The sequence below is a fragment of the Pinus tabuliformis genome, chromosome 3_2, assembly GCF_031772625.1.
Source record: "Pinus tabuliformis cultivar Carrire ecotype Pingquan chromosome 3_2, CPIR1, whole genome shotgun sequence".
NCBI lineage: Eukaryota > Viridiplantae > Streptophyta > Pinopsida > Pinales > Pinaceae > Pinus > Pinus tabuliformis.
Window position 1 is genome coordinate 603,722,538 of NC_142302.1, and position 72,089 is coordinate 603,794,626.

Here is a 72,089-nt window from a genome sequence, read left to right on the forward strand (position 1 = left end):
ATGACACTTCCACAATTATGGTAGGTTTAATAACACATTAAAAACTTCAAGAGGATCAAGATCACACAATACCTCATTTGTGAAGAGATTGATGCTGTAACGAAGTCGACACTACTGGATGGTGAAAATATCTCGTCCTTGGTGAAGTCACCTAATGGTGTACGACTGCAGGTGTGGTGAGGTTGGTAGGCCAAACCACTTCACTACCTATATTGAAATGAGTTTCTTTGGGCTTTTGCTATCGAAAATGAACTGCAGTGGAGAACCCTTCACCCACGCATGTGAGTGGAAGAGACACTCCCCTTCCTCTAAATCTTTTAGCTCAATCTTCTGGACCTTGGTGGTGGCAATGATGGTATTGGGTCTGCATCAATAATTTTCTTTTGCTTATTGGGTTCAGGCTTAGAATCATAACATGCATCAGGCTCTAAATCTTTCACCTCAGTGACCAATGACTTCTTGGCGTGACACTCATTTGCGTTATAGGTGGGGCTCTTGTGGAACCCACACCACTTAATTTTGTCACGATGCCATTCTTTGCTTTTGGTTTCAATGGGTTGTCCTGGATCGCTCCACCTTCCTATGTTTTTTAGTTTGGGGGCACTCTTTCCCTTATTTTGATTCACAAATCCAAAGTCACACTCCTTTTGTTTAAATTTTGTTCAATATTGGTAGCATATCAATATGTTGTAGCAAGAAAGGAGATCTCTAGGAACTCCATTTCTTCTTGAATGTATTTGTGAAGATAGTATATATACTTGAGAACTAGATTTCACTCAAAGTATTTGATACCCAACTTATAAAGTATGAAAAATATTTGTGAATTGATGCACATCTTGGTTGCTTTGTTGTTGTATTGTGGTCCACTCTATGTACTTGTCCTGTTAACTACCCATAAGGCAATATTGTTCCTTGATAGTGTCCCAGAAAGAGTTCCAAGAGGGGGTAGTCGTAAACAGATGGTTAATCAAACCTTTTCTCAGTAAATTTCCCACTAGTCCTTGACATGGGGGGCAACCTTAAGTAGTGAAAAAATAATATTCTCCCTATCGAAGACACTATGGACCAAAAAATAACCTTCCAATAGATTCAACCATTTATCTACAACATTTACATATATTTGACCTTCAAATATAGGGATATAAAATTTCATTTCTAACTTGAAGGAGTTTGTGCATTCAAAGTGACTGTTAGATGAAGATGCATCGTCATTGGGTATCCGCCAAAGGATTTGGGAAAGGTTGTCCATCATCTCATTCCTTTGTCGCTAGAGGTAATATTTGAGAAATAGCTTGATAGGATCTCTTTCTCCCTCCTATTTCTTTTCTTATGCCATGGGAGGTTATCAGTCTCAGCGGGGACGATCTTACAAAGGTTCAACCAGTTCAAGTCCCAACTCCTCATACCCTGACCTCTTTGGGGAACTGCACAAAAAAACAGAGAAAGAGTAGACCACTATGATACCACTGATCTAGATTGTTGAAGGAAAAAAATGAAATATAGATATAAAAATAAACACAAAGATACAATGAAAACAAAACTTCAATTCATTAATAACAAAGTACTAAAAATTGTTTACATGTAGAATGGAAATAAACTAGCTCAGGTGACAGTAGCTTATCTCTGAGAAGAAATGTAGAAACTACATGCCTTATGAGATGTGCTACAATGAGTCTTAAGGGTCTATTTATTCTTGAAAAATAATGGAAAATATTAAACATCCAAAAACCTAATCCTAGGAGATGAAGCGCCAAAAGTTTGTGGGCCCCATTTGGGTAAATTGGTACATTAACTTCCCGGGGTCATAACATTAGCATATGATCTTTATTTGACGCTTATGATACCTAATTGTAAATATCTATCTAAGGACAATAACTTTGGACTAAAACCCCCTGCCATAGGTTAGAATTTTTCTACTTTTCAAAAAATTATCATTTAAGGCCTCAAAATGGCTCCGAAATTTTAGGACCCAAAAAACTACCAAAAATAGTAAACTGTGCTACAATGAAGGAAATTGAAAGAAAATTTTGTGGGGGTCCAAGTGGAATATGTGGGTGGCCACCAATATCCACCTGGTCACTACATCATCACATTCTATCTCAAATCTTGACATCAGTTTCATGTCATTGATGGGGGACAGATCAAGGCCCTCCTACAATGAATTACTTCCTATTGACTTCAACACATTATCTAGGAAGTTGATCTAGGAACTCCCTTCAGTGCCTTGGAACTTTCATGCCTCAATGGAAAGTTTCCTCAATTTCAATGTCAAGTTCTCATCATTGACATTTGACCATAAGAGTCTATGTGGTGTTCGACTTCATCCCATTTATTCACGCCTCATAGATTGCGCTTTAATACCTGTTGGGTATACGACCAAAGTCCCACATTGACTAGAGGTGGGGAGGATCATGGGTATATAAGGATGAACAAATATCTCCATTGGTATGAAGCCTTTTGGGGTAAGTCCAAAAGCAAATCCATGAGGGCTTAGGCCCAAAGTGGACAATATCATACCATTGTGGAGAAATGTGGTGTCGAGAGTCCTTACAAGTGGTATCAAAGCCATGCCCCGAAGTTAGCCAAGTGGATGAATCTTCGGAATGCCAAACGAAGGTGGTGGGCCCCGGTAATATCACGATGGGATCCATGGATGAGCTCGGTTAGACAGGCGGTGTGCTCCAGATTCTTCATGGACGTGTCCTGGTCTCGTATATAAGGATGGACAAATATCTCCATTGGTATGAGGCATTTTGGGGTAAGTCCAAAAGCAAATCCATGAGGGCTTAGGCCCAAAGTGGACAATATCATACCATTGTGGAGAAATGTGGTGTCGAGAGTCCTTACAATACCCTGAGGGCCATTATAATTATTGGTGGTCCCTCTCACATTTGTTAATGGAGTTCATCATTGTCCAGTAATCAGATGATGTCTACCATGTTTGACTTCAACATATCTATTCACATGGTTAGATTCATACTATCCACTAACAAGATGGAAGACCCAAAATCTAGTTTCATCAATCGAGGTTTCCATTTCAGGATTCATACATAGATCTACGAAGTATGATGGCTATGGTAATACATAAATTCATCCAAGAATGTGTCCATAATGCATAATTACTAGACGTAACTTTGATAATTATACATGTAAAATGGCTTATATGTTGAGTATTGGTATGCCTACCTCAACGATGATATCATGATGAATATATTGTAATAGTTATTTGATGATTGTTGGATATAAACGAGTTGACTCTCGATCCAAACTTTTCACATGGTAAAACACTTCATCCCTCATCCACAGCTTATAACTTTGCACTTTAGGGGGAAATATGTTACAAACCATTTTGTTGCACTTAGTCAAAAGGCCAAAAATGACATCTCTCTTCATTCGTTACACTTTGCATCAATCCCCTACAAGGCCAAAAGCAAAACTATTTCCAAAATTTATAAGAATCTTGGATTACATTAGCTCAAAACCCTAATTTTAGACTCCATCGCACTTAGCCTCATTACAATCTGTGATGGCGAATGTTGCATACATGCAACTTGTGTTGGTCAGTTTAGGTTACCTTTACTAAAAGTGCGATGACACCTGGAAATGGGGTAAAATAAAATAAAATCGTAGCTTCCCTCTCCAGAAGCTTCATGAGTTGATTCATCCATTTTATGTTGAATATGATCTTGAATTCCTACTAATGAGGCTTCATCCCTTATCTCATGGAACTTACCTCCTTTCAAAGTGCATCTAGCTCTAGTATGCTGCATCTAAATATTCCTCATTTTCCCTGTAAAGGTAATACCTTTTACAGAGTCTGGGTTGGCTTTTATGGACTCTAATTCTTCCCTTATGTTGTTAGTTTGAGTTTGGAGGTCCATAATCCATCCTTATGCATTGGGGAGACTGAAGGCTTTGTTATTGTGGCAAAGAAAGGATGACATGAGTGGGAGAGAATTGCAACATCAAGACCTCAACAAGGGCTGTAATCTTTCTCTATTATCATTAATACAAAGTGCATTGTTTTTCCCATATGTATTTGATTATACATATGTAAAATAAGGTTCCTTGATCTATTATTTAGCTTTATTTGAATATATCTTGTTGTATGTCTTGATCCCTTTGCTTGTTTTGGTTAGGTTGCAAGCTCTAGTTTTGGGAGTTAAAGGTGACGTTGGAGTGAGCATGTGAAAAGAAGAAGGAAGCTTGCACTGAATACAACATAGGTCCTCTTCTTATATTTCAAAGATCTCTAGGGAGAAATAGTGTAGTCTATTCAATTGTTTCTAGGTTAAACCACAAAACCTAAGGAGATCACTTTTGTCCTCATAAGGGATTTATGCAAAAACAAAAAAAAAAACATTCAAAACAAAAATTATCTTATAAAATTTAAATGTATTTTTATCTCGTTTTAAATTTAGATATCATTTAAATATAAAAATATCTAAATCAACTAAATCGATATATATCCAATTAAAACTTTGAATAAAATCTAACCTGTACCACAAAACTAAAATTATATATATATATATATATATATATATAAAAGCTAAACTTAAATTTAAATTAATATTAAAATTAAACCAATCAAAATAGTGTAGTCTATTTAGTTTTTTCTAGGTTAAGCCACAAAGCCTGAGGAGATCACTTTTGTCCTCATAAGGGATTTATGCAAAAAAAAAAAAAAAAAAAAAACTTTTGAAACAAAAAGTATCTTATATAATTTAAATGTATTTTTATTTTATTCTAAATTTAGATATCATCTAAATATAAAAGAAATCTAAATCAAACTAAATCGATAAATATCTAACCAAAACTCTAAATACAATCAAACTTATACCACAAAACTAAAAATATATATATATATATAAGAGCTAAACTTAAATTTAAATCAATATAAATAGTGTAGTATATTTAGATGTTTCTAGGTTAAGCCACAAAACCTAAGGAGTTCACTTTTGTCCTCATTAAGGATTTATGCAAAAAAAAAACAAAAAATCTTTTGAAACAAATTATCTTATAAAATTTAAATGTATTTTTATTTAATTTTAAATTTAAATATCATCTAAATATAAAAGAAATCTAAATCAAACTAAATCCATAAATATCTAATTAAAACTCTGAATAAAATCTAACTGCTACAACAAAACTATATATATATATATATATATATATATATATATATATATAATTAAAACTCTAAATAAAATCTAACTCCTACAACAAAACTATATATATATATATATATGTGAGCTAAACTTAAACCAGCCCCAAGGGTTAGCCCAATTGATCAAGACGGGGCCTCACCAGATGGGAGGTCACAGAATCAATTCCTGAAAGCTCGACATAGTGCCACCTATTGACCAAAGGTATCCCTGAACCACCCATTAAAAAAAAGGAAAGAAAGCTAAACTTAAATTTAAATTAATATTAAAATTAAACCAATCAAAACAAAGTAATGAAGTTAAAATATAATAATAAAATAAAAAACTAAACCAGATCGCAAAGTGATAAAACTAAAAATTATTTAGACAAAAACCAAAACCAAAGTAACGTAAAACTACTTACATCCTGTCTCTTTTTCCATGTTGCTAATTGCACTCACTCTTTAAAATTACTCTACACATTTTCAATTCGTCTTTATTATGAAATGATATTTTTTTTGTCTTTTAACGCTTACATGCGATTAGTTTTATGTGCTTTGACAACTTTTCCTTTTAGAATTTACTCGATTGTGACATCCTCTTTCTCAGTTTGATCTCATTTCTTTTTGTGTTCTCAAATAATTACGATAAATATGAACGGTATAAGGCCAAGAAATTCTCGTTTTTTCCATGAACTAGCCTTCATTGAACTGGTCGTTAACAATTTTTATTATTGATTAAGTGATAACGTGGCATTTTTTTAATGAAAACTGGAACCTGATTAAATCTTTATATTGACAGAATTGAGTGTTTTCCCCTACAAGCTCAAAGTGCTCTTAATTGGTTGCATTACATGTGATCTGACGAGATTTCTTCTTGATTTCAGAGCCTCTCCCTCTTATCCAACCGATTTTTAAAATTTTGTGACTTCATTGATCTGCGATCAGTTCTACTATTCCTTCCATTAACTATGATCCCATGGCAATCAGTTCTACTATTTCTTCCATTCACTATGATCCCATGGCAATTCTTCTCTGCCGACTATTGAGCAGTGAAACACTGCCTTTTTCTTATCCTTCTCCATGATGTGTCTCCTACAAGTTGGTCACATTTTGGTATCTCCTGTACCCAGTTCAATCACAAATCTGAAAATACACATGAATAAAAGAGAAAATCATTGAATAGAAAACTAGTGATGTTATATAAAATCTATTTATAAGCAACTCACTCTTTTTCTTACGTGCATTTTGGTAATTCTTGGAATAATCGATGTATGCGATTTGGCAACACCTGTGGTGTTTAGCGTTGCAATGGTATAAGTGGTTCCATAAAGCCTTCTAATTAATTACCCTGATTTGTTAGCAAACTCTATATTTACGTGGAATTGATCTCAGGAGTCGCGAATTATTAATCATAACGATTTTCCATTATCTAAGCCCTGAGACTACGGTTTAGTTTGTTTCATTGCAATGGAAGATCCTTTCATACGCGTAATTAATATCATGGCAGTATTCTTCTCAACTGTCGTACTGCAAAAAATCCTCCACGCAATCATATTGACTCTCTTCTTCGTGCCCTAAACAATGCGTTTTTTTGCTAACCATTGTTGTGATTTACTCCTTTTGGCAATTATTTGTTCCGCGTGGATAGTATCGTTTCTTACTTTCAAAGTCGTTTGGTAGTCTGCATGTTTCCGTAACCAAGAAAAAAACTTCTGGTTGATGATTTACGGGCTTGCAATAAGTCAACGAAATACTTATAAAACAGTATGTGAATAATACAAAATGTAATCTTTTTGTTTTTTAATCCGCTTTAAATTTCTTTGAAGAATCACGTATAGTAACATTTGTCCATATATATAAAAAAATAAAAAATAAATAGTTGAAGGTTCAATATGCTAAATATTTAGGTGTGTGTTTGTATTACTGAATTACTATTTTTCAGAAGAAAAAAAGAACGGTTGATATTTAATATAACCTGTTACAAATACATAATAATTTGTTACAAATATATAGTGAATATAAATCATAATATCAGCCAATAGCAAGGACGGTCAGTGATTGCAAATTAAATACTTGCAGCAGGAAAAAAGCATAGCACTGTCGCTGCAAAAACAGTGGAGCAGTTAGTGTAGTCTGAAATGACCAATGTTCAGAAGGAAAAAGACCAAGGGGAAGGAACCAGAGTCAACAATAGAATCCTGAGCCAAGCATTCAAAGCGGATTAGTCCAAGTTGGGCAGCTAAGCCACGATGCGAGAGTTGATTTGCTTGGAAATTTTGCTCCATGTAAATATGGAAAAAGGAGGTGGAGAGAAAACGTGTCCGCATAGAGGAGATCTGATCCAACCAGTGGCGGAGAGATAAGACAACCAGAGAGGATTTTCCCAAGGCCTAATCGATAGTTTCCTTCGAATCTCTAGTGACTAGGATTTCCTCCAACGCTAGCCACAAAGCACATCTGAGTGTACCCATAAGGCCAATACTTCAGCCCTCGTGTTAGTCACCAAACTTGCAGACCAATAAAAGTTATTGGTCTAGGAGGATGAAATGATATGACTACACCACAACCACAAGACCCATCCACCAATGCCCTGGGAAGGTCTGCTCGAAGTATGTATAGCACCAAACACGTCTGTGATTCTGGGTTTTAATGGGGGAGATCTGTGAGAAATATGCAACAATTTTGAAAGCAGTAGCATGTAGACCAGGGACAACATTGTCAAAGATGTAAGCATTCCAGCAATGCCATAACTCCCAGAGAACATAAAGTGGAATGGTCTGAAAATCAGGGTGGCGTGTGGACCAACTGCAAAGGCAAGCAAAAATGGAGAAGTGATTCACATCACAGTTGAAATGTAGGGCAAAGGAGACATCTGCCCAGACGACGATGGCAAAGGGACAGTGAAGTAATAAATGGGATTTGTCCTCAGAGTTTGATTTGCAGAGGTGGAAACAACTAGGACCCATGAAACCTCTCTTGAGAAGGTTGTCCCAAGTGAAGATGCCGTTATGTACAACCAACCAAGTGAAACATTTCAGTTTTAATGGCGCCTCTCACTTCCACATCTGAGCCAACTAGCGAGTGAGGGGATTAGGCTAGGGACAAGTTATGATATGTAAATAAACATCCTTTGTCGATATATCATCACCCTGAGAAGTCCCACCCCAAGCCAGTCGATCAACATTCTTAGTGAGAACAATGCCAGCTTGAGTAAGATAGAAATGAAAGGTATCCCATTCTAAATGAAGCTCCGGGCATGTCTCCAACTCGTCAGCATTGTACTAATGGGTGGAAGGGAATCCCACATGTTGAACCAGTCCAATGTGTGACAGGTGTTGAAGACCCCGATTGTGTAGGTGGAGGATAATTCGCATAAATAGGGTATGAAAACCCTCCATGCCCACCATGGAAGACCAACCAAAGACCAACCAGAATGTTGTTGCCCAGACCCACAACTAATGGCCACGTAGATATGATTAGGGGTGGCTAAGAATTCAATAAAAAGAACCGTAAGAGCTATATATTTATATGAGAAACGTTTTACAAAATAACACCTCCTTTTTACCTAATTTAATAATACATAAATTGAGTCTTCACTTAATTTTTTCCAATTTTCCAAATTGTTCATGAAACTTTTGATAGTGCAAATTTGAGCAAACAACAAAATGAAACCATTTTGAACAAGTTCATGTGAGAATGCGCACCACGTTGGATGTTTCTAAAATCAAAAGACTCAATAGGTGCAAACATGTATATGAAGAAAATGTGGTGAAACAACAAATTCACATGAAATAACAATCTCATTCAACAAAATCATATGCATGAAATTTCACTAAAGGTTTCAGTTTCGAAGGAATCATGTCCTCAAATCATCATTCCATCAAAGACAAAGAAAGAGATAAAAACCAGAAGTTGAAAAATCAAAGGAGGAAGATCATCAAGCCAAACCTAAGAAAGAAAAAATGAATGCCAAAGGAAGACAAAATTTTCAAAATTTCATATGGTGGGTCTTATATTTTTGTCAAAAATTAAGGGAGGTATTGAGACCTCAATAGAAATATGGTGAGAGATGGAGAAAAAATATGGAAATGGAGGGATATAAGTGGGGAATGAGAGAGAGGGAAATATTGAAAGAAGGGAATGGAGAGATAGACGTATGTAGGAGGGATTAATATAGAGGCAGAGTGTGTGTGAGAGAGAAAGAGTGATACATGCAATGGGGAGACAAAGGGAGGTATGAAGGAAGGTGTGAGAGAGAGAAATTTAGGGGAAGGAAGACACACACATGCACACATTGATGGGGGAAGGGAGAGGGAGAGAGGGATATAAGAGGTAAGAAAATGGAAAGAAATATGTAGTGGACTTAGTGAGGGAAAAGGAGTAGAAGGGATAGAGAGAGTGGGTGATACAAAAGTGGAGAGAGAGAGGGAGAGACACACACACACACACACACACACACACAGATATGGGCAAGATAGAGACATGAGGAAAGGAAGAGAGAGACAAGAGAATACAGAAAGAGATAAAGTGATATAAAGAGGGATATGGAGAGGATGAGAGCTAGAAAGGGGTAGAGAGAGTGGGGGATTAGGGGGATAGAGAGAGAGGTAGGAGGGAGAAATAAGAAGATACAAAGAGAGATAGAGATACAGATAGAAAGTAAGATATGTACGAGGGAGAAATGGGATGAAAAATAAAGAGAGAGAATGAGATATATAAAGGGAGAGATAAATGGAGAGGGTGAAAGGGAAGGAGTAGGGTGAGGGAAAATATAGAGAGAGAGGGTGGAAAAGAGAGTTTGGGAATATGGTGAGAGATGGAGAAAAAATCATAGAGAGAGGGATTTAGGAGGGAGACATAGGGAGAGGGAGACAAAAATGGATAGGGAGAGATAAAAAAAGAGGGAGGGAGAGAGGGGACAGAGGGGGAGGAGGGATGGGAGATAGGAATTAGAGAAGAAAGGATGGGGGGAAAGGAGGGAGAGAAAGGGGGAGGGAAAGGGAGATAGATATTAACAGAGAGGGGGGTTGGAGTGAGTGTGGTTATGTTAGAGAGAGAGAGGGAAAGGAGGGAGGGAGGGTGCCATTGAGAGAGGAGGGAGGGAGAGAGAGATATGGGTTGAGAGTGTAACACTCTCTCCCATCCCCTTTAAATATCACAGGCTACGGGAGGCATTACTTACTGAATTGTCTTGACCTCCAAGGTCTATTATGAATATGGGGTCACAAAAATCCTATTTCTACAACTTCTTCAAATCTGGAAATAAATACGTTATCACAGTTATCTTATTGATGTCTTTCAAGCAATATAAATTTTATCTCAATCTTACTCTCAGATTGAAAGTTGTGCCTTCCTAAAGTTTGACCAATAAACATTGGGCTACAACATGGAAACCAAATGGATATGCCACATCATCGCTATACTTGTGCTTGTCATCGTGGTTTCCTACTTAGTATCCATGTGGCCATTACCACATTGTCTAGGGCACGAGGCCCATAAGATCCTCGTATTTGCAATACTTTTTCTCTTACACACATCTTAACCCATTTCCTGATTTAAGTGGGGTTTGTAGACCTACATCATGCCTAACTAAAACAACAATCTATAACTCATTCTCCTTTGTTGTTGTCTCCAAAACTTGGTAGTGTGTGGTGGGTGGTGTTTGGGTTTCATGTTAGAACTATATCCACATCATGTTGTCGAGCACATTGATGAGCCTAGCTATTGCAGCAAGAATGCTGCAACTCTCAGGGCTACTAGCTTTACTTATCAACCTGGGGTTTGTACAAACTTGTAGGTGATTGTGCTATATACACAAGTAAAAGTGAAAGTACTACCTTTTGTCACTTCTTATCTGGAAAGAGACCCAAGGGGTTCCAAGCTAGACTTCTATAAGGTTAGAAGAAGCTTGATTTTGATGGAAGGAGAGAAAACTTAGTTTAGGGGAGGGCTATTCTATTGTAGAAATGGAGAAAGCAACATGCAAGCCTAATTCACACCAAACCCTAGCTAAAAAATCACACAACTATGCTAAGCAGAATCAGAAATTAACACTAACCTACTGTTACTATCTAAGTTGTAGAAGCAAAAAAACATCAAAGCTAGGCTAAGGGTTGAACAATGGAAACTAGGCTGGGACTGTGTCTAAGCAAAAGAAGGGTCGAAAATCAAAATGGTGAAAAGAGGATGTGAAGGGGCAACAAGGCATGAGGGTCATTGGAACAGGCGGGTGAAAGGAAAACGAATGGACCAGATCGGCTTACAAGAGGGTACGTTGGTAGATGGGCGGACATGGCGGACTAACATGATGGATGGTTGGGATTATATTATGGAGGCGATCGACAGATGAACGGCGGAGATCGGCAAAGCCAAGTGGCAATTGGCTGAAGTGACAACCGTCGGATCAAGAGACAGATCAGTGGTGGAGGGTTCAAGGCATTAAATCGATTGGGTGATGTGACAACCGTTAGATCTGGTAGGGTAGATCGATGGCGGAGGTTGGAGTGCAAAAATAAACATGCGGAAAGGACGAGTGGGTTTGGAGGGCAATAAGTTGTATCTCGTGCACCCTCAAAACCATAATTTGTATTTTGAGAATTCATGCGATTAGCCTCCCTTGCTGACACGTAGCACGGGGAAACTGCCCATATTGCACACTCTCAGCTTGATAACACTCGAAAGGAAATCCACTCAGTATGGCGTGCGTGAGGGCCATCGGATCTGGTAAGGCAGATCTACGGCGGAGATGTGACCAAGTAGGTTGGTGAGTGGGCACGCGACAACCATCAAATCTACCTTGTCAAATCCGATAGTGGGGATTTAAAGGGTGAAAAGTCAAATGCGAAAAAATGGATTTGAGCGTTGATTGGACGATTTGGCTTGTGAAAGGCGTTTGACAGTTAGAAACCGTTTAAACATGAATTATCAACTCTTGCACAGGCATTTCAAGTTGAAAGAGAAAGACATGGGAACGTGAGTGAGGCCTAGGACAGAAGGTGAGCGAACAAGATGATGACCATAAAGGGGGCAGAGTGCTATGAAATGACCTCGGTGATTATATTAAATGACAAAACTCCATGAAAATCAAAACCCTGTGTTGTTGGGGTTGCTACAGGGATTCTTCCCCACACCATAGTCCGAGAGGGAGGAGGTGAGGCCAAGAAACCTGTGAGCATCCTGATGGATCTTTTATTTACCAACCTACTGATTAAATGAAAGCGCAAATGGAATAAACTGAAACACAACTACTCTGTTCTACCCTACTGTAATGGACTGCAACTATTCAAAAAAATGAATAGGAAACAGGAAACTACTTAAGTCAATGAGAAGAAAACCAAAAATCTATGTTGAACCATCGTAATGAAAATGCATCTACTTGACCAAATGAATAATAAAACCATGCATCTATGCTAGTGCTGTAATGGAAATGAACTGCTTAAGTGAATGGATAGAAAGCATGAATCTATATTGCTGATGTAATGAGAATGCATTTGATTAAGAAAATGAATAGAAAGTAGGAAGCTATGCTCGAATACAATATAAGAAAGAGGAGCTTTGGATACTAGGGTTGGGCCCTAACCCAAGACCTTTAGCCCTCTGAGTTAACTCAATGCTGGCTCAAATCAAAACTCATCTTCATTATTAAAAACTATATTACATCAAAACTATTACAAAGTAGAAGTTCGAATCCTTGCTCACTGACTAATTGACTATCTAGCTGACTGGTAACTAATTGAATTGCTAAAAAAACTGAGGTCCTAAGCCTCTTTATTTATACATTTGAAGTCTCAACGACTTCCCTCAAAATTAGGGAGGTACAACTCCCACTTAATGGTAACTTGTCCTTTCACTTTCACTAGCTTGGCTACCTTCTAGTAAGGAGGCTACTTGTACTTCCACTTGCTTGGCTGTATTTTAGTACTTCAGATTTGCTTGTTTGTATGCTCAGCTAATGGAGGGATATTTGAATGGATGGGTAGTAAATGAGGAGGATTTACCTCCTGTATTCCTCTCCCTTGTCCCATTTGAGTTTTTACCAAAGTCTTTTACCATAGTTCCTCACTTTTACCTTTTATTCCTGCATTACATGCACATTAGACCACAAAGCAAAATATCCAACCCTAACTCAACTCATAAGAAAAATATAATCAAAAGTATGCAATAGGTTGTGAGAATAGTTGGCTTGACTAAGCTAGGAGGTGAATTAAGGCCAATTAAGGCCCATATAATTACTCAATGATGAGACTCATCACACATTACTGCCCCAACATCAACCAAATAGATGAGAGTGGGGGTGGAAAGTGAAAATAGGTGTTCCATGCTAGAACAAAAGTTAGATAGGCCCCTCTTCACCATTGCGCTCATATAACTTGCCAAAATTCTAGTGGTAGGTAGTGGGTGGTGGTAAAATAACATGGCATCCACATGGCTTCCTTGTCACTCCAACAATTCATTATAAATAGGTTGACCTCCATGTTTAGTTCATATCACCAAGGGTTGTCACTTCCCATGACATTCGCTTTGAGCAAAGGAAAGGGGAAGTGAGTGGTGGTTCGTGTTAGGGATCCACATGGCCCTCCCAAGTTAACAGAGGGCATGGGGTGCACCTAGACAATCCCCATTGTGTTATGTGATAATTTTATGTTATATCTAATTCTAGACCAATTTGGGTTGTCACACAATTATCTATTATTGACACAACTCAGACCTCTAGACTTACAAGTTCCCAAGATCTTAAGTGTGCTTGATATAAATTTAGTCCCATGGTTATCATGGGCTCATTTCATCTATGAAACTTGCCCACATCTAGACTCCCTAGATCATGGATGCATCTCTTAATGAAATTGGAATTCCATCATGTGGACTATTAGAATAGAAGAAAACTTGGGAGATGAAATAATAAATTACCAAAATACAAATTCCCTAAGAGGATCATCTATCCCTAGATAAAATCCATATTACGATCAAATTTGAAAAGAAGAAACATTAAGGAAAATTTACGAGAATTTCTTGAAGAATCAGTTTTCTACCAAATGCCATATTTTGGAGAAAATGGTCAAGTCCTAATAATATACCATTACATATCATACTATGTGATGCCCATAAGAGCCTAAAGACACCAACAATGATTAGCCAATCATATATCCTAAGCATAGGAGAGTCATGGATCTATAGACTAGATTACACAAGAAAGCTACATGCTATGCTGTGATTAGTTAATGTCAAGGTATTACAACAATGTAAAAGAGAATTGCTATATCACTCCTAAACCAAATTACCATCAACACTAGTGGAGTCCTCATTTAACACACAACACATAAATTACCTTTTTTATCACATGAGACAATTTATAGTCTTAGGTATGGAAATGATCCATTAATTATTGTGTTTCTCCAATGCTCCATGTATAACATCCAAGGATTATTTCTCTGTTATCTCTCCTCCTTCTTACTAACTTTTCCTTCTCACCTCTAGATTTTCCTATGGTCCCTTCATCTCCTACAATATTGTTGAACCTCACCTTCCTTCACATTATGGAAATCATCTAACGTGAGTACTTTCCCCTTGCTTGAGCATGTATTTTCCAACTGTTAGATGGTGGTTCAATCTATTATGATGCCAAATTTCACTCTCCCACTTCTCTTCTCCATTATACTTGGATTTTTGTGTCCCTCCCTTTATGCCAACAAAGTCATATTTTTATTATTTTCAAGGAGGCAATTTAACAGTTTAATTTTTTATAGGATTTGTCTTAGCTATTCATGTTTGCCACATTTTTCTTTACAGTTATGACCCCATATAAAAAAATATTGGGTATAAAGATGATACTGTTATAAACACCACCCCATTAAAGGAACACCATCCTTGGCATTTTTGTAACTAGAAAGAAAAAGAATGAAACTAAGCTTGATAATCACAACTCTTACATCTGCTTGATCATTAAACAAAAATGGGTATAATATCCTAGGTTTCTTCAATTTGTCCAAATTACTTTCATTGCATCTTGACCTCCCCTATTACTTGATTTCAGAGCATGATCTGTCTCTAGTCCAAGATGCACAATGGTTGTGGTTGGAACTCTCCCTTAGGTTCCACCTGTATCATAAACTAGTTAATGATATGATTAGTGTCATGTACATTATTCTAAAGAATAAATGTGAAAAACCTCATGTGCTTTCACTATGGGTGGTAAGGCCAATATATAAGGCACTAGCCTCACTCATTCCAAAACTTGAAATGGTCCACAAAATATGGGTGCTAACTTAGTGCAATATCCCACTCTCAGTGAGCTCTTCCTTAGTTTTATGTGGAGGTACACATGCTCTTCCACATGGAATGCCTTGTGTATCCTTTGCTAGTTTGCATAATTCATTTTTCTATCCTTGGCTACCTCTAATTTTTTCTTAATATTGATCACTTATGATCTCATTTCCTTCAACTTGTCTAGCCCAAGAACTACTCTATTCGTTAGGTCATCCAAGCTGAATGGATTTTTGCATTTTCTTCCATACAATGCCTCAAAAGGACTCTTCTTGAGTGACTCTTGATACTCCATATTCTATGCAAACTCCACTAATGGTAGGAATTTTTTCCACTTCTTTGGTTAATGCATGACATACATTCTCAAAATTTCCTTTAGAATTCTATTCACTCTCTCTGTTTGGCCATATATCTAAGGATGATATGCAATACTAAAATCTAGCTAGCTTCCAAATCTAGAAAACAATGTCTTCCAAAATTTGGAAGTGAAATTGCAATCCCAATTCAATATTATTTTCTTATGTATGCCATTTAATTTTAATATTTCCTCCCTGAATATTTGAGCTATTTCAATAGATTTGTTGGAGAACTTGAAAACTATGAAGTGGATTTCTTCACTAAACATGTCCACTACTATCGTAATGGCATCATGTTGTTTTGTTATTTTTGGTAAACCCATAATAAATTCCATAGATATGACTTCCCATATCCACTCATAAATTGGATTAGTTGTATCAATCCTACTGGATTTATGCATTCTACTTTGACTTTTTGGCATTCCAGGGACATGACAATGTATTTGACAACTTCCTTCTTCAATCCTAGACAATAATATGTTTTCTTTATTGTTGCTATCAATTTCTGATATCCAGGATGTCCTGAGTAAGATCTTTTATGCAACTCATCCATGGTGATATTCCTTAAGTCAAATAGAAAAGGCACATAAAATCTATCTTTGAATAAAAACACACCATCATCAATGACCTTGTAGTTATTTCTAACAGATCCCTCTAGTTCCTTCTACAAGCATTCTTTCACTTGTTAGTAATGCCCATCATGAAGAAATTCCTCTTTGATACTTTCCTTGATGTCAACTTTGTAAGTTCCCACGACTTCAAAATCAGTCACTTGTAGACTTCTATTAAGTGCATCTATCACCTTGTTTTCATTTCCCTCAGTGTAATTTATCTCAAAATAAAACATGCTAATCAAGGATAGCCTTCTAGATTGTCTTGCATTTAACTTTGGCTAGTCAAGCAAGTACCTCAAACTTCCATGTTATGACCTTAGCCCAAATTTCCTCCCTAGTAAGTAATGCCTCCACATCTTTAGTGCATGTATTATTGCTACAATCTTCGAGTCATGAGTGACATAATTCCTCTCAACCCCATTTAATTTTCTTGATTCATAACAAATCACATGTCCTTATTGTATTAGCACTCAACCTAGCCCTTCCTTACAAGTATATGTGCAAACTAAGAAATTATTCTTTGGATTAGTTATTCTTAGGATAGCTGAATGTGTGAGAAGGTTTTTGAGTTGTTCAAAGCTAGTTGTGCACTCTAATATCCATTGAAATTAAATCTCATTTCCTTTACAAGGATATGATTAGATGTTTGATCTTTGAAAAATATCGAATAAATGACTAGTAATATCTGACCAATTCCATGAAGGATCTAACTATTTTGACATTTCAGGGAGTCGACTACACCATTATGGCCTCGGTCTTTTGGAGTCAAAAAATGCTTCTTTTGAAATGTCATGCCCCAAGTATTGAACTTGTGCCTAGAAGAACTTGTATTTGCTAAGCTAGGCATATAGCTTATGCTACCTTAGTAATTACAACACTAATTTTAGAGTCTCTTCATGTTGGTTTTCAAGTAAATCAAGATGTCATCGACAAAAAATAATAAAAATTTGTCTAAATATTGGTTGAAGATGTTGCTCATTAGGAACAAAAATGTGGTTGGTGCATTTGTGTGCCTAAATGGAACCACTAGAAAGTCATAGTGTTCATAACTCATCCTGAAGGATTTCTTTTGGATGTTTTTTTCCTTAATTCGAACTCGATGATAACTAGATATTTAATCTATTTTAGAGAAGAACATAGCCACTCTCACCTTATCGAATAAGTCAATTTTCATGGTACCAGGTAGTTTTTCTTCCCTGTATCTTTATTCAACTATTGAAAATCAATGCACAACTAGAATGTGCCATTATCATTCTTTACATATAGTGCTAGGATCCCTATGGTGACACTCTGGGTATAACTTATCCCTTATCTAACATTTATTTTAGCTACATGTTTAAATCCACTAGTTCTTGCATAATCATATTATATGTAACTTTTAAGTTTGAAACTTCCCCAAAAATCAGCTCAATGGAAAATTCAATGTCCCTCCTAGCTAGTAATCTCAATATTTCTTCTAGAAAGACATTGTTTAACTACTTCAACACCAGGTGAGTTTCCATTCTAGACTCGCTAATTTCTAACCCACTGATCACTTAGACCACATGTAGGGCACACCTTTCTAATGCATCCTTTAACTTGCACCAATGAAATTTTCATGACTTTGAAAGGCTTCTTTATCCCTGCGGTGTCAACTCCTTTCCCTCATCAGTAGGGCACTCCGGCGACTTGTTGTAGAAATAAATATTTGTTTTATGGGTTGCTAGTGAATCCATGACAATTAGAACACCATATCAGCCCAATGGTAATTTCTTGAGAGTGGTTGAGGTAGGCATGTCACTTGTAATCATGAGGCATGATTCCACTAGGTTTGTCACACACATTTTGGTCCATGTGGCCAACTAGACTAACCACAATTTCTCATGAGATTTCCTTTGTAAACAACCTTTTTGTGCAACCTTCATGCTAATATGATTGAAATTATAACCCAAGTAAATTAAAATTGAGATAGGTTGGTTAATGGTCAGACCTTCCATCACGATTATTGAAGCTTGATGGTTTTCCTTCCTATTATCTAATGTGGCATAAATTTGTGGCATACTTTGAGTGACATATTTCACTATCATTTCCGCTTGCACATTGTACAACTTTGTTCAATTATATTGTTAGTGAGGACAATTTCTCCACATGTAGTCGTCCCCACATGTCCAACACTACAAGGTTGATTTCCTAAACCCTTTATCTTCTTCTGTTACTTGTTTAGTGGGCCAATTTTTCGTGGTACTAGTGAAATTTTGGTGAAACTAATTCTTGTGAGGAGTGGTGAAGTTCACATTCCTATCCCATTTCTTATATCCTAAGGATTTCAACCCCTTTCCCTTGAATTTAGTCTTATCTCTGTTTTTCTAGTTAATTCAAAAGTCTACCTTGTGTTTGGAGTACTAATAGAAATATTTTTCATTTCATATCATTTCCTTTAATGCTCTTTGATCATAAAACTCAATCCTATCTCGATAATTTTCATTAAATTACTAAGGTACCTTTGAGTATTCATATTCTCACCTCTGATATATGAAACATACCTCAATAAGTCTAAAAATATATTAGTGTAATCATCTGAAATAAGATGCCCTAGATTATGCTCATGTAATTGTTTAACATTGCAATAATAGTTACTCTCATACGAGTACTTCTCCAAGAAATATTTCTCAAAATTTATCCATGATAGTTCCTTCACTCTAACATCCTTAATATTTCTCAAATCCTACCACCATATATCATGTTTTCTGTTCAAGCTGAAAATGGATACTTTGGCCTTCATGTTTTCAAAGTAGTCATGCATTCTAAAGTATTTCTTCATTGCCAACAACAAGCCTCTTCCTCTTCAACCTTCCTTATTTGTCCATCGAAGGTAGGGAGTGTTTCTTTCTTGAAATATTTCGATATTGATCTCTTCTCACTTCACATTTTTTTATGGTAGCTTCTAGTTACAACACCCAATGACTAGTCATGGCTACTTGATTATATTTCTGGAGTGCTAAGTGGGATTTATCCTCTCATTGTGTCTTTAATCGCTTGAATATGTATTTTCATTGACTTGTTTCCTTCCACTTTATTACTTTCCAATCCCTTATTTTGGTTCTTTGATGGGATTTTCTTGGATTTGTGCCTTCCTGCATAGTTGGAATTGAGCTCACGTTGCTTCTAACTTTGTAGGCCTGATAAGCTATACAAAATCACTTCATTCACCTTTTCTCTCCTTTATTCTTCTCTAATGGTATTTTCATTACCTTTTGGTGGGACTATTAATTGTTTAAAAGAGGTAAGTACCACACATTAATCTATCAAACCCAAGGATTTTATTTTTTCTTTCAAGGAATTCAAATAAATATATGTAAATTTCTATTGTAATCTAATGTTGGTGTGAGAATGATTTAATTTTTCTAAGGAAATAAATCAATCTAAGTGGACAAAAAATTATACATCTCCTAGAATCAAATTCTATTTGCAAATTACAATTCAACTATTCAGCGAACTTCTGAATTACAACATCAACCAAGCAACAACAAGAATATTTAGCCTTAAGCTCTAACTTATTTAACCATTCATGAAATAAATTTATGTAAACATCTATTGTGTCTTAAAAAATGACAGTAAATACCAAAGGAAAAGCGATAGAAAAGAACCAAGAAAGAACATTGAATATTAATCCTATAAATCATATCATTATTGTCAAAAGCATAAATAAAATATCTAGAGAGATAATTTCTAATCAATCACATATAAGGAAACAAAATTTAGTAATAGGAAATTAATTATATAGAGAGAAGATAGAGCATCATCCATGCAGTGGGCCCAAACCACTAACAGTCGGATTGCCATTTTAAGAAAAACTCAGATCACGCATGATTTAACTGAAACCGAAATTAATCAAGGGTTCTTGGCATTATAACACATAAGATCATAATTAAAAAGCAATACTCAGTGCATTGTTTTGTTCTCAAATTACAATTTCTTCATCATCCACCAAAGGCAGATCCTTTTGTTTTTATAGTACAAAAAATAATGTCACAACAAAAGATCTTTCATGATCATAATCAATCCTAAAATCAAATACATTAAAGAGTACTACTTCTCCTAATCATGATAGGTTGAATATATCCAATAATGAAACCAATAAATATGTCTTAAAACCACCTTCTTTGATTAGGAACAATCGTGCATGAATTTGATGTAAATAGCCCTAAACATCTTCGCCCTTCTCTCGTCCTCATAACTTGTTTATAACAAGATCTCTTCCAACGAGTTATTAGTTAGTTTTTAGAGATAAAATAACCATTATCAACATATAATTATATGAATGAGTTAATTATACAAATATTCAAACTATGTCAACCAATAAGGCATAAATATAGAATAAAAAGACAATAAATCAATGCAAAATGTGAGGATTAAAATAAGAGAATCATGAAAATTATGAGACCCAACATCATCCCCCAACTAACATGTTTGCATGTACTCATGCAATAACTGTCTACGTGCAAATAAATTATAGTTGAGATACAAGGTAATTAGAGAATAGGCTTCATAAGTCTCTCCTCCCATGCTTTTAAATCCAAGCTTATTCGTAATTTCTTGAAAAGCTTGATACTCAATTTGATGAGATAGGTTAGAGACATATTAATAGGAAGATAGATGGCACCATATCATGGGGAATCACTATCTACATTCCATCCAATTAACACCTAATTCCATTACAATGTTGACATAGGCATGAATTCAAGAGAGTGCTTGCAGATAGTTGTGAGGAATAAAAAGTTTACTAGTCTGAATTTCATTTGAATATATCCCCTATCTTAGTTTAACACCTTTGACTACATCCCCCCACATAACCCTGAAATATTCTAGTCCTCTCATCAACACTCCAACATGAATGTGTTTAAGTGTAGAGGGAATATGTAGTTTCCTTGCAAATTAGTGTGCATTTGAAATGCAACAAAGGTATTCCTTGGCTCTCCTCTTACCCATAATTCATAGTTTTGCACATTTCATTCAAAGCTGGTGCAAAAATCTTTTCATTTTCTTTTATTTCAAGAAAATTATATGAAGGCTTGGAACTAGATATCTCCAAAAAATAGTATGACATTTTCATTTATTTATTTAAGAAAATAAAGTTATGCATGCATAATTCACAGACAAGGTGTTCGACACACTACTTCTCAATTCACCTCTTAAGCTCCTATGTTCATCTATTAAATCAGGGTAGATTTCCTATGACTTCTTCCCCATTGAATCCTATTATTGATTATTATGGGATCTATCTTTGTGGTATTGTACCATTCTACTACTCATTTCTCTATTTCTTGCTAGACTTTTGTGTCTTATTATCTCTTTCTCTCTTTGTGTGTTCTTACACACACATAGCTATCAATTAAATAGAAAAAATAAAATATGTTTACACATCACCATGGTACATTTACAAAATCATGCTGATATGAAACCGTATCTAACATCAAATCCTGCATTAGAATTTAGGTTAGAAAACAAAACAACATATTACCGATATGTCAAGCCAACAATCATGTCATCTATAACTCTAAATTTATTACAGATGTGTATATAACATTTAAAGTATTATATTAAGTGTTCATTAGGTGTGATTTTGTGTTAGCCTCTTCAAGTCCAACATCGAACCTTCATTGTGATACCACTTTATAATACCCCCTCCCACCACCCTGAACTATTTTAGGGTGTGGGAACTATTACTTATTGAATTGACTTGACCTCGAAGTTCTACTATGAATATGGGGTAACAAAAATCCTCTTTTTACAAATTATTTAAATCTAAAAACAAATACCACCATTGTTGTCAGCTGGTTCAAAAATTTCTAGAAATATAATTTTTATCTCAATCTTACTCTCAGATTGAAAGTTATGCCTTCCTGAAGTTTGACCAATCAGATAAGGCCACGTCAGCACTGGGCTACCATGTGGAACTTCCATGTCATTACTATCTTGTTGTATGTCATATTTCTCTCTTATGTGGCATCCATGTGGCCACTACCACGACATCTTGGGTGTAGGGACCACAAGGTTCTCCTCCTTGTGTTTGCAAGACTTTTCTTGTTATGCACATTTTAGCCCATTTTTCAATTTTAGTGGGATCCACAAACCCACATCACGCTTGACCGGTATGGCACTCTATTTTCCATTCACCTTTATTTCCAAGTCTACCAAAACTTAGTGGTGGGTGATGGGGAATGTTTGGGTTATGTGACAAAACATTTTCTACATCATGTCACTGAGCACATTACCATCTATCATGAACCAAAGAGAAGAGAATAGGGGAGGGCGAGTGGTGGTAGGGTTTTATGAGGGAACTGTGGCCGGAAAACCCCTCTTTACCACCATGTTCTTATAACATGTTTATCTTATACCAATGGGTGATTGATGGTGATAAAATCATGTAGTAACCCAGTGGCCTCCTCATCATTTAGAAAAGTCATTACAAAGCGGCTTGCCTTCACATCTAAGTCATGCAACCTAGAGTTGTCATTTCTCGTGAAATTCATGATGAACAAAGTCAAGGTGAAGTGAGTGGTGAGTGGTGTTAGGGCTCAACATGGCCTTTCCACATCAACATGGGGTGTAAGGTCAAACTAGCCCGTCGTCATCGCATTATGTGATCATTTTACATTATATTTGGTTTTAGACCAATTAGGGGTGACACTCAAACGCCCATTATTGAAACACCCCAGACCCCTAGACTTTAAAATTCCTTATATATTATATGAACTTAATATAAATCTTGTCCCAACTTTATTCATGGCCCCTAGCATGTGCACAACTTACCCACATCTTTATTTCCTGGATCTTGGATGCATCAATGAATGATATTGAAAATCCACCCCCTATACTATCTAGATACAACAACAATTGGGATATGAAACAATCTTTGGCTTAGATACAAATTCCATAAGAGGACCATCTAGACCCAGACAAACTATAAATCACTACTGAGACTTGTAGATAAGGAACTTTGAGGGGAATTCGCCAGAATTTCTTGAGGAATCAATGCTTCTACCAAACACAATTTTTTTTGAGAAAAGTGTCAAGTCTTGAGAACAAACAATCATCAAAACTATTACATGCACATACGAGTGCAAAGGAACCAACTGATCATAACTTACTTGAATATTCTAAGAAGAGGAGAGATATGGCTCGAAAGGCTAGATTACACAAGAAATATATAGGTGATACTTTGATCAGTGAATTTCAAGGTACTACAAGAATGTATAAGTATGCATAAACCATAAAATCATTACATCAATCGTAAACCAAGTGACCATAAATAGAATCAGAGTCCACATTTAACACACAACACATAAATTAACTTCTTGTCATGTGAGATAGTCTATAGTCTTATGGAAATGAGCCATTTAATGCACATACATATCATAGAGATGAAAACACTTATGATAATAGGTTAACTAAAAGACCTCATGGAATAATTCATATTCATATATGTAACTCTGAAGTTCATGAATATTATAACCATCACATGGTGCCTGATATTCAATATATCTATAAATACTTATAAGAAAACTCATTCACTGTGAGCGTTCAATTAATTCAACAACCTTCCATGAGTAATGCTTAACCATAAATTTACCAATAACATATTAGACAACTTCATCCTCCATAGTTCAAATAGACATAAGTCATTATAGTTATTTGAATAAATTAAAATCGCTGGAAGCTCAAGGAGGGACTTCAACTCTCCACCCAACTATATGCCAACCACACTGCAATATCTCTTGTAATTATCCACCCTCGAGCTAGATCTAGAAAAGAGGGAATGCTAGCTCTCAGAATTCACCAAAGTCCAATCAGGGGTATTCATTAGTTCTAGGAGACTGAATCCACTATATGGGTGGTTTATCATTCATTTTTTAAAGGAACACACTGCAAGAGGATATGTCTCATTGTCCATGTGGTTTATCAACTCTTTTAAAAACATCACAATGACTCAAATTACCTTATCAAGTGAATTATAAGCCTTACAACAAGAACCCAAAATGGGTTATCAACCCATTCAATAAGAATTATGTGGTTTATCATCTTATTCAACAAATACTTAATGGTTTATCAACTTACCTAAGAAGCATAAGTGGTTTGATTCTCGACTAAGCTTCGTACTAGCCAGCTAGGATTTAACACACACATTTTAGTGGCCTTCACAAATCAACACAATAGAATCACCTCAAATTTCAAAGTGCAGAGCTTAGTTGCATCTCTAGTATTTCAACAGTTCTCCTTGGACAACATCCTGTGATTCCCTCTACTGTCTCTGCCCCTAAATTTATTTTCCTTCTCCCCTCTTCATTTTTCTTTAGTTTTTCATCTCTTACGAGACCATCAAACCTCACCTTCCTTCACATTATGAGAATCAAGAAATGTGAGCACTTTACCCCTATTCAGTGGCGTATTTTCCATATGTTACATCATGTTTTGATCTATTATGCCACCAGTTATCACTCTCCCAATTCTATTCTCTCCCTCATAGTTTGATACATGTGCCATGTTGTATCTTTGTAGACAGTTCTAGGTTTGGGAACTGTGCCAAAGAATCTAATTAAGGGTTTTAATTGAATTGGATGAACAATGCATTAAACCGTTAAAACTTGTATAATCCAATAAAAATTGAGAAGTTCAAAGGGAAAATTTTCATTCATAACAACATCAAATCTTTGAATTTATTTTGAAAGTGGAAAAGGGAGAAGATATATGAAAATGAAACATTGAAATTGAAAACTTAGTTCGCCATATATAGTAGATGCATGGAGAGTAATTCTACATCCAAAAAATTATATACTCAAGATATGATAGAAGGCAACAATTTAAAGGTGCAAAGGAAGTAATTCAAAGACACTGTTCAATTAGATAATGTCCATAAATATGATAACTTTGTAGTGGGATATCAGGGAAGTTAATACTTAACTTATCCTTACCATAACTCCTATGTTACCTCCAATATATGATGAAAATTAGGGATGAATCTACCTGAAAAACTCACATGAACACAAATGTTGTTAATACTAAAGTCAGAATCCTTTTATTATCTTCAAAATATTTCATAAAAGTACAATAATGTTTTTGTATTATCATAAGGGTTCAACCCTTCTTACTTTGAATTACAAAATAATTATAGGGTGTAATAAAAAAATATCTAAGCTAATACAAGCCTTTACAAAATGAAATCTTACCCAAAATGATTCATATATATCACACTAATACAATATAAAAATAGGCTTTCTGAATGCATTTCCATAATCAACACTTTATTCAAGGATGTTGTTTGTAATTGTTGTCTGAAAAACATGTTTCTACTCTTTTTTTCTCCTTCTTTCATTGTATTGGCACTTGAAAATGTGTATTCAATTCTTATTTTCCTGTGCTTATGCCATGGAATGTTGCATTTAATTTAGTCAATAAGTTTGAGTAACTTGTCCCATCATTCATCATATGCAATTGAGAATTTAAGCACGTTACTGTATGCTTCATCCACCTCTATGCACTTTTCAAAAGTTGGTCTAGTAATAAATAAATGTTGAATTTCATGGTGGATAAACAAATCATATTTTAGACCTTCTTGAAAAGCCTTACCACTTATTATTCCCTTTGTTGAATTTCATGGTGGATAAACAAATCATATTTTAGACCTTCTTGAAAAGCCTTACCACTTATTATTCCCTTTACTTTAACAAATTTTGACCTATATGCTGCTATGTTATGTGATCTATGCTGCTAATTTTCTAGTGGAGTCAATTCTTTTTGCTATAGGATGGAAATTTTTCTGTGAAATTTCTTTATTTTCACTTCTAAGTTTTGACATTTATTTTGTAATTGTAACATCAAATTTATTTTAATTAAAACGTTTTTGACTTCTAGGACCGTTTCAATCCTATCTTCAACTCCATGGTCTTCAATTTCATCCTTGGTATTTCAATACATCACTTTGATGATCTTTATTGCCTCCCCTAGCTTATGATCCAAGTCTTCTTTAATCTCTGTTATGGTTGCCTTTTCTTTTCTTATCAATTCCTCTTGTTTAAAGATAATCTCAATAGATGTTCAGAGCTTTGACATGGTTGAATTGATATCAACCTAGATCCTTTTCTTTGCTTCATATAATGTTTGTGTTTGTGAGTGATTCATCTTCATACTTTTAAAGTTGTTTGGTTAGCTTGAAATTTTTCTGTATTTCAAATATATATGCATTATCCTCTTTTATTTTACTCTCTTCCATCCTCTGCAGTGCTACTTTCAACTTTTCTATTTCCACATTTTTGAGAGATAAATCTTCCATGGCCTTTGATAATCTTTCTATTGAATCATCGCTATCTGTCTCTGTCTATACTGTAGAAGTTCATGCACTTAACTGCTACTATTTTTCCTTTAACAAATTTTTAATATTAGCCTCCATTTTGTATATTTGGATGTTCTGCTCCATAATCATCTTTACAATGTTTTCTTTATCTTTCTCCAGTTGCCCTACTTCCTATGTTTATGGGTACTCTTTTATAGGCAGCTTCAACTACTTTCTGAGTGCTTGTATATCTGAATTTCACCTCTTGATTATCTCTTGAACATTGTTGACATCATTAAGACCCTAGCCTAGCTTTATGACCAGATCTTCTAGCCCTTTTATTTTGGTATCCTTTGCTAAGGAAGACATTATTTCTAACTTGAGTTGTGAATGAATATTATTTGAAGATGTTTGCAATTTAGAAGCTTCCCTAGGTGAACTTCTTAGTGAGGAATAAAACATCTCACCTGCTTATTTTTGGACAACAATATGATATATTGGGCATATCTGCTTAGTTTCAAAAGAAAACATAGAAGTGTTGTAGCCATTTGCACTTTTAGGAATTGGTACTTTTGTATTTAGGAATGCCAACTGAAATTTCCCTCGGTCAGGGTCTAGTGGAAATAATATCCTGTGTTGAGTGGTGTATGACTATTTCTAGAACTCAGTATAGGTGCAAGATTTATATGCCTCATTCTTTTTCTTGATCTATGTAAATCTGGAAAATATATTTTGTTTTCCTAGAGATGGAGAAATGAGAGAAATAGGGGAATCAATAGTTATTTCTTAAGTTTGCTAGAATTAAAAAGAAGGCTTGACTGATAACACTACCGTAGTTTGTTCTTTTGAATTTATGCCTTCTAATAACTCCTCTTCTATATTGATTGATTTCCTTTTGAAAACTTTGAAACCAATTTCTTTAGGTCCTGAACTTATAGGTGACACACTTTCCCTTTGACTTTTCAATTTTTTTTCCTTTAATCTTGGAGTTTCCAAAGTTTTCTAAGTGGAGGTCCATTCTTCTGTCTCTTGCAGTTTGTTTTCTTCTCATTCCTCTTTATTTGCAAACTGTTGAATCTCTAGCTTTATTATATGAACATAAGGTGTTGAATTTTGCTTAGGCCTTATATTTGAAATTATTCCCAGTGTTTCATAAGGCCAATTGAACCTAAGTCTGAATTTCATTTATTTGAGTAGACTATCTAATTCCTTATCTATTTCTCTGGTGTTAACAACAAATGAACCAAATTGTGCTTTTAAATTGAACTGATATTTCTTCTTCCTTGACACAAAATGTATTTCATCCATATTCATCCTCAACCTAATGAATTCTAAATAAAAAGTCCTCATAGGTAGGTAAATTGGAATTTTATAAGGAGGAAGTTCACAACCGTAGACTCTAATTTTTGTAAAATTTAGGTAGAGATACCAGTCTCCAACCTTAGGCTATTCACTCAGATGTAAAATTATTTTGATTTTTGTGGAGACTCTAGGAATTGCATCACTGCTCGAAATACATAATGCCATATGAACAAATTAATTAACGAAATCACTGAAACAATATTCTTTAGTGCTTTTTCTGGCCAAATAGGTACAATGGATGAATGATTGTGGTTTTCTTTGTGAATCCAAATTTTGTAACAGAAATTTAAACCTATATGATAGATGATACAAAATAAATAAACTAGAACACACTAATGTATGAAGGATCCTTCAACATAGAATTTTAGAAATTTCTCATCAATAACATCTGATAAAAACTAACTAAAATAAAAAAATAATTGAGGGTTTCTTTCCAGATGAAAAGTGTGATAGAAGTCCAAGGATGACTTCATCTACCCATTGATAAGTTTGATACCCTAAAACACAAGAAACCATGGAAATAACTTCCCTAGATATCTTTATAAGTATTGCAGAAGAATATGGTGGATTGGTTATGGGAAATTTTGAATTTTGGGGAGGAAAAAGCTAAAAACATGGGCTTGCTGTTGAAAGGTAAGCTTTTGGTAAATTTCCATGAGGGAATCGATCGAAAAATGATGAAGAGGGCCTTGTGGATTGATATGCATGGCTTGAAAAATGGATTCAGGGGTTATTGAGAATACAATTTTTTTTGTTTCTGGTCACTATGGCTCTTTGGCTTGGTAAATAACAACTCTTGCACTAGGTGATGAATTCGAGAAAATGATGTGTTTGGTGAAGACAAAATTGGGGCAACATTGACTCCCAGAAGAAAAATTCATCACTGGAATCCTTAATTTTTTTATATTCCCAATTAATGATTTCATAGAGATTGACGTCACATCAGGTTTCGGTAATTTTATACTGTGTATCGATCAAAGGGAATTCATCCAGGTCAATGATAGGGGCTAAGGTCAGACTCTCTACAACTATTTTAGATTTTCCCTTTTGACTAGCCATTTCAAGAAATTAATAAAACAAAGTATATGTTAAGAAATTACCATGTTGAATTCATGGTTGATAATAAAGAGGATCGCATAAACTAGTTGTTGTTTGGTTTGTCAGATTTCTTTGTGGAAGAATAAAAAAAGGATAGAAATGGAGATAACCAAGATATAAATTTGGAATGGGTTTCAACTGTTTATTTCAAATTACCATTTTTGGTGTGTCGATATTTATTAATTGGAATGTTGACTAGAGTGTTTAATAGATTAATGAATAACTATGCCAATTTATTAGAAGGTTTGGTGATGACTATTTTAGTTGGGGTGGTAGCGGAGTGCTAAATTAGCAAGAGTGTTGGTGCGAGGAATTGACAGCGGGTGGAATTGGTTTGCGGGGTGGGTGGGTAGGCAGTATGTGGTATAGGATGGGGAGGGGGGTCCCATAATATATGAGAGTGTGCCATGTAATGAACAAAAGTAAAGAGAAAATGACTTTGTGGACACCGTTCCCCTTCGTTATCTGTCGGGAGTGTGGGGGCTCTTGCAATTTATTGTTGGCCGTTCATCCAGGTGGGCATGATCTTAAACGTTGAAAGGTGCACGTCATTTAGTTTCTTCGAAATCGACTAATTATTTGGATAAAATAAGCATTTAATTTTCTTTTTGGCCCTGATTTAAATTTTAAAAGAGGCATTTGAATTTGCTCGTTTATTACAAAGTACATAAAATAAATTTTAACTAATTTTTAAAGAAACTTATGCATTTCAAAATAATCAAATGCATAGGTAAAATCGAGTTACAACATTGGCTCCATCTGGGGATTGCCTCCCCTTGTGGGATGTAGAGAACATGCAGATCCATGTTCCTTCTCCTTGGGCTATGGATTCTTTGTTGTGAAAAATCACACTTTCTATGGAAATGTAAAAAGAAAAACGGATATATACAATGCTCATGTTGAAAAATTACTTAGTACTAGATGTAATGATTTAATTGTTACCATTGACTAAAAATGAGAAATATTCTCCTTCCAAATTCTAAAGAATGGAGGTAATATTTCCTTTGACTTATGCAATGCTGAGAGGTCCCAATCAAAGGTTTTCGAACTTTCCTTGCTTTCCATTTTCTTCTCTTCTTGCATCCCATATGAGAACTAAATCACCTTGCCTGAAATCCCTCTCTGTAGCTTTCTTGTCAAACAAAATTTCATCTTGTCCTCATATCATCAAAGTTTGTGTTGAACTTCTTCTCTATCCTGGTTCATCTCAATAATTTGATTTATCCTTCTTGAAAAATAATCAGTTTCTTCATATGAATCTTGTAAAAACTTCATGACTGGAAATAACAACTGAGTAGGGAAAATAGCTTCTATTCCATAAAAAGGTTGAAAAGGATATTTACCAATAGACCTTTTTGGTGAAACTCTATTTTCCCATACTACATATTTCAAATCAGTGTCCCAATTTCTTTTATGATCTGCTAACACCTTCTTGATGAATTTGATTAGACTTTTGTTTGCTTCCAGCCCATTCCATTGTGGATAATATGATGTAGAGTAATGTACGGAAATCTAATATTTTTGACCAAATTCAATCATCTTAATGCTACTAAAAGCTTGAGCATTATCTGTAACTATTCGTCTCGGACTACCAAATATAGAAAAAATGTTTTCTTCAATAAATTTCCTAACTACTGCATTTGTTGCATTCCTTACAAGAATAAATTCTACCCACTTTGTGAAGTAATCAGTTGTTGTAAGTATCCATATGTGGTGACTACTTGAAGAAGGAACTATTTCACCGATGAAATCTAATCCCCACTACAAGAAAGGAGCTTCCACTAAAACTGGAACAAGAGGGTGTGTTGCTAACATCTATTTTCCAACATGTCACCTTTGATCCAACCTGCGCAAACAACTTTGGCTAGTAGAATCTTTCTATAAGTATTTTATGTGTTGGTGGAAGTACTAATGCTGCATATCGAGCTATCACAATTGGCCTAAATCAAACCATATGGTGTTGTAGTAAAACTGTCTATTCAGGAGATACAACTTTTATTGAAGATGACTCAGGTGGATTTGTAGGATTTTTTAGAAACTCGAGATGAACTAGCTTTTGGACTTCATGGATGATATTTTCTTGATCTTCGAAGGCTAAAGGATTTGTATAAATACTAAGTCCCTCTTCAGGGCTGGAAAAATAGAAGGATAAGTATGAATAACCGAGGAAAAAAATAAACACATTTCAATTCAGACAATTCAAGTTCATGCTTTTCTTATGTACTAGATAATTTTGAAAGGGAGGCAAGAAGGTCAAAGGATTCAAGTTGATGAACTAGTAAAGCAGATTGAATATCTACTCCTTTGGAAATGAGTTCAAAAAATTTAGGTTGTAAATATGATAATTCAATAGGAATAGGTATTGGTACAAAAGGCTCAGGCTGTGGTACTACTTCAGGTTGAAAAGAGGCAGAAGTAGAAGTAGAAGCTTCTAGTCTACGTCTAAGAGATGCAATTATTACAAGTCTCTTTGGATATGATAATGGAGAGAAAATTTTAGGATCTGAATGAGATTTAGTATGCCTACGTGAAGCCAGATTTAACTAGTGGAGTTGCCAGGTGAAATATTTTAGCCTGCTAACCTCTTATTCATCATTAAGAGGGAAGTCTTATCATTGTCCCAAGGAAATGAACTTCAAAATTGTTTCACCGATAATGGCACCAATATGATGTTGTATCTTTGTAGGCAGTTACCGGCTCATGAAATTTCCTAAAGCATCTAAGTAAGGGTTTTAATTGAATTGGATGACCAATGCATTAAACCATTAACATATATATAATCCAATTTTTTTGACAAGTTCAAAGGGATGATTTTCATTCATAACAACATAAAATCTTTGAATTGATTTTGAAAGTGGAAAGGGAGAAGATATATGCTATTAAACATTTGAATTGAATACTTACTTCACTAGATATAGTATATGTGAGCAGAATAATTCTACAGTAAAACCAATATATATTCAAGAGATGACATAGTGCAACAATTTAAAGGTGTGAAGGAACTAATTCAAACTAATTGTTCAATTAGCTAATCTCCATAAAGATGATAAATTTGTAGCGAGCTAGTAGTGAAGTTAATACTTAACTTAGCCTTGCCCTAACTCCTATGTTACCTATAATATATGATGAAAATCATAGATGAATATACCACAAAAACTCACATGAACACAAATTTTGTTAAGACCGAAGTTAGAATCCTTTGGTTATCTTCAAAAGCTTTAAGAAAAGTACAATAATGTTTATGGATTATCACAATGGTTCAACCCTTCTTACTTCGAATTACAAAATATTTATAGAGTGTAATTCAAAACTATGTAACCTAATACAAACCTTTACAAAATCAAATCTTATCCAAAATGATTTGGATATAACACACTAATGCAATATAAAAATATACTTTTTGAATTGATTTGCATAATCAACAATCTATTTGAGGGTGTTGTTTGTAATTGTTGCCTGAAAAACTTGTTTATGCTCTTTTTGTTCCTTTCTTCACTTCACTGGCACATGAAAATATGTTTTTAGTTCATGTTTTCCTATCCTTCTGCCATTAAATGTTGCATTTACTTTACTCAATAAGTTCAAGTAGCTTGTCCCATCTTTCATCATTTGGAATTGAGAATTAACCACTTTTATGTATCCTTCATCCACCTTTGTATCCTTTTCAAAAGTTGGTTTAGTAATAAATAAGTGTTGAATTTCATGTTGGATAAATAAATCATATTCTAGACCTTCTATAAATTCCTTACCGCTTGTGATTCCCTTTACTTTAGAAAATTTTGACTTTTCTACTGCTATGTTACGTAATCTATGCTGGTAATTTTCAAGTGGAGTAAATTGTCCACTAGAATATCTTATAGGTGGAAGTCATTTTTGTTATAGAATGGAAAATGTTCTGTGAAATTCCTTTATTCATGCTTCTATGTCTTGAAATTTATTTTCTAATTGTAACATCAAATTTCCTTTAGTCAAAACTTTTCAGACTTCTAGGACTATGTCAGTCCTATCTTCAATTCCCAGGTCTTCCAATTCATCCTTGGTATTTGAATACAACACTTTGATGATATTCATTGCCTCCCCTAGCTTATGGTCCAATTCTTCTTTAATCTCTGCTATGGCTCCGTTTTATTTTCTTACTAGTTCCTCTTGTTCAAAGATAATCTCAGTAGATGTCTAGAGCTCTTACATGTTTTAATTGATATCAACCTAGATCTTTTCCTTTGCTTCAGATAATGTTTGTGTTGTGAGTGATTCAACTACATACTTTTCAAGATGTTTGCTTAGCTTGAAATTTTCTGTCTTTTCGATATATATGCATTATTTATTTTTATTTTATTCTCTTTCATCCTCTGTAGTGTTGCTTTCAACTTTAATATTTCCACATTTCTGAGAGATAAATCTCCCATGGCCTTTCATAATAATTTTGTTGCTTCCTCGTTAGCTGTCTCTATCTATATTGCAGAAGTCCCTGCACTTTTTTGTTGCTCTTTTTCCTTTAACAGTCTTTCCATATCAGCCTCCATTTTTTGTATTTGGATGTTTTGCTCCATAATCAACTTTAATATTTTTCCTTTGTCTTTATCAAGTTTTCCTACTTCCTTAGTTTGTGGATGCTCTATTGTAGGCAAATTGAGTTGCTTTATGAGTGCTTGTATATTTGAATTTCTCCTCTTGATTATCTCCTCAACAACATTGACATCATTAGGATCCAATCCTAGCTTTATCACTAGATCTTATAACCCTTTTATTCTACTATCCTTGGCTAAAGAAGACATTATTTCTAACTTGAGTTGTGAATGAATATTATTTAAAGATGTTTGCAATTTATAAGTTGCCATATCTGAACTTGCTAGTGAGGAATAAATCATCTCACCTACCTATTTTTGGAGATTGATATGATCTATTGGGCATATCTTCTTAGAATCAAAATAGAACACAAAAGCCTTATAGTCATATGCACTTTTAGGAATTGGTACTTTTGGCCTTAGGAATGCCAATTGAATTTCCCTCTGTTAGGGCCTAGTGGAGATAATAGCCTATGTTGAATGGTGGATGACTATTTCTAGAACTCAGTATAGGTGGAAATTTTCAATGCCTCATTCTTTTTCTTCATATATTTAAATTTGGAAAATATATTTTGTTGTCATGGAGATGGAGAAACAGGAGAAGTAGGAGAATCAATAGTTATTTCTTTAGTTTGCTGGAATGAGAAAGCAAGCTCGTCTGATAACAATATTGTTTGTTCTTATGAATTTCTGCCTTTTGATGACTCCTCTTTTATATTCATTGATTTCCTTTTTTTGAAAACTTTGAAACTAATTTCTTTAGGTCCCTAACTTGTAGGTGACATACTTTATCTTGGTATTTTCAATTCCTTCTCCTTTAATTATGGAGTTTCCAATGTTGTCTGAGTGGAGGTTTGTTCTTCAGTCTCTTGCAGTGTTTTCTTCTCATTCCCCTCTATTTGAAAATTTCTCAATATCTGGCTTTGATATATGAACATACGCCATTGACTTTTTCTTAAATATTATCTTTGAAATTATTCCTAGTGGGTCAGAAGGCGAATAGAAACTGAGTCTAAATTTCATTTGTTTGAGTAGACTATCCACTTTATTCTCTATTTCTCTCGTGTTAATAAAAAATGGACCAATCTATGATTTTAACTTGAATTGAGGTTTTTTCTTCCTTAACAAAAAATGTATTTCATCCATATTCATCCTCTTCCTAATAAATTCTAAAGAAAAAATCCTCATACGAAAGAAAATTGGAAGTTTATAAGGAGGAAGTTCACAATCATAGACTCTAATTTCTATTAAATTTTTATAGAGATACCAATATATAACCTTAGATTGTTCATTGAGATGTGAAATTATTTTGATTTCTATGGAGACTCTAGGAACTGCATCACTGCTCAAAATACATAATGCCATATGAAAAAACTAATTAACAAAATCAATGAAACGACATTCCTCTGTGTTTTTTCTTACCAAAGAGGTCCAATGGCTGACTGATTGTGGTCTGTCATATGACTTTAGCTTTTGAAACATAAATTTAAACCTCTCTAAATTATGATATAAAAATAGATAAACTAGAACAAGCTGATGTTTGAAGGACCCTCTGACATTGAAGTTTAGAAATTTCTCGTGAATAATATCTAATAAAAACTAGCTAAAATAAAGAAACAATTGAGGGTTTCTTTCCATATGAATAAACTCATATAAATCCAAGTATGAATTCATGTACCCATTGATCATTTTGATATCCTAAAACACAATAAACCATATAATAACTTACCTAGACATCTATAGAAAAATTACAGAAGAATTTGGTGGATTGGTACTCGATAATTTTGAATTTTCAAGTAGAAAAGACTTGAAAATGTTAGCTCGTTAGTGAAAGGTAAGCTTATCGTCAATTTCAATGAGGGAATCACTCGAAAAATGATGATGAGTTCCTTGGGGATTGATCTACATCGCTTGACGAATGGATTCATGGGTTATTGAGAATAAAATTTTGTTGTTTCTAGCCACTATGGCTCTTTGGCTTGGTAAATAACGACTCCCACACCAAGTTGTGAATTCAGGAAAATGATGGGTTTGGGGAAGATAATATTGGGGAAACATTGTATCCCATAAGAAAAATTCATCATTTTCATGCTCAAATTTTTTATATGCCCAATTATGTACTTCATAGAGATCGAATTCACATTTGGTTTTAATAATTTTATATTGTGTATCGATCAAAGGGAGTTCATATAGGTTAATTATAAAGGGTAAGGTTGTTGAAGAAAGTGTAAATAGGTTTAGTATTCATAAATGTAATTTTTATGTTTGTACTTGTAAAAGAAAAGAATAATTATTTTTATCATTATCAAGAATGGCTTTCTTCCCCATTTGATAGGTCAAGCACATGTTTAAGTGCTTCTAGGAAATTCAAAGAGTCAATGGAATTGTTGAAGACTCATGTAGTCATGTTACACTATGTAAATATATGTAATAGAGTCAAATAAATATGTCAAATAATATCCTCTAAATCAAGGACAAGTCTCCTCTTCAAGTCAGCTCAAGAAATGAATTTTTATGCACAAATTTCAAGTTGGCCTCACCAAATGATCAAGTCGGCCTAAAAGGAGGGAAAAAATACTATACATAGAGTAGTACGACCTCACCATTAGATCATTGAGTGATCTTTGAAATTATCAAATATAAGAGGAAATAAATAGGTGTGAAAAAGAGAAAGAAAAGTACTTATAGGGCAATGAAGAAGAGGAAAGAAATCTGAAGTTTTGGGACTATTTTTGGGCTCCTTTCTATCACACGTGTGAAGGAAAAGAAGGACATTCTATTGCTACAACAATTCAGAAATTGCAGCCCTACAAGAGGTTTTGGTTGGGATAAAAAGAGGTCTCAAATAGGCCTGCATATCAATTGAAGTGGGCCCCATATCAAGCGAAGGAAATGAGAAATCTAGAAGGGAAATCTTGTGCCCTAGATCGGCCACACATGTGAAGAGGATCAATCTCTAATCTCAAGGACATACCTCAAGAAAGGCCTCATTCTCCATCCTAAGTATCAAGGAGAAGGAAAACTACAAAGTGAAGTAGAGAAGGAAAGAAGGACACCAAAGAAGAGGTATCTAAGGAGACCTAGGGTTTTTGCAGTTTCTGGGAAAAAAGCTACGAGTTGTCTGAAGGAGTGTGAAGGAAGAGATCAAGGTGCAATCCAGAAGAAGGCATAAATTTAAGGATAAAGAAAGAGAGATTGTGTCTTGTGCTTGGATGATCTATTGGTCAAGGGTCTATGGTTTGGAATTTTTCAATTGAAGCTTCAATAAGAGAAATTTGCAGAAGGGTTTTCCTCTTAAGGAGAGAGATTTTTTGCCCTAACTAAGAGCCAATATCTTGGGTTATTGTTTCCTTTTGTTTTGGTAATTTTTTTATGAAGTAATAGAACACATACTAATAATAATAAGAGAATATTTTACTAATAATAAAAGTAAAAGTACTTCACAAATTGTTATCGTCGTTAGAATAATCTCACTATAACCTAGATGCCCTAGATTCTTCAACATGGTATCAGAGCTGAGGTTCCATGTCAAGGAAGGGCATCTCAAGAACAAATAGAAGATCAAATCATCAAGATTAAGAATAAAGGGAACATAAAGGTTGTTAGGGTCAAACCCTAACCCCCTTATTTATGTAATAGGATCGAGTCATAGTTATAGTTAAGTAAAGAGTCAATAAAGCCCATATTAATAATTGTAAGTGGTTGACCCACATTTAATGAAGGGACCACAGTTAGTTGCAAATGGGCCATGGTATTAGATAGATGGTATTAATAAGAACCATGGTATTGCCCCATGGTATTGCATGTATGAATCCTATATAAAGGATAGAGACTCCCCTCGAGGAGCATCATGTCTTATTTTGTAATTGAGCTCAACTCTATTGGAGGTTGCCCCCTCGAAGAGGCAAGTGAACATTGCTTTTTGAATAATAAAATACTTGCTGTTATTTCTCATTGTTCTATGTTCTGGGTATATTTCTTTGCATATTTGGTATTCTGGTATCGTCTTGCAGGTTAAGAGAATAACAAGTGGTATCAGAGTGCTTTCCAGGGCCAGTGGGATCTCCAATTTTTAGCTAATTGTTTTTTTTTTTTTGGCTAGAGATGTGTTCCGGCATCTTTAAACCACGGGATCTGTCGTTGAGCGCATAAACCTATGGATTTGGGGAGGCATGCACACAGGAAATACAAGAGGTGGTTAAGCTTTTTGGACTCCCTTGTAACCCCTGTGGTTACCCCTTTGAGTAGTAGCGCATTAGACAAAACCGCACATGGACTGTCCTCCAAGTACCCTCTGGGTATATCGGAAGCCCCCTAGGCTCCCTTGAAACCTCGCAATAGATAAACCGTCGACCGTCTTGCTGCTACAGTACACCGAGAACAACACTTGGGGAGATTACTTGTGCGTACGATAGGGTAGTCGGGTTGTACGGCTAAGGGTACGGTTGATCCTCCTTGGTTAGTGCCCTAAAAGATTGGGCTGAGTACTACTGTCAGACCCTTATGTATATTGCGATCTGTAGCACCTGACACTCTTGGAGACCATAGTTCCCTTCTCTATCTCTGGATCACGCATCATCTTTTCCAGATCAGATCTCACAGGTGGGGTTCTGTCGCAGCAACAACAATCAGTTCTGCCATTCAAATCTATCAAATCAACCATTCAGATCTATTAGATCCATCAGATCCACCATCTAGATCTAGCAGTTTGGGCTCTGTAGCCATTGCAACAATCAGATCCGCCATTCAAATCTGACTAATTGTGTGGGATCCTATACTTGGGCGTGATATTCACAGGACTTTGGGCAGCATTGACTTTTCTGGGATTTGGCTACTATAGTATTCCTAAGTAAGGAGTAAAACTCCGTTCGAAGTAAAAAAAAAAGTCTGAGATCCCCTGGGATGCTTATTGGAGATTTAGCCCATATGAATTAGGTCGACGAGCTAAGAAAGGTGGTACCATTCAATTATTAGTGCCAAAAATTTCGGGCGGTCCCAAATTTCAAGTGCATTGGATTGGTGCATGGTACAAACTAGAGCTCAAGCTATGGCCAATGAGAGGATTGACAACCTTGAATCAACATTGAACGATGTACTGTTGTCGCTGAAGAACTTAACTAAAACACTCTCAAAGGGAAAGATGGAGGAACGTGCAGAGGCATATATTGGCAATGAAAACATTGAGGGTGAGTCTAGCCAGTCTCTTCACCTCTTTGGCACCCACCAACAATCCCAGCTACGACCACCCAAGCTAGACATGTATAAATTTGATGGCTCTCACCCGGCCACATGGATAGCACAAATGGAGCAATATTTCACACTGAATCACATCATGGATGATGCGACTCAGCTTAGTGTAGGTAGCATGTACTTGGACAATGAAAGATGGCAATGGTGGCAATGGCATGAACGTTGCTATATAAGGCCCTTGACTTGGCAGACATTCAAAGAAGCTCTTACGGATCGCTTTAACAATGAATCTAACTTTTTGGGTCATCTCACTAAGCTCTGATAGACAGGAAGAATTTTTCGAATATATTATAGCCTTTGAAGCCTTATCTTTCTACACAGGAGGTCTACACGATGAGTTCTACTTGGAATGTTTTGTCAGTGGTCTCAAAGAAGCCATACAAGCCCATGTTCGACTGCAACACCCTATCTCATGGCTGCATGCTTGTAGGATAGCTCGTGAAGTAGAACATGTGTTAGCGGCCCAGTCCAATTGCCCAAATTTCATAGCCTAGGGTCACCCCACCCAGGCTCAAAGCACTACCCAAACACTCAAGGTTCAAAAGGTGTCACCAGCAGAAATGGAAAAAAGAAGAAAGCAAGGATTGCGTTACTACTGTGATGAGAAATACTCCCCCGGGCATAAATGCAAGGAGCCCAAATTCTTTCAAATTGATGCTACTGATCACAGATCATTGGAGGAAGCCCCACCACCTGAGGAACCAGAGGAGGAAGAAGAGGACAACTAGTAGGAGAATGTACTTGAAGAAGCAGTTATCTCGCTGCCTGCTTTGGCAGGGATTTCTTCTCCCCAAAATCTCAAAATCAGAGGTTTTATTAAGCATCGCCCGGTAGTAGTCTTGATTGATAGTGGCAGTACACATAACTTTATCCATCAAAGAGTCACGAAAGCAGTGTATTGTTTTGTCTGAGTAGTTTATAACTTCCAGGTCCAAATTGCTGATGGTGGGACAATGAAATGTGAAGGCCGTTGTGAAAATGTCAAACTTCAAATGGGGGATTATCAGTTAAAGACCCACATGTTTTCCATACACATGGGAGGGTGCGACATTGTCCTAGGTGCTGAATGGCTTCACACACTTGGCCCAATCACAATGGATTTCCAGAAGTTATATATGAGCTTTAAGTAGAACAACCACACATCCACGGACTCCAGGAGGGAGCTCCCTCTATCATCACCTCACATAGGATGGAAAAATTGTTAAAAAAGGGCCACCATGGAGTTATATCCCAATTTAATGCCATCCAGGCCTTCGAACCCAATTCTCTTCATATTCATCCTGAGATGCAACAGATCTTAAACAACCATCTGTCAGTCTTTGACAAGCCTCATGAGCTTCCACCCTCAAGAGGGGAACATGATCATCACATTACTTTGGTCCCAGGGGCCCACCCACCAAATGTGCACCCATATAGATATACATTCGCCCAAAAGAATGAAATTGAAAAAATCATCAAGGAACTCTTGGTAGCAGGCGTCATTCGTCCCAGCATTAGTCCTTATTCATCATCGGTGGTCATGGTGCTCAAGAAAGATGGGGAATGGTGTATGTGTCCAGACTCCAGGGTCCTCAATAAGTTTATGGTCAAAGATAAATTTCCCATCCCGGTTGTCAATGATTTGCTGGATGAACTAAATGGGACTCAATTCTTTACTAATGTCAACCTTCACTCAGGCTATCACCAAATTCGCATGAAAGAAGTAGACATTCCAAAGACTACTTTCCGAAATCATGAAGGCCATTATGAGTTCTTGGTCATGCCACTTGGTCTTTGTAATGCCCCATCCACTTTTCAGAGCCTTATGAACCACCTGCTCAAACCATATCTCAGAAAATTTGTCCTTTCTTTCTTTGATGACATCCTCATCTACAGCCACACCTAGGCCACACATCTTCAGCAAGTAGATCTGCTCTTGCAACTACTCTACAAGCATAAATTATTTGTCAAGATGTCCAAGTGCTCTTTTGGCATGGAAGAAGTTAAGTATTTGGGCCACATTGTGGGGTGTGAAGGTGTCAGGGTGGACCCCAAAAAGATCTAGGCAATGCAGGATTGGCCTCAACCAAAGACCTTGAAGAGCTTGAGAGGATTTTTGGGTCTCACAGGTTACTATCACAAATTTGTCTGCAATTATGGTCGCATTGCTAGGCCCCTCACTCAAATCCTCAAGAAAAATTCATTCCTCTGGAATGATGAAGCACAACAGGCCTTTATAGCTCTCAAACATGCCATGTGTTCCACTCCAGTATTAGCACTACCCACCTTCACCAAATCTTTTGTGATTGAATGTGATGCTTCTAGTATGGGTATTGGGACGGTCTTAATGCAAGAAGGTCAATCCTTGGCCTTCACGAGCCAACAACTAAGTGGGAATAATCTAGGACAATCTACCTATGAGAAGGAGATGATGGCCATATTACATGCAATAGATACTGTTATAGACATTTATGTGCCTCGCAGCATGGAGCATGAAATGTCAATAATTATAGGGATCCTCAGTCCCTAAACATGTTGTTCTTACCCCTAGAAGAACAAGGTCAGCAAACCACAGCACTTCCCATCAGTTCTCCACCTGAAAACACTTCAAAACAGGCTAATTTTGGATCATGTCAGCTGTTCCACTGAGCATCTGCGCTGGAATGCAACTGCTCCTCCTTGTACCTGCGCTGGAAGTCAAATCTAATGAAGGCTACCTGCGCTGGGCGAGATTGGCCAAGTGGCACAGTCATTCTGCAAGGTGTCAACTGCCCAGGAAGCTTCCAAACTGACACTTGGTTCATGAGATTCGCCCTGTGATGAGTAAGAGGTACTTGATCACCATGTGTAAGCAAGGATCTCCAAGTGGACTTAAGAACTGAAGATTAACTGAAGTGGGAGAGGACACTAGTCAGCTTTATGCCAGCCTCAAGCTGACTCATCCTTTCTCCAAATCTCCTATATATAGAGCTCTTCTATGAGGTCTAAGGAGGCTGGAATTTTGTGTAAAGCAAGGAGGTGCTGTTGGATTACAGTTAGAGCTATTGGGTGATTGTTTTACTAGAGGTGAAGAGGAGAGTTCTTGCTGCTGGGGAGGTGCTGCTGGATTGGAGCCATCATTGGTTGTAACCTTCTCAGAACCCTGTTACTTCTATCAATAAAGTTTTGCATGTTCTCCTATATACTTGTATTGCATTGATGTATTGTATTTACATGTATATTTGATTCACTCTAATCCATGCATCAGTTATGAGTACTTGTATCTTGTAGTTTCCTCTCTCGTTTTGTGCAGGGCTTGTGTGTTGCTGGACCGGTAAAGAGAGCAAGGAGCTGGGAACAAGAGACAAAGAGAGAGGACAAGGATCAACTAAGCGAAGGACACCAGGTTGGTTAATCTTTTCATCCTTCTCTCTGTACTTTCATAAAGGAAAACATCAAAGCTTTACTTTCAGTTGTTGCTAAAGACTGTCACCTTTAGAGTAGGGATAGGGTCATCCGCATCAGATACTTTTCCCCACAACAGATACCTAGTGACCATACTTATTGGGGCGACTTTTCCAAATCCGCACAGACCGTCAAAGCCTTAAATATTTTTTGGAGCAATGCCTATCCTCGCCACAACAAAATAAATGGCTCACCAAAGTGCTGGGATATGATTATGAGATAATTTACAATAAGGGGCACAAAAATATTGTAGCAGATGTGTTATCACGCCAATTTGAGGAGGAAAGTACCCTGCTCGCAATTTGCCTTCCCATTCTAGAATGGATTGAAGAGGCTCGCAAGGAATGGTTTTCACATCCCTGGCTCTCCCAACTCATTAATAAATTGCAGGCTGATCCTAATTCCTTAGCGGGCTACTCGTGGCAGGATGAGATTCTTTGCTACAAGGACATAGTCGTAATATCACCAACATCCAGCCTCAAAAGCCGCATTTTGGCAGAGTTGCACTCATCTCCTACTGCAGGAAATTCATGCTTTCAGAAGAGGTATTCTCGCACTCAAAGATCATTTGTTTGGAAAGGCATGAAAAAGGAAATTCTTACTTTTGTAGCTGAATGCGACGTTTTTCAGTGCCACAAAGGAAAAACAGTCAAATCCCGAGACACATTACAACCATTGCCCATCCCGGCCTCAATCTGGACAAAGGTTTCTATGGATTTCTTTATAGGTCTTCCAAAGTCAGGAAACAAGTCAGTCATCATGGTGGTTGTGGACAGACTTTCTAAGTATGCTCATTTTTGCGCCCTACCCCACCCTTTTACACCAACTTTGGTCGCTCAATCTTTCATGGATCAGATCTTCAAATTGCATGGCATGCCCACTTCCATTGTGTATGATCGTGACCGATCTTCACCAGTAACTTTTGGTAGGAACTCTTCCGACTACAAGGTACCAAACTACAACTCAATACTTCCTATCATCCACAAACTGATGGTCAAACTGAAGCAATCAATAAATGTCTAGAGACCTACCATAGGTGTTTCACTTCAGAAAAGCAACATCTCTAAGTACAGTGGTTACCTCTAGCCAAATGGTGGTATAACACCAACTATCATGCCACCACCAAAATGACTCCATATGAAGCAGTTTATGGTCAACTCCCTCCTTCCCCTACTTCTTATATCGAGGGATGCTCGAAGGTACAAGTAGTGGATCAACTCTTACAGAACTGCACAACCATGTTGGCCCACCTTAGAGAGAATCTTCATCAAGCCCAAAACTACATGAAAGAATATGCAAATCAACATCGCTCATAATGCCAATTTCAAGAAGAGGATCAGGTATTTTTGAGGCTGCAACCATATAAGAAAACATCACTCAAAGACAAGGGTTGTTAGAAATTATCTCCAAAATTCTACGGACTGTATCAAGTACTTTAGCGCATTGGAGAAGTCGCCTACAAGCTAGCTTTGCCACCCACTGCAAAAATCCATCCAGTCTTCCATGTCTCATGCCTCAAGAAAGTGATTGGGAACCATTGCAGAATTCAAACCAGTCTACCTGAAGTGGATGAAGAAGGGTCAATATGGCTCCAACCTGAACAGGTTCTTGACACACGAGAATGGCACCTGCATGGCCGCACGATCAAGGAAGTCCTCGTCAAGTGGAAAGACACCTCTCCGGAAGATGCGACCTGGGAACCAGCCACTATCCTTCAACAGTTTCCACAGCTTCAGCCTTGAGGACAAGGCTATTCTTATGGGGGAGGGCATGTTAGGGTCCAACCCTAACCCCCTTATTTATGTAATAGGATCGAGTCATAGTTATAGTTAAGTAAAGAGTCAATAAAACCCATATTAATAATTGTAAGTGGTTGACCTACATTTAATGAAGGGACCACAGTTAGTTGCAAATGGGTCATGGTATTAATAAGAACCATGGTATTGCCCCATGGTATTGCATGTATGAATCCTATATAAAGGATAAAGACTCCCCTCGAGGAGCATCATGTCTTATTTTGTAGTTGAGCTCAGCTCTATTAGAGGTTGCCCCCTCGAAGAGGCAAGTGAGCATTGCTTTATGAATAATAAAATACTTGCTGTTATTTCTCATTTTTCTATTTATGGGTATATTTCTTCGCATATTTGCTATTATAGTATCGTCTTGCAAGTTAAGAGCATAACAAAGGTTAAACCATCAGATCTACAAGCAAGGGTTCTAGATCCATCAAAGCCAAGGGGGATTGTCATCTCCTCTCCTATATCCATCAAGGACTACGATCCAGGGAACTAGGAACAAAGAAAGCCTTCCATATAAAGGCATCTACAAAAAGGTTCATATAAAAAGAGTTTACATCAAAGACTCATCATCTTCAAGGAAAGTTACTCATATCTAGGCCCATCATTGAAGATCTCCACATCTACACATTGTGAATTTTTTTTATCAACAAGCAAATCTCTCACAAGGAACCTTGAAGGAAGCATCTTGCAGAACTCCCAGATCCAAGAAGCTAAGAGCTCATCAAGGAAACAAAAATATGTCCTTATCATTAACACCCTCAAGTAAGTATTTTCATGTCCTCTCCTAAAAATATCAAAATGTCTTTTTGCAAGGAAAGCAACAAATTAGTCGGGATTGCTAATTTCCTTGCATGGAAAAAGAGTACTGATCTACTTCTCAAAGAGAATGAACTTCTATACTAGATCAAAGAGAGTTTCATTGTTCCTGCTAAGGAACAAACTCAAGCCCTAGAAAAGTTCAATAAGGATGAAACAAGGTCTCAAAGGATTATGATAGAATCCATCGAGGACCCTCTCATTCCTTATGTTTCCAAACTTTAAACATCTAACGAAATCTATCTTAAGTTGGTCGAGCTATTCTCAGTTAGTACAGTTGGAGAAGTGATATCGTTGCATAATGAACTATATAAAATGAAGATATCCATGGAATAATGAATATCTCCCTACTTCATGAAGGTCTCTGAGATGAGAGACCGACTGCAAGAACTGGGAGAAGTTATGTCAGACAGGGAGATGACAATTGTAGTGCTCAATGCATTACCTGAAGAATGGGGCAACTTCACATCAAGTATATATGCCAAGAAGGAAGCTACCCCACTAAATGAAATTTGGTCACTATGAAAAATTGAGGATACTGTAATCAAAGCCAAGGATGATGTGGGATCAAAGGATCATGCATTTGCTGTTATGGCTAAGAGAAAAGGGAAATTTGGCAAGTTTGGTTCTTAGAGAAAGGATAAAAGAGATATGTCCAAAGTCTAATTCTTTGGTTACCAAGAGTATGGAAACTATAAGAGAGATTGTCCTAAGTTAAAGAAGGATAAAAATAATAGGAAACAAGAGGAATTCCACATTACCCAAGAAGTGAAAGAAGAAGATAAGAAGCAGAATAAGGAGGACCCTTTGGAACTCTACTATGATTGAGATTAACGTCTTCACATAAGTCTTATTTAAAGTTTTGGGTATCCTAAGAACATGTAGCAATAGGATAGAATGCATGATTTATGAGAGTGACATCTTTAGGAATATAGGAGCATTATGAAAAGATAGCTGAAATAGAGATATTCATGTAGGAAGGATGTATCGATTGAATGACCTCAGTAATGCATAAAGGAATGATCACAATCAAGAAGAATCATCTTATCAGGCCAGTATCATCCACATGGAGGAACATATACAAGATGAGGACTAATAGAATTCTTTGATGAAATATTCAATAGAAGGTTCATAATATTAAGAAAAGTAAGATGTCCAAATGGGAATTCCACTTATGGGGATTCAAGAAAGGATGATATGTAGGAAAGGAAAGATGTATCAACACAAAGAAGATTGATGTAATATCAATCTAGGAAGTTCTTAAATGGATCTAAGATGATTAAAGAAAGAACTAAGTTGAGGTATGTATGCATCTATGTTTTCAGTTAAAGTCATGTTATCATTTGTATCAATGAGCATGGGGAATTTCTCTAGAAGCATGGTCTAGAATAGGGTAGATCTCTTTTCATTGAGAATATGCACAAAGGCATGGTTCACACAATGGTAAAGGTCAACATGAGAAATGTATTCATATGAAGTATGAGGTGATTGATAATAAAATCCTATAAAGAAGCATATGGAAAAATAGATCTGGGATTAAATAACACCAAGGAAACTAGGAATCAACATCTGTTTTTTTTTTTTTAAGGCATCTCATGGAAGAAGGCCCAAGAATTTTGATAAAGGAAGAAAAATATCAAAGGACCCTTGACACCTAGAAAGGCCTTGGAGATGTAAAAATGAAGGATGATGATAATTCAAGCCAACAACATGTCATGATGGAAATCCATCTTGTATGTTACTATTTGATTTATTTTTATCTTTGATTTCTTGAATAATATCTGGATGAGTTCATGTAGGGCTACTAGAACAAGGGTTGTAAAGTACAAGTACAACTAACACTCATGTGGTGGATGGAAATTCCTAAAAGAAAAATGATGAGGAAGAATTAGCCATATGACAGAGGTTCCAGATATGTATCAAGAATGCCACTTTCCATGGAGAAATGAATGACATGAAAAACTAAGGGAAAGTGATTGATGGTTGATGCCCTACAAAGAAAAAGCTTGACTTAATTTCATGACATCAAGGAAAGAAAGTGATCAAGCAGATGAAGGACCTAAAAAGAAGAAGTTGTTGATGGAAAGAAGAGTCCATAATTGAGAAGGAGCTCTGACAAGTCCCTAATTAAGAGGGAGGTTGGGCAAGTCCCTGGTCAAAGGGAGCTTGGGTACATTCATTCACAAGAATGGGAATAGCTTCCCCAGTTGAGAGGGAGAGATAGACACAACATTATTATATTCAATTGTGAAGAAATAATGGAGGATTGGGTAATTATCTATCATCTGATCCTCTTTCAGGATGTGTAGGGCATCGAAGATAAGAGTAGGAAAGAGGACCGATATTCCTTGAGGGATGGGAACCCAAGATAATAATAGTCCTAGAAGGTCATACTCAGTGAACACTCGGGTGGGTATGTACCTTGAGAGGCAATGATGAAGGTGTCTATAGTCATTGGTCTTGCAAAAATTGTGCTCTGATCTAATGAGAGATAGATTTGTCAGTGAAGGCCTTGTTGTGGAAACATGTTGGTTATTATGATGCTAGAACAGATGGGTTTCCAATCAGATTTCTCTTATGTGAATTCTTGAGATTGAAAATGTCCAAACACCTTGTCATGATTTATGAATACCTCCCTAGTTAAGAGGAAGTGTTGAAGAAAGTGTAACTAGGTTCAATATTCATAAATGTAATTTTGATCTTTGTACTTGTAAAAGAAAAGAATTATTATTTTTATCATTATCAAGAATGGGTTTCTTCCCCATTTGATAGGTCAAGCACATGTTTAAGTTCTTCTAGGAAAGTCAAAAAGTCAATGTAATTGTTGAAGACCCACATGGGCATGTTATACTATGTAAACGTATGTATTAGAGTCAAAGAAATGTTTCAAAGAATATTCTCCAAAGAAATTACAAGTCTACTCTTCAATTCAGTTGAAGAAATGATTTTTTATGCACAAATGTCAAGTCGGCCTCACCAAGTGATCAAGTCGACTTAAAAGGAAGGACATATTTCTATATAGAGAGCAGTGCAACCTTACAATTAGACCATTAAGTGATCTCTGAAATGAACAAAGAGAAGAGGCAAGAAATAGGTGCAAAAAAGGGCAAGAAAAGTATTTCTAGGGAAGTGAAGAAAAGAGGAAAGAAATATGAAGGTTTGGGACTATTTTTGTGCTACTCTTTATTACATGTGTGAAGGAAAAGGATATTTTGTTGTTGTAACAAAACAGAAATCGCATCCCTACAATAGGTTTCGGTTGGGCTAAAAAGATCTCTCAAATAGGCCCCCATATCAAGTGAAGTGGGCGCCACCTCAAGCAAAGGAAAGGATCAAGCTAGAACGGAAATATCATGCCCTAGATCAACCATACATGTGAAGAAAACAAAGCAGCAGTAAGGGTTAAGAGGGTCAGCATCTAACTTGAAGGAAATACCTAAAGAAAAACCTCATTCTCTAGCCTAAGTATCAAGGAGAAGGAAAACTCCAAAGTGAAGTAGAGAAGGAAATATGGACACCAAAGAAGAGGTCTCTAAGGATACACAGGGTTTTTGAAGTTTCTAGGAAAATAGTTGTCAATTGCTATAAGGAGTGTGAAGAAAGAGAACAAGGTGCAACCTAGAAGGAGGCATCAATTGAAGGATAAATAAAGAGAGATTTTTTCTTATGCTTGGAGGATCTATTGTTCAAGGGTCTAGGGTTTGGCATTTGTCAATTGAAGCTTCAATAACATAAATTTGTAGAAGGGTTTTCCTCTCTAGGAGAGATTTTTTTCCCTAGCTGAGAGCCAATATTTTATTTTCATGTTTCCTTTTGTTTTGAAAACTCTTTGATGAAGTAAGAGAACACATACTACTAATAATAAGAGAAGATTGTACTAATAAGAAAAGTAAAAATACTTCACAAATTGTTATCATCATCAAAAGAATCTCACTATAACCTAGATGCCCTAGATTCTTCAACAAAGATCAGACTCTAGACACTAATTTTGGATTTTCCCTTTTGAATGACATTTTAATAAATTAATAAAACAAAGGATAACTTAAGAAATTGGTCGGTTCAATTGATGTCCCACTAAAAAACAAATTATAATTTTTTAATAACTTTCTAACTAACCTTTAACAATTTTTAAATTATTTTATATTTTTATTTATTCACATAATTTAACTAATTTCCATTAAATCTTGACTCTGGTCCTAAAGTCAAAATTAGCCGTTAGTCAAGATAGCCGTTGGAGTCTCTGCTCAGACTATTTAACATGCTAAGCTGGATCTGTTTCTTCAACTTGTCCTGACGATGAACCACACTTGTTGGTTCGAAACGCGTCGACAAATGATTTATCTTGTGATTTACACCGAAGAATTTCTCGTAAACCTGATATGGATCACAGAAGCCTCAATTCAACAACGGCTGATAACACATAAAATTGTTACAACTGGTCATTTTTTAGTATGTCAGAGTTCTTTTAGCGAGAATAACAAATGGATAGAAATGAAACGATTGCCAAGATATAAATATGGAATAGGTTTCCCCAGTTTATTTTCAATTATCATTATTTATGCGTCATGATTTATTAATTCAAGCATTGGTGTGAGAATTTAATATATTAATAGATAACTTTTCCAATTGATGGGAACATTTGGCTATGATTATTTTAGCGGGGGTGGTAGAGAAGTGCTAAATTAGCGGGAGGAATTGGCAGTAGGCAAAAGTGGTTTGCGGGGGGGGGGGGGGGGGGGGGGGTTGGGTAGGTGATATTTGGTATCTGTTATCGGATGGGGTGGTCCCATAACGTATGAGAGCATTCTCTCTAATGAACGACGATAAAGGGAAAATGACTTTTACGAACCGCCCCCCACATTATCTGTCAGGAGTGTGGGTGTCCCACATTTTATTGCAGGTCGTTGATCTAGGCGTGCATGATATTGAGCGTTGAAAGGTGCACGTCATTTATTTACTTTGGCAACAACTAATTATTTCAATGAAATAACCATTTAAAACAATTTTTTGGCACCGATTGAAATTTTAAAAGAAACATTTGAATTTTCTCACTGATTACAAAGTACATAAATTAAATTTTAACTAATTTTGAAAGAAACTTATGAATTTTAAAAGAATCAAATTCATAGGTAAAATTGAGTTACAACATGTACCTCCCTTCAGTTGAAGGTTTCACATTTTTATTATTTTCTATGAGAAAATTTAATACTTAAATTGTTTACAGTATTTGTCTCATCTAGTCATGGCTTCCACATTGGCCCTTACAATTGACCACATATACAAAAATAAGGGGTAGAAAGGAAGGATATATATAGTGAGAGAGTGAGAGAGACAGGGAGAGAGAATAGGTTTAGATGAAGGGATAAATACAAGGAGAGAGAGAGATGCATAAATAGGGAAAGGAGTAGATACATAGTAAGTGGGAGACATAAAGAGAGACAAAGAAAATAATGCATAGGGAAAGCTGGAGAGAGAGCAGAGGGAAACATATGGAGAGTGAGAGAGTTAAATGGATAGGGGGAGAGAGGAAGAGTGGGGGGTTAGAGAGAGATATAAAGAGACAAGGATAGTAAGGTATTATAAAAGGGGAGAGAGATCGATATGGGAGGGATACATAATGATATAGGTATAAAGGAATAGGAAGATAGATAAAATGATGGAGTGGGGGGCAAGGGCTAGAGATGGAGTCTATGTCAGAGAGAGAGGGGGAGAGAGAGAGAACAATGGGGAAAGGAAGAGAGTGGTAATGGGGAAAGGAGGAGAGAGATAGAAATATGGATAGGGAGAGGGTAAGAGATAAAATGGATATTGAAAAGGATAGATAGAGATGAATATTGGGGAGGGGAGAGAGAGTTGGGAAAGAAAAAATAGAGAGGGTGGGGTAGGGAAAAGGGGGGATAGATATAAGACTGGATACTGAAATGGGGAGAAATAGAAAGGAATATGGAAAGATTTAAGGAGAGAATAAGGGCTTAGGGAAAGTGTGTGAGAGAGAAATATCAAATGGATACATAGGGAGAGAGATACAAAGACAAAAGGAAAGGGAAATGGGAGATATATATATATATATATATATATATTTAGAGGGTGAGAGAGACATTGCATAGACATAGAGGATAGAGAGAGGTGGACAAATATGGAGAGATCGATGGGGAAATGAAGATATAGAGAATTTTTGGGAATAGGGAAAGGGAGAGAGAGATAGAAATAGGGAGAGGGAGAAACATGGAAATAGGTAGAGAGAGGGGGGATTCAACAGAGAGAGGGATGAATATAGGAGGAATACATAGGAAGAAAAGTGTTACAAAAAGTGTGAGGGGGAAAGAGAAAAGGAGAGGGTGAATGGTTAGGGAAAAGATGGGGAGAGAGAAGGAGAAGGGAAAGGGTTAGGAAAAACAAGGAAAGAGAGATGGGGGAAAATGAGAGTTCGGAAAATGTTGAGATATGGAGAAAATAATGCATGCGCACTATAAAATGCATGAGAATTATTATAATATGTGTGTGTGTTAATACCACACATACATTATTAATTTAAAAAATATTTAGTGGGAACACCTTTTACCATCACATGGTTGATGAAGTGGCCACTTTCATTTTAGGTTCAAATTGAAAAACCTCTTGGTTTGGTCTGTATAAACATAAACTAATAATTTTTTACAACTTGTTGATTTTCAACCATGTTTCTATATATTCTCTACACTATCATTGCTAATGAAACTGGACGGTTATATAGATTTATGTGCATACTCTCTCTCTCTCTCTCGATATATATATATATATATATATATATATATATATATATATATATATATATATATATATATATATATATATATATATATATATATATATATATATATATATATATATATATATATATATATATATATATATATATATATATATATATATATATATATATATATATATGAGAAATTAATCATTTTTGTTTATATTTCTATAATTATTTTTGGACATATATCAAGTTTATAAAAAATAGAGGTCTTTAATTTTTGCTATAAAATTTTATTGGTTAACCTATTTTGAAATTGGGAAAGAAGCTGCACTATTGGATGAAGATTTAAATAGTAAAAACAGAATCATGAATATATTAAGACCCTCATAATGGGGCCTAAAGGTTAAATTCTTCATTTTAAGGCTTCTATTTTCTTCTTAATTGAAAAAATATACAAAATCATTATTACAAATTATAGAAAAATAGCACTTCACAAGAACCATATGTTATTTACAACCATATAGGTTTGTTTCAAAAAATTCAAAAATTTATATACCAAACATGGATCCTAATGCAAATATATACATTATGTTTTAGAGGAAAAAAATACATATTCTCAGAAAATGCATCCTTTTAAGTTATACCAATTTTTTGTAAATAAAAATTATATATTTAGGAAGAAAACTTGATTGTCTATGTTTCATCCTTTTACATGATATCCTAAACAATTGTATAAGTACTTATAACAATTGTTCTTAGTGATACATTTATATTTTTCCATATTTCAATTGCAACTAACATGTCATAAGTGGGTAGCATTATCTTACACCAACTCAACTAAACAAACTTGAAGAAGAGGGGAAGGATTTCTCTATATGGATATTATGATAATTCCAAATGGATGGGAAATTGAAGAAATCAACCTATAAAATGTATAAATTCAACTTAGGTGGCTTCTAGGAAGTAGACCAAGTCAACTTGGAAGGTGCTTTCCAATATTTATGTACCTACAATACAACAAAGCACTCCTTAGAAAAGTGGGGACGACTGTTCAAATGACTAGTTAGTTGAAGGTGGTACAAGTATGGAGTAAGAATTCCCCTATCAATAATAAGTATGTAATTAATTTTCTTTAACGTATTGAATTCCATAGACTGGACAAAATGTTGGAGCATTTGAGGGTAGTGGCTATGATGGACATTTGTTATGTTCTTATCATTGATAGGTTCCTTAAGGTGGTTTAATATTTTGAAGTTGGTAAAGGCTTAATTGCACCAACAAAAGGTGCTAAACTTAGTGAATGGGTTGGAAGTGTTGGAGTAAATAGGTGATTTGATATTTTGGGTGAATTTTGTGACCTGACCTTAGTCCAATAAAGTTGTATAGACAAGTTAATTGTGAAGGGAAGTGGCTAGTTTGAGTAAGATAGAGTCCATTATCAAGGACATAGCTTGGAGACACCTAACTTGCATTAGTGGTAGATAATTTGAATGTATACAAGCATGGAGGTTTGTCTAAAATTATTATACAAATAATAATATTCGAAAGTGTGACACACAAATAGTCTCATAACCTTTTAAATGGAGGTTGAGTTTCCACAACAACAAAAGGCATTTGTGGGAGGAATGGACACTCAAGTTGCAACCATGATATCCAAAAGAAACAACAACAACATAGGCATTATAATTCACCTATCCCCCGACGAAGAAACACTATGTAACATGTCTCGAATTCCACCAATTATTTCAAGCATAGTCTTTCAAAAGCACATAAACTTGATTTATCATTATTTAACCCTAACTCATAGCCAAAACCCACCTGTAATTATGAGAGAATTCCCATAATGATTCTACCATAATGGTGTTAGCGCTAACCTTGAATCTATTAACCACATGCAATTGTAAAACATTATGCAATTAAAACAAAAAGTGGAATTAATACATTTATATACATATATCAAACCCCAACTAGGGTTTATAGCCAAAATAACACATACTCAACGTCATTAAGAAAATAGAACCCAAAACTAGGGTTTCATTATCATATACATAAATTCTTCTTGGATTGTAAAGGAAACATAAAATTTCAATTGGAAAAAGCATATGCAAAAACAACCATATACAATAGTTCAAATAGATATCTCTAATAAAGAGTCGATTGGTTGCGGTCTCTCCATGTTCCTCCTAGTCATAGACCATGTGGTTCATAATATCAATAATAAGTTAGCCTTATGATGGGGAAGCAAATTCGTAGGCAATTTATTTCTAGTAAACAACAAACCATCGCCATGGTGTCAACCCCAACAGCCACAATCTCAAACTATAGGCTCATTTTGACTCGAATAATACCTAAGTGGCATATCCTGAGTCCCTTGGAAGTGCACAACTTCTAGGGTGGGTTATGGTGGTCCATAATTGTCTTAGCTTGCAGCTCCAAGAGCTCTACTTATTTATGGTTTCCATGTTCCAAACAACTGAATTGAAATAAACCCATCATTCAGTGCTAGAGACTAAATCAGGATTCTTCAACTATCTCTAAACAAAGTTACCCACGAGAAATACATGGCATCAAGCCATAAATATGGTTAAAAAACCTTGAATCCACCAATCTTGCAGATCCACATTCTCATATAAATAATATTGTTTGGTTTCAGTGTGGTTATCCAAGTTACTACACTACTAGCTAGTTCCCGAGTTTAATCCTCAAGACCCCCTGTTTCTTCCATTGCTAAGAGTGTATAATCACTAAGTTATCTAATCAAATTGTCCCTTCAGATGAATGTCTAAATGGATTAATCCTTGCATACTAATTATCTTGATAATAGTACCTTGCAACAAAAAACTACACTTCCTTATATACCTAGCTTCACTTCCCCATGTGGCAATCCCTGATGCCACCTGGGCCCAAGGGTGAATACCTTTCACAAAAAACCCAACTCTTGCCCTTTTTTCCCTAGATTTGCACCCCCCATATTATTTCAGTGGAGTGGGAACCACAACTAGCCTGATTTATTATTGTTAAAATATTTGTACAAAAGTAATTACAATATGGCTCTCCAACCAATTAGCCATTAAAGTCATATAAATTTTGGCATGTTGGCCCACAATATATTTTAATATGGCTACATTGGAACACATGCCTCATAATGTAAACTCTAGCTCAATAGCCTAATTTTCCAAACCATCTTGTTCACCACCCTAATTGTTGCTATGTGTTGTTTATATGGGCATTCTCGCCTTATCATGTTGTACTTGGCCCATTGGCTTGACCATGCGGATAGTTCTAGAGACACCCCAAACTCAATATCCACATACATACATATAAAAAACAAGGGTAGATAAGGGGTCTTAAATTCCTCCCTGCCTTATTTTATGTGTTTTCCTCAATACATCATATATACACTACTACAAAGAGGGGGGTTTTAAGACAATTTTTGAGTAAATTGTCTTAACATGACACAAAAAAAGCTTGTAAATTGTCTTAAATATTGTATTTATAAACACAATATAGAACATAAGTATTATCGTCTCTTTAAATAAAAATGATTTTTGTCTCTCAAGAGACTATGGGTATGATTAAAGACAAATTGTCTCTATAGAGATAGTATGTTTTTAATCCTAGTCGAGTTATTTTCTTTATAAAGACAATACAAAATTCTCTTTAGAAACAAAACATAGAATGTGAAGATTAATTCATGTTAGGTCATGATGGAATTGAACCACCAACCTCGTTCTTATAATGGAGGTGCTCTTCCTTTGAGCTAGCACCCTCTAAAGAAAGTGTGATCTTGATTAGAAAGACAAAAATAAATGAGGCAAAATATACCATCATATTAGTGAAGAAACATTATGTTACCTATTGCTACATGATGAATTTCAAACAAAAAGAAAAAATTGTACATGCTACTCACTACACATCACTTCCTCAACTCCTTTTTGATAAACTTCTTAAGATATTTATATAAATACTTTTCCTAAAAAATGAAAACACAAGAAGCACTTCACTACAAAAAATTTAGTATAAAAAATGAACATAATTCAATACTAGAAATTTAATATCCTTGTAGAATTTGATCCTAACATCCTTTTTTAAATTATTTATACCAACCTTATAGAAACATTGATCCCAAGGGGAATTGTATATGAAAGTGAAACATTGATCCCAAGGGGAATTGTATATGAAAGTGAAACATTGATCCCAAGGGGAATTGTATATGAAAGTGAAACATTGCTAAGGATGCAAAGAACCAAAATCAATTTGAAAGAAAAATAAAGTAACTATTGGTCATGGAAAATAAAATATCACTATTAGCTTTATGTGTATATAAACTTGTTAGATATGAAATGATTTCCATATGGAGAGAACTGACATCTCAAGTTTTTGATTAGGCAACAAACCAGAGAGGAGCATTCAAAATACTAGTACTTCAAGCTGTCAAGAAACATATGAATCTTAAATTTGGAAAATAACATAATAGCATAATCAAAAATTCAAGAATAGTGTAATAAGTAAATTGATTCCCACGGGTTTCAAAATTTTAGTATTCCTTTCATTCAACCAATTGTAGAAATTTCAGTTGGATGGTGAAGTTTCTCACAAGGGATTCATGGCAACAATAGGACCATGACACTCAAATCCTACAACAATGCACTTTACACCATAAATTTGTCTACAATTATCTACTCCTTTGATACTTCATTAGATGTGGAGAAGGGAAATGAAGAAGGAGGAGGAGGGACAATGATTATATCTTTCAGTTGTCTGAAATAGAGTCTCGAACAAAGAAGAAACAATAATGGTCATCATCAATCCAAAGAAGAAGAATAATATCTTAAAAGAAAAAATAATATTTCACACTTTTAGGGCATCAAGGCAAGTCTTAAAAATCCCATTCCTTCAAGAAAATAGCTACCCCATCCTCTTTCTCAAACAATCCCTGACCAATCCACAAATTTTGATTATCACATGGTATTTTCAAACCATAAGTTGAGTGTTGCATCACTAGATGAGATATGTAGGAATCTATTAGAGTTTTGAATAAAATTTTTAGCACCTACTATCTTCCAAAATCACCGCAAAAAAAGATTCTTCAAATGATCATGCCACTAGGGTTTCATTTCAGGTTCTCTATGAGAGCAACATGGGCAAAAAAAAAAACTCTACATGAAAGTGCAATACAAGCATCAAATATTTAGAGACATGATGATTATTACCATCGATAAAAATAAGTTTTTAGTTGATGATTGGATTGAAACAACATCTGAATCGAGTATAAATGTACATCAACGAAAACACATAACGAGCTGAATCACATAATCATGTATGCCAATCACTCTAGAGTCTACTTTTCTGCTAATATAATTCAGTGTAATGTTCACCCCTGGCCACCCATGTTCCTCTTCTATTACATGCCTCAAAAACTAATAAAATATTTCCCTAGTCACCCATGTTCCTGTTCTATTACATGCCTCAAGTTGTGTAGTTAAAAACTAAAAAAATAATTCAATATTTTTTAATTTTGTAGACTGCAAATATGCATGTCTTTTAACATAGTTGTTCCCCAAAATCAAATCATCTTATCAACCAGATGGATGCTCAAGGACACCATCACCTTGTGTGAACTTTTGTTGAGATTGTGTATGCCCTGCCAATGGTGAATGTAATGGGCCTGGAGCAAGTGTTGCAAAAGGTACAACTTTCACCTATTAGTCTTATCAGTCCTACCTTAATTAGAAAGAAAGTAAAGAATGTAGGAGTAAATTCTTAAATAAAATAGCATCCATGGTAATCACACTTGCATCCATGGTAATGATGCCTACCGGAAGAATTGGTCCTAGGTTTGTAGCAAGTAATAAACTTGTTCTTTAGAAATACATTTGCAAATTCTAAAGACGCTTGACACGTTAGATATGCATAGGTTGCGATAAGAATTGAGCTTGAAATGATGTTTTGTGTAGCACCATTATCTCCATGCAAATCCTTTGTATATGGACCATCTATTTGCATTATATGTAATTATTTATAAAGATTTCATTTCTTTGTCAGATATATACATTAACAAAAAAAATTGACAACTACAATACCTGAATTTTTAAATTGAAGGCTTTAAAAAAGAGGCCCATACCTACCATTTGTTGTATGAACAATGGTCATAAGTCCCTCAACAATACCAAATTATTCATTCAGCACATGTATCTAGTCCACGAGTAATCATTTTAGTTTTTACAGTGATCTAAGTTTTACACATAGTTGTGACTCAATAGAAGTATGGTTCCAAGATGGTTTTCATATAGTGAATCATATCACATGTGCCATTCATTTTAAAAATAAACCATGTGTGAAATGCCTAGATACAGTTAAAATCAATGAGAGTAACAGATATCCAAATTGTATTTGAAAAGAGAAACAAATTCCATGTTCAATATCGTTCCTAACTTATACACATTGAAACATATATACGTTGTTAAAAATTAGTCTATTCTTCGAGTGAAGAAGAAAATGAGGATACCATCCTTAATAAAGTGCTACATAATACAAAAAAATGTCACTTTTGAAACACAGTAACTCTAGATACATTGAAATATATCAAAGGATTTATGTTGTTAATTCATACTCAGAAGGCCCAACTTTACTTCCTCTAAGAAAACAATGCCTATATGGTAACTAGTTAATAGCTTAGGTAAATGATGCAGGAGCATTCGACCCAAGAGAAAATCATTGTAATTAAGAAGAAATAGAGGGCTAATGTGCTTTAGGGAAGTTAGCTTCCTAAGTCTCAAGTTAATGTAATATTTGGGATTTTAAGTGATTTAATTAGATAATGTGAGATGTTTGTAAATCCTCTCGAATAAATGAGAACATGAGTGGGCAATAATGACAAAAGAGTCTAAAGTCAATTAGGAATCTTTAAGTAGTTCCATGATTTGAGGAACTAAGGAGAGCTCTTAGGAATTAAATGGAGATGAGAAGTGGACATAGAGGATAAAGTACATCTAGGAGTCAGTTCAGTAGATTTAGGAATCGAACCAGAATTAGTTCAACAGAACTTTTTGGTATAAATGTAAGCCTACGGGAAGAGAAGAGGAGAGGCCACAATATTGAAGAACAGGTTTGTGAGAGAGAGAAAGTCTCAATTGTAATCAGTTGTTCATATATATATATATAGAGGTTCATTCGGAACTGTGTAAATGTGTGAATGACTATTGAATGATTGAATTACATGTAAACTATGAATTCATAGGTTCTGTGACAGAGGTTGCAGACAGAGTTCTATATAATGCGCAGAGGGAGAGAATGATTCAGAGGAATCATCACGGATCTTAGAATCCAATTGAAGAAATAGAGTGAAGCTCTCGAGAGAAGTAGCGAAGTGAGAATGCGTAGAGGAGTTAAGCTCAAAGGGAGTTGAGCAGCGGAAGTCGAAGAGTGGAACCCTTTGAAGAAACTTGAAGGAAAAACCGAACCATAGAGAAATGCTAAAGAAACAACGTAAATTCTAAGTAAAAAGGAATTGCGGAAGAAATGAAGAATTGATGAACAAGAATTGTTAGATATCGAAGATCAACGGCCCAGGTGGAATCGTAGCGGTTCAGCCGGGTTTTTTTTTAATTCATGCATTATTTAAGTCCTGCAAGCATAAATCTGATTTACATTGGAAATCGGCACAAAACACAGAACCGGATCCGAAATCCGGACTTGAAAGTTTATATACAGGACCCTATACCCTTATTGGGTCCGTAAGGCAATATCGCATTGACGGACTATTTTACATAGGGGCAAATCTTGGGCTTTAAGGACTTTTGATTACGATCACATTGTTTTATCACATCAGCGGGAAGCCTTGGGTATTATCGGAACCGGTCATGGGCCGAAATAGCAATGCGCGATAATGTGATAGGTCGATATTGAGATTAAGTGATGAAGCCGATATACGATGATTGGCGATTGGAGTTATCGGCGTGTTAGAGAATGGAATGATTGGTGGACCCGATGATATTTATATATTCGGGTGTATAGCCTTTGAGTTCCGGCTTATATGTTTTGGAGTGTGGTTTTTCGTTGTTCCCTATGTATTTGCGTTAAAGTGGTGCGGTCTCGGTTTTAAAGGAAAATCGCATATCAGAAGGTGGGAGGAGGTGTGTATTAAAGAGACCCCATGGAGGAGAGATGCCCTATTGCGATCAATGAAAAAGGGGAAACCTCGAGAACTGTGTAGAGGCCGTACCAAGGCTGGAAGGTATGTTTGGGAGAATTTCCTTTGTAAATGGGTTAGAAGGGAAAATAGCATCGATGAGAGATTTATGTGTTAAAACCATATGTAACCAAAGTTAAGGAAGGAAAAGGTTATATGTGCGGGTTTAAGGGTTAGCGAAGGGTTTAGAAAGGTTGTGAAGAGGTTTAAAGTCCCGATAGGAGGATTATAATGAAAAACTAATAAGAGTCTAAACTAAGGTTTATGCGGGGTGATTAATTTCCGATGGGGAAGGAAAATGTGGGTGAATGATAGACTTGTGGGTCTATAAGTCATTCTACATGAGTGTTATGAAACTAGCTCAAGAAAAGATAGAAAAGAAAGATCAACGCCTTAGAATTCAGCCTCTTCGAGGGGGCAACCTTCTTTACATTACATAAATGAACAATTCTTGGATGATTCAAATGACAAAACCTCCTTTCTATATATAGGAGTCTAAGGAGTCACAATATAATCCAGCCGACCTAACAATAATAATATAAAGCCACAAAAATAACAATAGAGGGATTCTATGGGGCACAATAATAACAATATGGGGGCAATAGGGGCACAACAATATTAATAAGAGGTATAACTACAATAGTAATGGGGTAATCACTAGTATTATAGGGACCCAACATGCCCCTCTCCTTCAAAAAAGTGTTGTCCTCAACGCTTGAGTAGTTCTGGATACTTCTGCATAAAATTCTCATCCTCCCATGTGGAATCTTCAGCGGATAAGTTCTTCCACTTGATAAGATACTCTGAAATTGATCGATTTCGTAGCTGTCGAGTTCTTGTTTCTGTGACTGCTTCTGGTTCCAATATAATTTTTCCTTCCTCGTCAAGTTCTGGCAATATTGTTTGAACTGGGAGCTTGTCGCCTATAACCTTCTTTAAACATGAAACATGGAAAACTGGGTGCAATCGAGAAGCTGCAGGAAGCTCCAATTTGTATGCCATAGTACCAATCTTTTGCAACACCTTGTACGGACCATAATACTTTGGTGATAATTTATTATCCTTCTTAGCTTGCTTGAGGGACATTTGCTTATATGGTTGTAGCCGTAGGAATACCCAATCACCTACATCAAAACTTCTTTCACTGCGATGTTGATCTGCCTGTTGTTTCATTCTATTCTGTGCCAACACGAGGTTATCCTTTAAGAGTTGGAGGACTTGTTGTTGATGTTCGATGTGATGTTCCACTGCCTGAACCTTAGAATTTTCTCTTAAATATGATGTGATGGATGGTGGTTGATACCAATAAAGTGCCATAAATGGGGTCATTTTTGTTGTTGTATGGAAGGAAGTGTTATACCACCATTCAGCCAGAGGCAACCATTTGACCCATTGTGTCTGTTTATCAGATACAAAGCAACGAAGATATCCTTCCAAACATTTGTTTACTATCTCAGTTTTCCCATCAGATTGAGGATGATAAGATGAGCTATGAGCTAACTGAGTACCAAGACAAGAAAATAATTCTGTCCAAAAATTTCAGTGAAAATGGGATCTCTGTCACTTACAATAATCTTTGGGTTTCCATGTAGCTTTTGAATTGTTTCCATAAATGCAGTAGAAACTGTACTGGCTTTAAATGGATGTGATAATGCAAAAAAGTGTGCATACTTGGTAAGTCTGTCAACTACCACCATGATGACACTCTTTCCCTCAGACTTGGGTAAACCTGTGATAAAATCCATTGAAACCTCCTCCCAACGTTGGCTTGGAATGGATAAAGGTTGTAATAGACCCGGTGTCTTAATTGTTTCAACTTTATTTTGTTGGCAAACCAAACATTCCGCCACAAACTTTTGAATATCTGATTTAAGGCCATCCCAAAAAAATTCCTTCTTAACCCTGTGGTAAGTTTTTAAAAATCCTGAGTGCCCTCCTAAGGGAGAAGTGTGCAATTCCATAAGAATCTTTTGTTTTAGCTGGGAATTCTTACAGAGGTATAAGCGATCTTTGTACCATAACGAATCATTTTGCCAGCTAAATGTATCAGACGTACTGGAATCTTGTTGTAACTTTCGAATAAGTGCCCACACTTCTTCGTCATTCTTCCATTCCTCCCTTGCTTCATTTATCCAATCTGGTTGGATAATAGAAATGGCGCACAACAATGCTTCCACATCCTCATCCTTTCTTGAGAGTGCATCTGCCACCACATTTTGCTTCCCTTTTTTGTAGATGATTTCAAAGTCATAACCCAACATCTTTGTGACCCACTTTTGTTGCTCTTCAGAGGATAATCTTTGTTCTAAAAAGTATTTAAGGCTATCATGATCCGTTTTTACCTTGAAGTGTCTTCCCATTAGGTAGGGTCGCCATTTCTTAAGTGCATGGAGTATTGCCAACATTTCCTTCTCATAAATAGCTTTGCTTAAAAACTTTCCCTTGATTGGACGACTTTCAAAAGCAATGGGTCTTTCATCTTGCATTAGAACAACACCAATTCCATTTCCTGAAGCATCACATTCCACAATAAAGGTTTTTGTGAAGTCCGGTGTAGCTAAGACTGGTGCTTGGCACATTGCCTCTTTAAGATGTTCAAGGCCTTTGTTGCTTTCGGAGTCCATGAAAATGCATCTTTCTTCAATAATGTTGTTAGAGGTGCTGCTATTCTCCCATAATTCTTAACAAACTTGCGATAATACCCTGTCAACCTGAGAAATCCTCGCAGATGCTTTATGGATGTGGGGATTTTCCATTCCTTAATGGCTTTAATTTTGCTAGGGTCTACCTTAACTCCTTCATGAGATACAATAGGACCTAGATTCCACCTCCTGGACTCCAAAGAAACATTTGGATCTTTTTGCATATAATTGTTTCTCCTCCAATAGTTGTAGCACCCTGTCAACATGTTCAACATGATCCTTCCAAGACTTGTTGTAGATTAGTATATCATCAAAAAATACTAACACAAATTTTCTAAGGAATGGTTTGAAAATTGAATTCATCAAACCTTGAAATGTTGAAGGTGCATTGGTAAGGCCAAAAGGCATGACCAAAAATTCATAATGACCCTCATGAGTTCTAAATGTTGTTTTCAGAATGTCTTCAGTCTTCATTCTGATTTGATGATATCCTAAACGAAGATCCAACTTGGTGAAGTAAATTGATCCATGCAATTCATCCAGTAATTCATCAATGACAGGAATGGGGAACTTATCTTTAATAGTGAGCTTGTTGAGCTCCCTATAATCTGGACACATGCGCCATGATCCATCCTTCTTGTGCACCAATACTACTGGAGTAGAGAAAGAACTTTGACTCGGTTGAATTATACCAGCCTCTAACCATATGTTCAATTTCACTCTTTTGGACATAGGGATATCTGTACGGCCTGATGTTTGGAGGAACACTTCCTGGAATCAGATGAATAGCATGATCATGATCACGCATAGGTGGGAGACCTTTGGGAGTCTCAAATACCTTGGAATGATTGTCCAAGACTTTTTGGAGATCTGGAGAAATAGATGATTCCGATGTGGAAACATCTAGCGAACATAATTGTGCAATTACACCACTTTGATCCCTTTTTAGAAGCTTTGTCATACCATTAGAGTTGATTATCTTTGCTGGTTTCCCTGCAATATCCCCTAATTCAACTTCCTTTCCTTCCGTAGAAAATTTGATGAAAATTTCTTGAAAATTAAAAGCTATTGTACCCAAGGATTGTAGCCATTGGACTCCTAGTACAACATCAGCACCTCCCATTGGAATGGAAAGCATTGGGCTAGTCAATACATATTCTCCCATGGATAGCTTGATATTATGGCACTTTCCAGAGAAATTTATTGTTCCTCCATTTGCAATCATCACTTGACACTCTGGTGCTGGATATAGGAAGCAATTCAATTCTTTTGCTACTTTACAATGAATAAAATTGTGGGTGCTTCCTGAATCAATCAACACTATTACCTTTTTCTTCTTGATTTGTCCTTCTATCTTGATGGTTTGAGGAGTGGTAATTCCAGCCAATGCATTACAAGATATGGTCGGATTTATTTGTTCTTCATCTAGGCTTTGTTCCTGAAGTATATCCTCTTCTTTTGACCTTTCTTGCTCCTTTTCTTCTTCCTCTTCACAATCTATGTAGAATAATTTCTTCTCAGCACACTTATGACCTTTAGTGTATTTTCTATCACAACTGTAACAAAGCCCTTTTTCTCTTTTTTCTTCCAATTGTTGTGGTGTCAACCTTATAGGTTGTGGAAGACTAGGGGCAACAACACTTCCGTCTTTATAGTTGTGAGTGGTATGCTTCCTGGTTGCCATAATTTTGCTTTCCATTTTTCTTGCTAACCTGAATGCCTTCTCTAATGAATCAGGTTCCCAAAGGTGAACATCATGTTGGATATTATCTTTTAAATACCACATGAACACATCAATCCTATGCTCCTCTGGAATATCTTTTACCCTTATGTTCAATTTTTGGAACTCCTCAATGTGCTCCATTATTGAACCCTTTTGTTTGAGACTTATCAATTGGCTAAAAAAAGTGTTGCTTTTTGTATCCTCATAATGTGCTATCAATTATTCCGTAAAAATTGCCCAAGTGATAAATTTTTTACGAGAACAAAGCCATTGATACCATACAAACTGATTTGGTTCCAAATATAAAGTTTCCATACGTACCTTTTGTGTGTTTTGCACATTATTGAGATCGAAGAATTGCTCCATCTGTAATATCCATGTTGCGGGATCCTTGCCATCAAACTTCCTCATATCGATTTTTGGAATATGGTGGGTCTTCGATCCAACATTAGAGTCTATGGAATCATGATTAACATTTCTTTTGTTCTCATCATGAGTTTCCTTTACTACCCTTTCACCATTAGTGACCCTTTCTTGTAGCAACTTCTTCAATTCTTCCATGTATGTCTTCAAATCTATCTTCAAATCGTCCATCTTAGCTTCTATGCCTTTATTTAAACCATCCATCTTAGCTTCTACATCTTTCTTTAACCATCCATCTTAGATTCTGTTCCTTTTTGTGCAAGTAACACTTGTTGCACTTGGTCTCGTAATTTTGTTATATCATGTTGCATTTCTTCCTCTTCTCCATAAGTCATGCTTGAGCTTTCAGGTTGCTTACTAGGTGTTTGAATTTTCTTTCCTCAGGGCATCAATTACCGATAATAATGCTTTACTATGCCCTTTGAATTCCTTCAAACCAAGCTTACGTAAAAAATTTAAAAAAACTACACACCTTTTTTCACTTTGTAGAAGCCTGATATTGAATCTGATGTATCTCTGTAATTTTGAATCATCCAGTTCTAAAATTGTGACCTGTAGTAGCCTTTTGTGTCCTCTTTCCAATTCCACTAGTCTGATCCAAATTGGATTCTCCAAGAAGGAGTTATGCACAATCTCCCGCAGTGACCTGATTATAGACTAGTTCAGTAGAGCGAACTTGTATGAAGTGCCACGTTTCACTGTTTTGACTTTTGACTCTGAAAAATACATAAAACAAAACTAACATTCGTCCTCTTTCTGTACCTTCTTACGAAATTTCAATCCGATGCTTAGAAATAAAGTTATGACTATTTTCCTAGGTCACCTATTTGGAATGTAATTCAGGAGTCTGCAAAAAGACCAACTTCCTCAGATCATATCTCTGCAAATATAGCACGAAAAGCTTTGAAATTCAGACCCGAGGTTCAGCACGCTTTCTTCTCAAATGGGTTTTTTTTTCAACTTTTGAAATGTCACAGAAAAAAATTTATAGCGAAAATTCTACGATGACCTGTTTGGAGCAGCGAAACCCTAGAATCCAAAGCTCTGATACCAAATGTTATGAAACCAGCTCAAGAAAAGATAGAAAAGATAGATAAACGCCTTAGAATTCAGCCTCTTCGAGGGGGCAACCTCCTTTACATTACATAAATGAATAATTCTTGGATGATTCAAATGACAAGACCTCCTTTCTATATATAGGAGTCTAAGGAGTCACAATATAATCTAGCCGACCTAACAATAATAATATAAAGCCACAAAAATAACAATAGAGGGATTCTATGGGGCACAGTAATAAAAATATGGGGGAAATAGGAGCACAACAATATTAATAAGGGGTATAAATAAAATAGTAATGGGGTAATCACTAGTATTATAGGGACCCAACAACGAGACTATAAAAAGGGGCATTAACCATTAGAGATGGAAAATTTGACTCCTTCGTGAGTTAAATACCTAGGACATATGTGTTTATGCATTTTATGCATACTGTGGGTGTAAGCAGGTGTAACCATGCATCATTTGGTATCAGAGCCAGTTTTGTAATTAGAGCGGGGAAAGATTTCCTATGAAAAGGAGTTTTCACATAGAAGAAGGTAATGTGCATAAGGGTACAATAGAAGATTGTAGAGGAACTTTTGGAGTTCTTGGGAAATTGTAGCAGTTCCAGCAGAAGCTTGGAGTAGATAGGAACAGAGGATTCCTTGAAGGAAAGTGAGAGAAAGATTGCTTAGTACAAGTTTTGAAGGAAAGAGGACTTGGAGACCAAACAGAGGACAATCCATTCAAAGTGCAGAAGAATGGGAGAATAAGATCATACATAGATCTTGGAGGTAAGATAGTGTGTTTTGTTTCAAACTGAAATCGAAGATTGTGGTTGCATATGAAACATCTCAGCAAAGGACAGCAAGAGAAGCTATGAGAGGAGAACTAGACGTGTTCTTGAAGATAGAGTAAGGAAAACACTTTGAATGGAAAGTGGTAGTGAACCTGAAAAATCCAACAAGAGGTTGGATAGAGAGAACAAATGAAGTGTTATCAAGAGAGAGTGAGAGATTTTGGAATCCTAGAAGGAGCAAAGGTGTTGCTCAAGAGGAGGTTCTAGATAAAGGACCCATGCTTACCAATAGACTGAGTGAGGAGAGTTTAGTGAGGTAAGATTACAACAAGGAGGACTAGCCATTGTAGAGGCTTATTGTAGATAAGTGAGGAGCTCATGAAGAAAGAGGAGAAGAAGATGACTACTGATAGTCATAGCAAAGGTCCAGAGAGAAGCCACAACAGAGGATATGAGAAAGAGGATTCCAAGGCAAATGGCAAGAGGATGAGTCAAGAGGAAATTGACAAAGAGATTGCCGAGTTAAAAGAACAACTCGATGCATTAAGAAGAATACTAGAGGAAAACCAGAGACTAGGTTGGGTCTTGAGGAAGAAGCCAGTGGAATGGCATGAGATGCAGAGAAGGCTACAGCAGAGGCAACTGAAGTGGCTTATGGAAAAACTCAAGGAAGCTAAGTTGGAAATGGAAGAGTCCATTTGTGAACTAGAATAGGGAGAAATTCTAGGAGAAAGAGAAAACGAAGAATTGAAAACTGAAACTTCAAGTGAGGCCAAAGGGTCACATGGTTTTAAATCTGACAATTTGTGTATGTTTGCAGGTGAAATATGTAAGGAACGATAATTTTCTGATATTGTCATAAAGGAGAAAGAATACCAACAGAATCTAAATTCTGTTCTGGAAGAAGATGAGATAGATAGGTCTCATATATAGTTGGGGAAAGATACCAAGCAACCAAGTGAAGGGCTTGAAGAGATTGAAGAGGAGACCATCGAAGAATTTCTAAGTCACAAAGAGAACTTGGAACAGTAAGGAGATATGATGGTTGAAGCATCAAGTGAGACCACAAGGTCTTATGTTTTTAAAATTAATAGTTTGTGTATAATGGTAGGTATTGCAGGAGAAAAGCAGCCTTTTGAAGATATCTTTAGAGGAGATGAAGATCTAGAAGCAAAAGGTGACAAAGAAAAATTCCTAGAAGAAGAAGAATTTGATTGCATACAGAAGAAAAAGTCTACGGATGAGTTTATAGAAGCTGTCATAGAGGAGAATATTAATGCAGGTGGTGAGGCAAGAATAACTCTGGGAGAAGAGTTATGGAGGGACAACAAGGCAAAATGTACTAAAGAGGAAGAGACTATGTTAGCTGAAGACATAGTAAAGGATCATCAATTCACCATGATGATAAGCACAATGGAAATAGCCATGGAAGCTATTGAGACAGTCAGTAAGAAAGAAGGACATCTACTAAAGGATGTTAGGGAAGAAGAAGACTATGCAAAAGACTTAGCAAAGGGAAAAAGTACATTTGATGATTTATCAATAAAAAAGGTGTGGAGAATTGTGTGAAATTTCCAAAATCTACTCCAATTGAAATTATTGAGTTATATAGAAAATTAGATTTTCAAAGAAGGGAGTTGAAAAAAGAGAGGATAGATGTTCAAGAGAGATTGTTGAATAAGGAAAGCAAAAACATTATCATGAATGACAATCATATGAAAAAGGAGATGGATATGAAAGTTCAACAGATTGACACTGCAAAGGAAGGAGTTAACTATGGTGGACAAGAACATGAAGATATCATTAGAGAGGATGATGTGGAAGAGAGACTATTTGACAGTCTCATGAGTTCTTATGGGAATTCAAAACAGCATACTGATGTGCTGATAGAGGAGAAAGAAACAGAGCATCAAACTGAATTGTTGCCAAAGGAAGATAAGACACAGAAGTCTTATGTTTTTTATTTTAACAAATGTTTTGTGAGTGCAGGTTTTGTTGTAGATGTTGGAGGAAATTTGGCAGTGATGAGCAGCCAAATAAAGATGAAAGAAGAAGATTCTATGGAAGAATTTAATCATGGAACACAAATGTTCAATTGATGGAGAGAATGCTGGAAAATCATGATTCAGTGCAAGAGGGTAAGGATGAAAAGGAGGCAAAAAGCAAAGCAAAAGTTGGAACAAGAGCAAAAGAAGAAGAAAAAGTAAACCAGCAGCTACAAAGAGAAAGTAACCAACAGTAGTTTAAAGAATTAGTGGATAACAACAACAACCTAAAACAAAGAGAAGGAGGCAGAAGTAAGAAGCAAAACATGGACCAGTCCAAGGATGTACTGGCGACAAAGATTGAAGAGGTGTGGTAGCTGATGGTGAAGCAGTCCAAATGGAGGAAAATGGTAGTAGCAGGAAATATGATCAATTAGAGTTTGAACCTGATTGAAAAGAAGAAGAAGATAAAGCAGAAGACAACAGATGTACAACAACAACAAAGGTACAAGGTATTTGGGAAATTACAAAACAAAGTATGGGATCGAGGAAGACAAAGATCAGAAGACACATGATTAGGAGATCATGAATATTTTCTACTTTGGGAGTCTGATGCAGAAGCATTTGACCCAAGAGGAAATTATTGTAATTAAGTAGACATAGGGGGGTAATGTGTTTTAGGGAAGTTAGTTTCCTAAGTCTCAAGTTAATGTAATATTTAGGCTTTTAAGTGATTTAATTAGATAATGTGAGATGTTTGTAAATGCTCTCGAATAAATGAGAACATGAGTGGGCAATAATTACAAAAGAGTCTAAAGTCAATTACGACTCTTTAAGAAGTTCCATGATTTGAGGAACTAAGGAGAGCTCTTAGAAATTAAATGGAGATGACAAGTGGACATAGAGGATAGAGTACATCTAGGAGTCAGTTCAGTAGATTTAGGAATTGAACCAGAATTAGTTCAACATAACTTTCTGGTATAAATGTAAGCCTACGGGCAGAGAAGGGGAGAGGCCACGATATTGAATAACAGGCCTGTGTGAGACAAATAAGTCTTGATTGTAATCAGTTGCTCATATATGTATATATATATATATATATATATATATATATATATATATATATATATACATATATCTAGGGTTCATTCGGAACTGTGTAAATGTGTGAATGGCTATTGAGTGATTGAATTACATGTAAACTATGAATTCGTAGATTCTGTGAAAGAGGTTGCAGGAAAAGTTCTATAGAATGTGCAGAGGGGGAGAATGATTTAGAGGAATCATCATGGATCTTAGAATCCAATTGAAGAAATAGAGTGAAGCTCTGGAGAGAAGTAGCGAAGTGAGAATACGTAGAGGAGTTCAGCTCAGAGTGAGTTGATTGGCGGAAGTGGAAGAGTGGAACCCTTTGAAGAAACTTGAAGGAAAAACCGAACCATAGAGAAATGTTGAAGAAACAGCATAAATTCTAAGTAAAAAGGAATTACGAAAGAAATGAAGAATTGATGCATCTCGAAGATCAATGGCCCAGGTGGAATTGCAGTGGTTCAGCTGGGTTTTTTTTTAATTCATGCATTGTTTAAGTCTCGCAAGCATAAATCTGATTTACATTGGAAATCGGTGCAAAACATAGAACTGGAGCCAAAATCCAGACTTGAAAGTTTATAGACGAGACCCTATACCCTTATCGAGTCCGTAAGGCAATATCACATCGGCAGACTGTTTTACATAGGGGCGAATCTTGGGCTTTAAGGACTTGCAATTGTGATCGCATTGCTTTATCGCATCAGTGGGAAGCCTTGGGTATTATCAGAACCGGCCATGGGCCGAAATAGCGATGCGCAATAATGCGATAGGCCGATATTGTGATTAAGCAATGAAGCCGATATGCAATGATCGGCGGTCGGAGTTATCAATGTGTCAGAGAATGGAATGATCGGCGGAACGCTGTGGAAAGGTATGAAGGAGCGGACCCAATGATATTTATATATTCGGGTGTATAGCCTTTGAGTTTTAGCTTATATGTTTCAGAGCGTGGTTTTCCGTTGTTCCTTTTGTATTTGCATTAAAGTGGTGCAATCTCGGTTTTAAAGGAAAATCACATATAGTAAGGCGAGAGGAGGTGTGTATTAAAGAGACCCCACGGAGGAGCGATGCCCAATTGCGATCAATGAAAAAGGAGAAACCTCGAGAACTGTGCAGAGGCCGTACCAAGTTGGGAAGGTATGTTTGGGAGTATTTCCTTTGTAAATGGGTTAGAAGGGAAAATAGTGTCGATGAGATATTTATGTGTTAAAACCATATGTAACCAAAGTTAAGGAAGGAAAAGGTTATATATGTGGGTTTAAGGGTTAACGAAGGGTTTAGAAAGGTTGTGAAGAGGTTTAAAGTCTCGATAGGAGGATTATAATGAAAAGTTAATAAGAGTCTAAACTAAGGTTTATGTGGGGTGATTAATTTCTGATGGGAAAGGAAAAGGTGGGTGAATGATAGACTTGTGGGTCTATAAGTCATTTCGCATGAGACTATAAAAAGGGGCCTTAACCATTAGAGATGGAATATTTGACTCCTTTGTGAGTTAAATACCTGGGACATATGTGTTTATGCATTTTATGCATACTGTGGGTGTAAGCGGGGCTAACCCTGCATCAGTAAACCATAGGCATCATGTGCCATGATTTTATTTATCATATCTCACTGGATGACCCTTAGTTTCAACTTTTAATACCCTAAAAGATGTTATGTCTATAACAAATTGATAGACTTTCACTAAAGGTTTATTCATGAAATCTCATTAAATCCTAGTACTTATTCAATTATCAATGAATCAAAACATAGATAACGGTGTGTACTTTCAATGAATATATATTTTGTAAGTAAGTTACCCATATCATCTCCATATTAATCCACAAAATAGCATACAACCAAATTAATTTGAATGTAATGTATATCAAACCCAACGTTGACTGAATTTACTTGGAAGTGAGAATCACCTTGGACGTTTTTGTAGTCATTGTCACCTTGCATCCTTTGTATTCATTGAATTTTTACACCTGCTTTGTTTGTCAAAAGTGACATAATTCTTATAGTAATTATTAAAGTTTTCTTTATAAATACATTTCCATGGTCTAAAGTGGCTTGACAAGTCAAATATGCATACATTTGCAACCCCTGTTGACCTTGGAATGATATTTTGTGCAACACCATGATCTCCACGCAAATCCTTCATAGATGGACCATCTATTGTCTTGGGTGAAACTATTTATAGAGGTTTCATTTCTTTGTCACATATATACATTAACAAAAAAATGGCAACTACAAATTATTCCTGAATTTTCAAATTTGAGACTTAAAAAAAATGCCTATGCCTACCTGTTGTTACATTAATAGTGGTCATGAGGCCCTTAACAATACCAAATTATTCATTCACCACTTATAACCAATCCATGAGTAATTGTTTCATTTTTTACAATAAACTAATTTTGACACATCGCTCTGACTCAGTGGAAATTATGGTTCTCTGATGGCTTTATTATCATGAAACATATTGC